At 46.6% G+C, this 72,089-nt stretch overlaps 1 long non-coding RNA gene across 1 annotated transcript; it reads left to right on the top strand.

Moving 5' to 3' along the window:
- Positions 1 to 1,401: 1,401 nt before the first annotated feature.
- On the top strand, positions 1,402 to 13,485 carry LOC129203162 (uncharacterized). Its single transcript, XR_008575931.1, has 4 exons — positions 1,402 to 1,587; positions 2,420 to 2,494; positions 12,665 to 12,737; positions 13,275 to 13,485. It is a non-coding gene; the product is annotated as an uncharacterized LOC129203162 (long non-coding RNA).
- Positions 13,486 to 72,089: the final 58,604 nt, after the last annotated feature.

Raw genomic sequence — 72,089 nt, forward strand, 5'->3', positions numbered from 1 at the left:
CCCGCGTGCCAGCGGGAACCGCGGGCAAGCTTCTTAGAGCAGCTTCGATGTTAGAAGTGAGATTCCTATAAATACTCTTTTTCTTACCTGACGAATACAACACTCGTCCCCTAATTCAGAGAGCATTGTACCTCCATGGAGGAGGAGCTTCAGAAGAAGACTGGGTTAATTACAGGTCCTCAGGATGCATCAGCATGACTTTTCACACCTGAGGGGTAAACCAAAATCACCATTTCATGTAAGGGAACATCCTTCCTTTGGAAGAATCAGTGCTGGGGTGGTCAGTGTGGGGCCCTTTGGTTTCGTGCGTGAGCATCTCCTCTGGTCCATATGGTACCTGAGATGTGTCTTGTGGTTCTTGGTCCTAGGCAGATTTTGGTACACAGATCATGAAGCTGGCTGTGTTGGCCAAAAAAGCAGAAAAGTATGAGCTCCTCTCTGAGAAGCATGGGTGAGCCAAGGCGATGAAAAGCCCTGCTCTGACCCCTAACCTTCAGCTGCCGTTAAAACCACTGTGAGGGCTTTTACTTCTTGGCTTGAGCCCTCCAGGAGCAGTCATACATATTCCCTCTTCATTATAGCAAGAGGAAGGGATCTTCTGGTGAAGGCACCAGCCTGGGGCTATTCAACTCAGCTCTTGAATAAAGACCTTATCTGTTCAACATACCTGAAGGTAACCGCCCACGTTTGGCCAGTGTGATCCCTCTCCAGGCAGCAATGGGATCTCAGGCTCATGGCTGGCCTACGTGTAGTGTAGACATTAAATTTAAATTAAATGGCTAAATTTAGACTTTTATAGCTGCAAGCTGAATCTTATCCCACCTTGCCTTGTTCCAAGCCACAGTTTACCCTTGGACTATCATCTCTACAGGCTGTGGCCAAGATACCCTATTATTCTGAGTACAACCCTTCAAAGACCTCTGGTAACCAAAGGGTCTCACCACCACCTTGGTGTCCTCTCCTTTTCTCATGCTTTCATGGATTCCTGACTCCTGTTTATTTTGGAAAAATCCACTTTCTCAGGTGCCCCAATCCAGCTCCAAACCTCCCTGATTTCAGATGGACTTGGATCCCAGCCCATCTATATGGGACACCTAAGCTGACACTGCTTGACTTTTACCAAATACCTTGGCCTTAGCAGACTCGAACCATCAATATTTGACGCAATACGGGGAGACAGTCTCGATTCATTCTGAGTGTTCCAAGAGCTCTCCTGAGCCATTGAGTGTCATCCGTAACGTCAACGAAAAGGTCAGCAAACTTTGTGGGCTAAGCTGTGACCTCCTGGATAGCTCACGATTTCCCAACGCTCTTGTACTGCGACGACAGTGATACATTAACGTGATATGCTTATGCGGGTTTGGCCTGATGAACCTCTACGGCTATTATCTTCTGCCATTCCTTTTCTTGTTAGGCTTGGGAAGAAACTGAGTTTTCAGAGATTTCTATTGGTTTTGTAAAACTTAATTTGCTCTGATGCAAAGCAAGCCAGTCAGAGTGAGCTGTGACTTTCTTCCTTGCTGTCTGACTGTCTGGCATCACTTTCTCTCATTAGCTGGGCTCTTAAGTGGAGACAGTGCATCCAAGGTAAGGATATTACCTCAAACCTCCTCTCTATAAATAGGCCTGGCTGCCGCCCCGATCTTGCTCGTTCTGCTGTCAGAATATGGCTAAATGGCCACTTACAAATTCCAACATGTGCTTGATGTGGAGATTACAGCTGCTATCCAAAACAAAGGAGCTTTCTCTTCTCACAACGCGCTGCTCCCTTTATGAGGCAGTTTGGAAAACTCCCGTCTCTCGAGAGGGTTTAATCTATGCCCCGGTGCTTCTTTTGTGTGAGGACAACACAGCTTCCTCCAGACCTAAATGAGAACAGGAGCCTTGAGTGCCCACTGGAATATATTTAGTGCTCTGAAAATCACAGGGGAGGAAAGGTCTGATCCCTGGAGGTTCACCTATGGACCAAAATGCAAAGATGCAGAGTTATGTCAGCACAGCATGGGATGGCAGAGCGCGGGAATGCAAACCTGAACCCCAAAATTACCTTGGTGCAAGAGCGTGGCTCCTGTACCCCCAGGAGCCTTCACCCAAAGGAAGGGTGTGTGGTTTGGGCTCAGGACCATACTCAGTGAGGGTGTCTGTGAGTTGTCATTAGCTGAGGGTCGCTGATGCATATTGGTTGGTACAAAAAGGTGAGGTTTTGCAAAGAAAATAATTTGTTAAATGCTCCTGCACAGCTGCGTTTTCTCACAGTAGTTTTAACAGGGCCAAAGAAAACTGTTTTTGTCATACTTTGTTCTTACACTATTTTTTCCTGCTTGAGGCATTTTGCAAAGGAAATGGGAATGGCTGTGCTCACATGATGGATGTGGGAACGGGGACATCAGGTGAAGGGATGTTTCCTTCTGTCCCCCAGCAGGTCCAGGCAGGGTTTGGAGCAGACTGCACCACCGTGCATCGTCCGACAGAGGAGAGCTTCCTTCACACAGAGGTACCGTGGCAAAACATGATCATGACATAGCGGCAGCTCCTAGACACTTGGAAAGCCTTGTCCTTTCTGGTGTGGTGGGGCCGAAGCATGGCTGACCCAGAAGCAACTTTTCTTTGAGTTCTGGCAATGGAATTTGGGCCTAATTTATTCGCGTATGCTTGGCTGGCATCTCCAGCTGCCGTTGTGTCTCTACAAAAAAATATAATTAACTTTCTCCTATGCAGCTACAAGGCAGATGGCCGTCATGAGCTTGGCAACAGCAAGCCAGATGGCATGGTGAAGGTAGTGGCTGAGGGGTGGCCATGTTCCCCCACCTACCAGCTTTGCTACGGGAGTCGGGTATATTCTGTGGGTGGCCAGTATTTATATTTGCTTGTAAATTACGGCCCGCAAAATGCTAAATGAGTCTGGCTGCAACCTCAGAGCACAGCCTGGCTCCTGTGACCACAGATCTGAGTCTCGCAAGTGGAGCCATGCTCACGTCCCAGCTACAAAAGAGCCCTTTGTGCATTTTCTCCTGCTCCTCTCAGGCTGTGCACTTCTCGGCTACTCCACTGTCCCGGTCCATGCCTCAGCCTCATTGCTTCCAGCCATGGCGGTGTTTGTGACTTAGCTGGACTCTCTTTCAACTACCTAGAGCTCTTAGCTATCAATCAAGACACCTACCACTCTTCTCCTGCCATCTGCCCTCCTCCTTTCCTGACATCTCCAGAGCTTTGCTCCTCACCCACCTGCCATTTGGTTACATGTCTCATGGAAAGCATCACCCAGGCAATGCTTCCTCACTTTCACCACCGAAGCTCCTTGCTCTGTTAGAAGGAAGTTGTGGCTTTCGGTGATGGGAACGCTGATGGTCTGCCCGTGTTTCATCCTCCACCGGCAACTCAATGCCAGCAGCAGCCGACACCTCTCCCCACCTGTAGCATCCTAAGGGAGGGTACAGGTAGTGTGCACAACCTGAGTCACTAAACAAGGATTTTTAGGAAGGCAGGACTCATTGTTCAGGCTCTGCTGATATTGTCTTCAGCGCTCAGCCTGGCATGCTCCCATGTCCTCGTTTCCCCCACTTGCTGTGGCTGTATCAGTCCCTCAGACTCACCACATTACATGAGAGGGAAACCTCAGCTCATGTCTGCGACCGTAAGCTCGGTTTCCTTCCCGCTGCACTCATTTCCCAGCAATGGTGACAAGCAGCTTCGATTTACTGGCTCCGAGGGAGTTTTATTTTCAATGTTTTATGCAAGCCAGAACGTGGCTGCAGCCAGGGGCAGGGCTTTGGTCCCCAGGACTGCGGGATCTCCTCCCTCCCAGGCATGGCCGTAGGTGCAGGAAGGCAGCGCAGGTCTTTGGTGTGAATAAACATCCAAAGGGATGCACTTTGCCGCTTGTCTCGCACTAATGCAGCTCTCGTTAGCCGATGATTTTTGATGAAGATGTGTGCGCACTAATGGGAGATTGCCAGCCTAGAAGTAATTAAAAAAAAGTTCCTTTCAGCATGTTATAATCATTCTGAATTATTAAACAGGACAGAATTTTTAAAGTCTAATTCACTTTTCCATTATTTATGCTGTCTCTTCAGTTTTATCCTGTCTTTTGAGAGGTATGAATTCGCCAGAAAGTTTCACTTTCAGGTTGTGACGCTGTCGTTGTTGGAGACTGCCAAGACTGCAATCTGCTTATTTAAAAAGCCCAGGTGAGGGCTGCATCTTTTCCCCTTTCCACGCACAACATTTACATTTCAGGTCACTTTTAGCCCTGCACCTACAAGCCGAGGAATTTTTCCAGTTGCAGCAAAAGGCCACTAAGGATCAGAGAAAAAAGTCAGCACATCAAAGGTACAGGGGAGGGAGCAGCACATGGGCAGATCTGTCCTGCAGTAGGTATGTGATCAAACAGATAAGCGTCCATGCCTGCAACCCAGTGCCGTCTTCCAGCCCCTTGCTAATACATCCCAGCTCTAGCAGCAGCCCTCGCTTCTTAAATGCTCCGAAACAAAAGGGTTTTAAACCATAATTTACTGTTTCTTTTTTTTGACATATTTCTAAATCGGTTCAATATGGTCTCGAACCACTAAACTAAAGTGTTTGACTTGCTTCCAAATCGAAGTGTTCATAAAAAGAAAAAAAAAAAAAAGGAAAAGGAAAAGGGGGGGAGAAGAAAATGCAAGGAAAAGAGAAGTGCTCTGGTAGTTTAAATCAGTCGGCCCTGCACAGTGATTTAAAACCAGTGGAGCACTTCAAGTTTTCATAAGCATTTAGCTTTGGAAGCAGTCCGAGTCCTGGACACGTGTATTTGTGGAATCATTTACCATTATTAGAGAGTTTGAATGGTGCTTGAGCTCTCCCTCTGCCCCGATAAGCACTTAGATTGCCTATGATTAGTAGGGTGGTTTTAAGCTTGTGCACAGTTGAGAGTGATTATTTTAAAGCATGCCATTGCCTGTCCCTATCTCCAAAGATCTCAGATCTTCCAAATTCATTAATTCCTTCAGCTCATCTGGATGGAAATTACTAACTAGACATAGTTACCTCAGTGCAATTTTACAGCATGTGTCACGGAGAATAATAAATGTTTGCAACCAGGGCAGATGGAGCAATAATGTGCATGCCATAGAGCACTCCTGTGCTGGGTAAGACCTGTTATTAAGATACGTGATTGTAGAGCCTCTGTGCTCCAGCCACGGACTGGGAAATTCTGGTTTTAGATGCTCCGATGCTTCCTTGAGCTGGAAAGGACAGTACTTGATATTCCCGTGTGTTTTACTGTATTGTGTTGCATTGATGGACAATACTTAGTTAATCCAGTGCACATTCTTGCACCAGCACGTAGGAAGTCAACAAGGTTGTCAGATGAAGCTGTGCAAAGAGCTGATCTTTCAGGTTTGCTGACTGAACCAAGGAAGTTAAAAAAATCGTAAGAATTCAGGTTGACTAGAGATGGAAATGTTTCGTTTTTCTGAACTAAGCAAAAATCTGAAAGAAACAACCCTGTTTCTTGTTTTTTACTTGTAAGCTTTTTGGTTGTTAACTGCACACAAATTTTCAAATAAAATTCTGTTGCAATAAGAGAAATGGAAATGCTTTGACTTGAAATCATCTCAGCAATTTCCCCCGGGTCTTTTGCTGAGGTGGTAAAACCAGCAGAAAATGCAACCCTGAATTCCTAGTTTTCCATGGAAATTTTTGACTAGCAAAAACCCCACATGGTCCAGTATAAAAGTGACATGAAATGCCCAAATTTGTGCATGAAGCAAGCTGGGGTTGTGAGGGCTGCTCTGCAGTCCAGCTCCCTGTGAGGCAGGGCTGTGCAGAAGCCCAGAGCTCTGCTGCTGCCTGTAGGGAAGATGACGGAGTTTGAACTTTCGAGAGGGTCCCTAGATTCCTCCATGTGGAAAATCAGAACAATCTGCTGGCAAAGAGGTCAAATTGGAGGCATAAGAAAGATAATCCCACCCCTGCCTCCTCCCAGACATGCAGCCAATGGTCTCCAGCACCCTGGCCCGTTCCCGAGCTCCCCTGGTCTATCTCAAGACATCACGAGCTGGCTTGTCTCTAAAAAGAAAAAAGAGAGGGAGTTTTCCCCGGCTGACAAGTGATGGGAGCAGCGATGCCCTCCCTGTCTCTGGGCCTGCCGAGACCCCCACGCAGGGGGCTAATCTCTGTGCTGTCTAAGCAGGTTATGAAGTGCTCTGAGGGTCCTACAGCCAGGCTTGGGTGCCCAGCCTCGCCCAGGTCTTGGTCAGGTGTGTCATCATGATGGCTCCACTCTTTGCTAATTGGTTTGCAAAGGCAGGCTCCAGGGAGGACCAGATGCCTGGGCGTCCCCACTCCACGGGAGGCTGCAGTCCTGGCCATCGCTGTGTAGGTGAGGTTGGCTGGTCCTCCTCCAAGGTTCAACCTTAGGCTTGTGTGTCCAGCCCATCGCTTCATAGAAACAGGTACCTCCAGAGGATGGTTCACCTGACCCAGACTCCTGTTTTCAGATGAGATTACTGTCTCCTTTCCCTGTAAAGACTGGCTGACTCAGATAGAGACATTTGTGCTGCAGAAACCTAAAATCAGAGCAGATGACTCCCTCCCAACCTACTGACTCTTACCAGTGTAGCCCACAACCCCACCGTCTCACACACAGTTACCCTCCTGGCAGCTCCGTTTTACAGGAACCGAGGGACTGTTTGACATTCTGCAGGTCGCGCAGGTTGTCTGAAACCAAAACTGGGTCTTCCAAAATGTGAGCCAACACATTGAACATGTTCATCCTTCCTCCTGCATAGCGTGTGTGCTCTGCCCTGTGCTTCTCTGCAGGCTTCTCCTGCAGAGTTGAAGAGCATTTCATGCACAACGCTGATGTCCATAATACTGTCAGCTCTTTCCTGATATTTAAGAAAGCAGATAGCTACTGATTTCCTCCCATAGTAATGTCGTCGTCTTTAAAAGCTGGCTTTAAAGAGTTTGCCGGCTGTGTGCAGATATCCTGAGATGATGGTGTAGGACTAAACAGGGCAGGGATATGGAGCTTAATTTTAACTGGGAAGTTCTGCGTACTCCTCTGATTCCCCACCAAAATTCAGCTGCCTGAATTGCAATCTTTCATTCAAATACTTGCAAAAAACCCTTTTTTTTCTTTTTTTTTTTTCAAGAACAAATTCAGAGAATATTTTTGAGAGGAATGCCCAAGAAAAACCTAAACCCCATTGATTTTACATATCCAAGATTCCGATGTCCTAAAGAAATGTATAGCAGAAGGCCTTTCCCCATCTGTACCTTTGTGAAAAAGAAAACAAACAGTTTTGGTCCAGACCTTTCACTGCTTGAAAGGAGAAAGTCATATATTTACACACTGCCCTGCTGCCCTATAAAGCACTGAGAAATTGGGTCTGAAGAGGGTTATTGCTTTCTGGAAATACAAAAGGAGTTTGAAAGACCAAGACATGGCCTAAACGTAGGTGTGATAAAGGGGGACAACTCTTGGGTAGCTGTGCTGGTAGCTTTAGTTACAGCAGCGCAGGCTGCAGTGGCGGGTGTAGCTGAGGATGCAGTTCCTGCTCCGACCACTGACTGTCTGGATGCTGCTGTTCAAGCTCTTGCACAGCTCAGTGCCTCAGTTTCCCCTTCTTCAAAACAGAGGCTGGGATTCAGCCCTGCCCTGCAAACAACTTTGAGCTGTGCTTAGGCTCTGCTGTAAAACAAGGTCTGAGAGGTTTGTGGGGTTGGGTTTTTTTCCCCCTAGATGCCTGGGTCTCTTTTGTCTCATTTTACAGTCCTAATGGAGGGGGGGGAAATACACCCGAATTTGCCATGGTCTGGAAGGAGAAAGTCATTCTCATTATTAAGCTGTTATTTTTATGAAGCCATAACTTACAGGCTCTCAATACTTATGTTATAGTAGTCAAAAAACAGGATGAGATCCCATAAACCATTCTTTATAGTAACCAGATGGTCATCAAGGCTGCAAAGGTACCTGACAGTGCCTGTTAGAGCGAAACACCTGCACGAACCTTAACCGTCTCTATGCCAGCCCTGCCAGCGGGGTGACCGCTCCTGAAGCGCCAGGTAGTTATTTGGGGGGACCCTGTCACACTCCCCGGACCCGTTAACCAATGCCGTCCTGTCACGGGGATGCGTCACCAGTCCTGACTCATTCCCTTTTATTTTTAACCCCTTCATTCAACAAAAAGAGTAACCTATCGAGGCACGTGTGCCGGTGCTGTTGGCAAAGCATCTACATGACTAATAATTCCTAATAACAACAGGTTCACAGCACCTGATGTGGCAGGGAAGTGTTATTACTGAAAGGCTTATTTCATCTCTCCTAAAAATCAGAGATGGACTGGTTTTGCTGTCTGAAACAGTAATTAAGCAGAACTGGTGAGGAAAAAAAGCAAAAACCAAAAAAACCCCCAAACCTACAGGGAAAGACACACCATTGGTTTTGCAAAGGGAAATTCTGTTGTTTCAAACCTGTTTTGATCCACGCATACCCCAGCCTCCTTACAATATCCTGCAACAGCTGAACATCTGATTAAAATCATGTTGTTCAAAACCACTGTTTCAGGAGAGGCAACAACTTCTGAGAAACAATTGCTGTCGGTGAACTATCAGGAGAGGCATTTTATTAGATATTATATCTCTTTGCCCCAAATGGGCTTTTGTAACCTGTGAAAGCAATATCCCCGTACCACATCATTAAGTTCTGTGGCTTCTGGGCAGGGGGGAAGCACTGGGACTCCTGCAGTGCCCTTCTTCCCGGGCAACCTGATGTGACCTTCATTTATGTGCCACTGTCCTGCATGGCCCGATTCTCCTTGTAAAAACAAAAACAAAGAAAGAAAGAGGAAAAAAAAGCCCTTACTCATGGGTTCTTTCCTCAGAAAGCCACACCACGCTCAGTTTCCCAGAGGATGAGTCACTCGCTGGCCTAGCCAGCATCCTGCTTCTCGCCTCTTAACCCTCGGCAGGAGGGAGGAAGGGCGAGAGGGTGTTCAGCAGAGAATTTCCAAAGAAAAGGTAAATGTGTCTTGGCACTGAAGTCATCAATGCCACCACTGCATCGACATGTTTTGTAACCTTACAGTGGTGTGCTGGCGATGGCTGTGGGGGTGGAGATGCACCATGGAGGAGAAAATGCAGCCCATCCTTCCGCTAACAACTTCATGATGGGATCATCCCTTTAAAAAATAAACATGAGGAAACAGGTTTTTGACCTAAAGCAACAGGTAAGCTATAGTTGTAAAAGTGGACACCTAATGGCATGGGAGATTCCTGTAACAAATAGATATCTCTCCTTTCTGCAGAGTTTTTAAATTGGGTAGCTGCTTATTTTCAATATTTGGCTACAGATATGCACTATTGATTTCTTTGATCTAAATGCCCAAGAGTGACTTTGTAGCCCCATTTTTTCGATGCCTGGCTAGTATCTGTCCTTAAAGATCATGGGTTACCTTTGAAAAGTGCAGTCAAAAGTGATTGGGTGGGTCTGATTATTCAGGTTTGGGGAAGTTTGAAGGTCCTTTGGTTGCTATAAGTTGAAATAGCTTCAGGGTTGCCTCTCCATGACGTGCCCTTCCAAACTCTACCTCTCCATGCCCTGCCTCTCCATGCCTTGTCTCTCCATCCTCTACTTCTCTATCCCCTGTCTCTCCATCCTCTGCCCCACAACAGGACTGCCTTTACCCACATCATTTCCAACAACAACACGTCCAGCCCCACCGGTTGCCCTTCAGAAGTGCTCTCTAATGTCTCTAATCCACCACTGAAGGACGAGTTTGCATCTGTCCACCAGCATCTCTGCTTCTATTTTAAACTGAGCTTCCAGACACTTCCTGAAAATAGTTGACTGCTCATGTCCCTTCCTGAGAAATCAAGTGCTGCGAGTTATCTGGATTGGAAAGGGCAGATATCCAGGAACAAGGAACAGTGGAAAGTGTTGATTTCCAGGCTATTTCAGTGTGATATCAAAGCATGATGGAAAAATAGAGGATTGGATGTTGCCAATGCTTTTGAGCTTAGGGCTGGTCCCTATAAATAGATACACCCGAAATTATTCTTAGGAATTGAGTCATTAGTTCTTAATATTTCTAGTAAGTCAGTGGGAGTTGTGCTATTTAGGACAGAGGCAAAAAGTGGGTAGGCCCACACAAAAAGTCAACTTCGAAAAGCAATTACGAGCCCTTTCAGTCTTGAGCAATGTTTTCCCTAACAGGAAGATGTGTTTAACAGTGAGATAACTTATTCAAATCAGCTGTGCACAGCCCTTTTTAGCGATAAAGGCACAAAATTAATGCCTCTCCCAGCCCCTTTGCAGTTACCAAGTTTTTTTTCTGTTGGTATTTTTTATCCCCGGGGCAGCTCGGCCCTGGTGAAAGCACCAGCCAGGGTGGGATGAGGTGGTGGAGAAGGAGGAGGAGGTCTATGAAGCCGTGCCATCAGGGTTAGGGAGGTGATGCGGGTCCAGACGTATTGCAAAAGGAAGTTTGGTGTCATCTCATTGCGCAGTGTTTAGACCCACGCGTGGGAACGGGAGTGGGTGTCCCACCAGCAGCGTTTTCTGTTGTCTGTTGGTGAGCGTGTGTCAGCACAAGGTGCGGAGCCCAAGGGTCATTTTCACCTTGTTTTCTGCCTTTTCCTCCTTGGCTGCAGCCAAACGTGTTCAAACCTTGCCTCCTCCACACCGAGCGGGAGGTGGGGATTTCCCTGCCGCTCTTGTGGTGCTGACTCCTGCATCTGGTCTGCAAAAGTTGCTCTATTTGCACAGGCAGGAAGAGGATGAGTAACGGAGCCCCAGAAGTTCTTCCTCTAGCAGATTTATGGCCCTTTCCCTGCGTGAGGGCTAAGTTCTTTCCCTGAGCAAAATTCCTAAATCAATGGCTTGATTAATAGCTGAGAAACATTTTTCCCGTCAAGTCTGGAAGGACTTTTCACATGGTATTAGCCAAAAGAGCTGGAGAAGACATACAGATTTGTTTTAAATTGTATATAGTAATCAGTTTTAAGAGTCAGATGAATAAAACAACCTTCCTGGGTGTTCAGTCACACAAAGGAGAACAAAATATAAAATAAAAGGTCTGAGATACTCTGGAAGTCTAATTTACAGCATGCCAAAATATGTGACTAAAGACCATCTCAAATTGCATAAAGACCTGAACTAGTAGAGGTCACCTTAATTTCCTCCACCTTAACTCCTGCATCTCTGATAAGCAGTGTGCGCATTAAAAGATGGGAATAAGCCAAAACAGAGCATTCCTCATCTGAGTGTACACAGGATGGGGGGGGCAGGGGGGAGAAATCTCACCAAAATTAATATGTCTGTAGTGTGTTTCCCAGACTGACTCCTGTTCAGACAAGCATAACATTTGCAATTTCCCTTTAACATTTTTCAATGGGTTAGGGGTTTGGATTTTTTTTTTTTTTAAACAAAACAAAACAAACCAGAAATAACTGCTAATCTATTCAGAATGCAAGGCTGGGTCAAGAGTGGATTTTGGAAAGTCTGATGCTACATGAATTTCAGGTTCATTTATAACTGCCACCACATTGTGTTAGAGGATGCAAGGCACAGGGATAAGACAGGCTGTCTCTGCCTTACTGGGAGAAATCACGTGCCGTGTCTTAAGCCTGTGCGTAGCTCAAATCATGCAGATCATCACCGCATGAGAAGAGCAGGACATGGAAATAATGCATGCGTTTTGGTGGATTTCAAAGGAGTGCATGGGTGCACATTGGACCTTTTGTCAGAAAAGCCCAGGTGTGATCAGGGTATTGACAGCTCCGGGTGCCGGTTGGAAATGGTGATTTATCTTTCAGCCAAACCAATCCTTGCAATTCCTGCCTGCCCCCAGACATTCACAGGAATCCCTTGGCCAAGAAGAGATGTTTTCCTGCTGGCAAGACAAGAGGTTTCTTCCTTTGCAGCTTGGGGAGCAGAGGAATTAATCCTCATTGCTGCTGCTAACATGCCCTTCAGCATGCCATAACACCAGAATTTGCTCCAACACACACAAACCCCCCTCAGATTCACCTCATCATGCTTTCCAACCCCGCACCTCTGCTAGCCACCTGGGACCCTGCCACGGTGAGGACTCGAGAGCACGGGGCATCAGGCCAGGTTTAGCTGCCGGCTTGTGGAGAAGCCAAGTCCTGGTCTCCCTTGATGAGATCTCTGCAAAGGGAGACTGGGGAGACTTGCTCAGATGGGCAATTTAGGTGTCTGCTCTTGTCAAATGAGTCACACCCAAAATATTCAAAGGCAACCTACCTGCTGCAAACAAGCAGGCTTTCCCATGAAACCTCCTGTTTGCTATTCGAATACTGACACCAGATCTGATTTTGCATGATAGAAATCAAGTCTATCCTTTGGTGTAATAAGTGCTGTTTATCAAATCAGTTCATTTCTTTATGTGGAGTAAATTTCAAGGGGTTTATCACAACTGAAGTTTTACATGGAAACACCATGGAAGCCCCAGGAATAGCATCAAACTAAAAGAAATTTATCTTCTGCTAAGACCCAAATGATGGTTAGGGAAACATATCAGGAGAAAATATGAACACCCAGCGGTTGGAGATAACTGCACGTAATCCCCCGGATGGTATTCCAGCTCTAGAAATTTAAGCCAGAATTTGGATTTTTGCGCAGAAAACAATTTAATAGATTGTTTGTTTCATTTTTTGGCAGTTTTTCCAGCTGAATCGTTCTGTAATCTGCTCTCATGTCCGCTGGTGAAGGGGAAAGGAATCCTGCTGAAAGGGTAGGTGAGCATGGGGGGAAAAAAAAAAAAGCAACAATCAGAAATCGTAACTTTGCAGCACAAGGGCAGAATAAACACGACAAGCGGAGAGGACGGCATCCTTCCCACGTTAGACAGTCACCACCACAGGGAAGGTGAGGACAGGGAGCTAAAGCCAGATGGATCTCTGCCCCGAAGCATCCCAAGGGATGCTACTGACCATTGCAGTCCCGTTCCCGGTGTGTCTCTGTCTTTTTGCTCCTAATAGGAGCTGAATTAGTTTTAAGGAGGTGCAGAAAATGAGCAGAAAACTGTTCAGGGTCCTACAAGAGCCAGCTGTGAAGATCGAGTATTGCTGTTGTGATATTGCTGCATGGTGTAACCACAACATTTAGTTTAGCTGATAAGACATGGCAGCGTGATCTACTGCGCTGAACATCTCCTGAAATCTGATTAGCAAAGCATGACACTAGCGCTGGGCAACGTTTATTGAATCAAGCGATTTTGGACGGTTAAAAATGGCCTTTCCCCTTATTTTGACCTTCTTTTCTTTTTCAGCAAAACACACCACAAACAACAACAGCAACAAAAAAATGCATCCAGTTTTCATTCATCCTTCCCCCCGCCCTTTTGGAAACAGCAAGAAAAGTTTTCTGTGTGTGAAAAACCAAATGGATGGATGTTTGTACTGATACAGCTGAAAAATGTCATATTAACAAATAGCTCTTGTCTAAAAATTGTTGAATGAAAAGATTTGCTATTCTGTTCATGAAAAGATCTCTATGTGGCTAAATAATTCTATGTAACTGCTCCTAACTGCTGACTGCTCTCACAATATAAGCAGCTCACAGCAGCAGGGAAGGGCACAACCTATGAATGGATCTCCTCCTGCCTCAGGCAACTTAGATGAGGGATAGCTTAGGATTTAAGAGTTTTGCTCATGGGGATCTCCACGCATGTCTTCTCTGGGTGGTCTCCTCTGAGTTTTTTGAACCAGGCTTTGCATTCAGGAAGACTGCCATCATTTTCTTAGACTCAAAATGTCACTTCCACACTCTTCTGCAAGAGAGGGCTGGCATGTCATGTCCTGGGACTGTGGTTACTATACCCTGGGGCTGCACAGTCCTGGACTCCTTCCTGGTCTTCTCCAAGTGCCTCTCTCTGCCTCCATTGCATTTAGTGTTGGGTTTTGTTTGTTTGTTTGTTTGTTTTCCCAAAAGAAAAGCCCCAAAACAAGGCAGGCAAGGAACAAATAATGAGATGTTTTTTCAGCTCCTGTAAGACCGAATGATTTGAGCACGTTACAAAGGGAAGTTTGAGGGAAACTGTGGAGGTTGTGGGACCTGCTGGGAAAATGCCACAGGATTTTTGCAGTGGGATGACCTACACTAGGCCTGTGCCAACCCCTAAGTGTAGGCTGTGCACCACAGAAGGAATTGCCCCTCTCCCACACCTGGGCTCTGCTGTCTCAGTGCTAGGTTGGTGCTTGCATGCATGTGGGTTGAGCGGCTTGGGGTCTGGGGCTGCCCTTGACCAAGAGGGTAGATACATCTTTCCCAGCTGTCAGCAGCGTGCAGAGCTCTGGCCATCAACCCCAACTCTTCTGGCTTTTGGATCCGAGGTCTGTGTCTGAGTAGGGGCCAGCTGTGGTGGCTAGACACAAAGTTTTGCTTCCCCAGGCAGCAGAGGCATTGGGACCACAGCCCTGCTCCGGCAGCATGCTTCACCCAGTCATGGGCAGGGGGCTGGAGCCACCCGTGCCCAATTTAGAATCATAGAATCACAGAATGGCTTGGGTTAGAAGGGACCTTTAAAGGTCATCTAGTTCCAGTCCTCCTGCAATGAGCAGCAACATCTCCAACTAGATCAGGTTGCTCAAAGCCCTGTCCAACCTGACCTTGAATGTTCCCAGGAATGGGGCATCTACCACCTCTCTGGGCAACCTGCTCCAGTGCCTCACCACCCTCATTGTAAAAAATGTCTTCCTTATATCTAGTCTGAATCTCTCCTCTTTTAGGTTAAAACCATGGCCCCTTGTCCTTTTGCTCCAGGCCCTACTAAAAAGTTTGTCCCCATCTTTCCTATAAGCCCCCTTTAAGTTTGAAAGGCTGCAATGATGCCCGTGGAGGACATGGCCTGTACTTCAGTTTTGCTGATGCCTTGTGCCCTGCTTCCCTTCCCCCTGAGCACAGAGAGCCCCCTCCATTTGGGGGAAGGGGGCTACATCCAGCAGACCAAAGTGAGAGCAGAAATATTCCCCTTCCCACCTGATGGAGTTTGCCATCGGACCCGAAACATCAGTTATTCACCTTCATTGACACCAAGTTCTTCAGCCAAAGACTGACCCTTGTGCACAGCACTTTGCACAGGATGGACACCATCATTTTTGCTTTGGAGCAGGGCTTGGAGGCTTTTCTACATTAACCCATGTGGTTCCAGGGTCAAGCCCCTACGTGGGTATCTATGAATATATATAAGGATGCCTGTGCTTGTGTGCTTGTGTGTGTGGCATTTAATAGCTCGAAACTGATTTCTTCCAAGCTCATTTATAGAACATTTTTAAGCAGTGAATGAGTTAGGGAAAAGCTAGGACAATTAGTGAATAGGTTAAAAAAGAAGAATTTTGTTGTTGTTGTTGTTGTGCAACTCCAGAAGTGAAGCACAGTTAAAAGCACAGAACAAAAACCACCAAAAGACCAAGAGCAACAATAGAGTGTTTTCCTTCCTGTATGATTGTTACAGTTCTTGCTGGCCATGCAAAAAAAAAAGCCAAAATAAAATCTGGCACACAGGTCATTACGTTCTTTGGGAATCAGAAATAGACTGAGTGGGCTTGGTAGGCAAACACACATTTCACAAGCTCCTTCTCGTCACAAAGCCAATATTTGTTCAGGAGAGAATTCTTCCTTTGGGTAATTAATATTTTTTTGCTATTTATTGCTCACTGGATGGAAGTTTTGGAATGCGTAAGGAAGGGGGGAAACCTGGCAGTGTTCCTCGCAGTTATTACATTGCTGTTGTGGCCTCCAACAAAAATCACAGCACTGAGTGTACATTCCTTTCGTAAGCAAAATGGATCATCAGGCAATGGAATGGCTTCAAAGGAATGCGTGCATCATGCCTCTGACATTTTGCTACAGCTTGTGCAGGAGGGGAAAAAAAAAAAGAGCTACGGATAAGCACTTTCCTTAGGTCGTACATTTGTTCCTGTCCGCTCTGAAGGAAGATTTCCACTTGGCACCTGAGAGGCCGGAGCCTCAGCTATTCCTCTTCCAAGCCACACGTTCGAGAAAAGCCAGAGAGTTTACATTAGAGAGGAACAGGAGGTGAAGGAAATTGTAAACTCAAGTGAGATGTTATAGGGCAGGTTAGATGCTGGTGGGTAGACTAACAAAAGTGGAATGTTATTGCTAAAATCTGGCTCCTTCCAAAAAACCCGTAACGTTGTCAAAGCCTTGAGTTTCGTCTGCTAGTTTCAGACATTCCAACATATGCTTCTTATTTTGTTTTTAATACTTACAGTCCATCCAGAGACAATTCATGGCAACTGTGGCTATTGTAACACTATATAAAACACGGGGTTTGATGACAACTGATATGAAGTGTGATTGGAAAAAATAATGCCCCCTGGTAATGATAATATTTCCTGCTCAGATTGGTCTCACGATAATAGGCCTGCTCCAGTTGTGTTTTCAGAGTTATATACAGGACTCGGGTATTACATTACAGCTGCTGCCTAGTTATACATCCGTGTGAATAGGAGGGAATAAATGCACATGCAGAAATACCAGAATGTCTGAAAACAGGGGCCAAACAGCGACAATTTCTTGTTTGACTTTTGGGGGATGGGCGAAGCATCGTCTGCTTGGACCCAACTGACCAGGGAAGCATCTTCCCTCATTTCAAGGAGACAAGAGATGCAGCATCTGGAGCGTGCCCCCCGGCTCTGCAGCCCCCTGCCCTGCCCCAGCAGCTAGCCTTGGCAGGCTTGTCCTTGGGAGCTTGGCAGCCTGGCTTGGGAGGTCAGAAATAGCCCGGAGCAGGAAGCTTTGCTTTCAAAGGGGAGGGTGGATGTGGATGTGGATGAGAAGCAGAGCTGCTCTGGATAGAGGCGGGGAGAGGGGGGGGCCGAAAACCTGCCCGATGGATGGGGTTGCGGATGGTTTGCTTCATCCTGTTCCAAGAGGAAACACGTTTGAATTCTTTGTTGTAGCTCCGCAAGCAGTCCGGCTTGCTGGCTCTTGGGGTTTGTTCTTGTGGAGAAGCAGAGTCACTGCTGGCTCAGGATACCAGCACTAACACGAGCCTGTTTATCTTGGGTTTCCCCATCTCATCCTTCTCACTCCACGGCACTTAATTATGGCAGTGCCAATGGAGCTAGGGATGGGTTCTGGTTTCTGCCCTCTGGCTTTTAGCATTTAAATCCTTGCTCTTTCCAAAGGGTTCCAGGTTTCAGAGGTCAGTGGGCATAAGGAGAGAAAGATGAGGGACCGATTTCCTTGGCCAGAAGTGCACGAGTATCTATGTTGGTGAAAAACATGCCCAAGAGGCCGGTGCTGCAGGGCTGGGACATGGTGAGGATCCTGGGTTTATCCACTGGCTTTCTGTGACCTGCAGCAATTTCCTTCCCAGATTAAAGGCCTAAATCAATGGGTGTCAGATAAGGGCACCTCCCCGCTATTTCTGTGTCTGAATCCAGCCCTGCGTGGCAGTGAGGGCTGCTGTAAGGCTGCACGCTTGCTGCGGCTGCAGGTTGGATGTTGAAGTCCAATGCATGGCTTGTGCAAGCTTTGGGCAGCATGAAGCGTTCAAAGCTGACTCCTGCTGTTGAAGGTGACCACGACAGCCCTCAGGAGACAACTGCAGCTGGAAAAGATGTAAGCAGAGGAGAAATTCCTGAAGGAGGGAAAAAAAAAAGTTCAAAGGGACTTTTCTTAAGAACCTGGGGGAGGTGTTTTGGCTCTTTCAACCTCATTTCTGCCCCACACAGCAAAACCAGGAGCAAATGAATGTAAAACACCCTGGTTTTGAGGCTGATGGGAATCATGGGACCTATGAAACTGGGCTGTAGGATTTCACCTCCAGAAAGCAGGGATGCCTCAAAACCCCCCATGCCAGGGAAATGTGCTACCAACAAGAAGGAATGAGCCGATGCTGCTACATGCTACATGCTGAGTCCCCCAGAAATTGAGAGCCCTTGGACTCAGTGGCTCGAGACCACATATCTGGCAGTTATCTAAGCAGAGGGGTGTAAGACAAAGTGGGCAAACAAGATCTGATCTCACTCGGAGAGGGAGGGAACTGAATCACCCAGATACTCACTAACATCAAGGGGAAACTTCAAAGAGGCCAAGAAATTCAGGATCAAGGACTCCAAGGAAATATCTTCAAAGGCTGAGCAATCTGACCCTGGGGCTGGGAAGAATGCTAGTGTCCACCCTCTCCAGCACGACGGCAGAAGGAGAAATTATGCAACTCTCAAAAGTCTGCAAACATGAGCAAAGACACGTGGAAACTGGGTATCGTTCAAGATGATTGGTGTCACGCCTTGGGAGCAAAACCAGCTGAGGTCCCCACCGCTCTCGTGAGGGACCGGACAGGACTTTTTCTTGCCAAATCCCAATGGCCTGGTGTGAGCCTTTGGCTCCGCGTCACAGATACCGGTAGTGAAATTTCCAACTGGGTTTTTATTCTTCCCAAACCGTCTTTCACAATTGCTTCCCCGCTCTGCAAATTGTGTCGAGCTGCTGCTGTGCAAGGACAGCTACCCGACCTACCCCAGTGCACACATGCGCTGTGCTAGCAAAATAACCGGGAGGAAACCTCTGGAGAAGGTGGCTCTGGAGCCGTTTGCCCAAGCAGGGCCCAAGGGCAGATTTGCCTGGCACCAAATGCAAAGAGGAGATTTGCCACTAACAGGAACACCGAGTCCCAGCAGGAGAGGGAACAGCCTGCAGCAAGGCAAAGCACAACCAGCTGTATTCCTGGAGTCAGCACGTGGGTCTGAGCCTGACCCCTCCAGCTCAGAGAGAGCAGGAAGAGGGGCTCAGACAGACCCCCCCCAGGATCAGTGACAGCCATCCATGGTGTGATCTGAGCATGTCCAGGACTGAATGCTGATGGAAAACCCCCAGGGCAGGTTTTACCTGCACTAAAGCTCCCCTTTGCACTGCACAGGCACAGCACTGGATAGGAAGAATGGCTCAAGGGATGGAGATGCTGGAGCCAGGCACCCTGTGCACCCAAACATTGCAGAAGAGGAGCGCTGACAGCGTTAGCACAGTTTTGCACCCTGGACAAGGAGCACAAACCTCCCAGTAACGCTGCCCACCACCCCATGCGGCACATCCCGCTGTGCAGCCTCGACGCTGCAGCTCCATCCCCTGGGTACCAAGGCCAGCTTCATCCAGCTGGCACGGGGAGCTGCAGAATTGGCTGAGAAATGTGCTAGCAACTGCCGTGTGAGCTCTCCGGGGGCTGCCGCTTGCCAGGCCCTGCTGCAGCCCGCACTATCTTGCCCTGGCTGCCATGCTCCCCTAGACGACTAGCACAGGTAGGCACCTCGCCCAGATCAGCCCTACCCCGGCTGTGTGGGTTAGCTGTCTGCCCGCGATAAAAATCGCAGAAAAGAGCCTGCTTTTCGGTAACAGCTGTGATTTTTTTTCTTTTATGTCTACCACCCTCTCCTGAAAAAAAAAAAAAATTCTCAATTAGAGGCACAATGAGGATGGTTCACCCAGCAGCAAGCAGAAAATATTCCCATGGCCCTGGAACCAAGCAGCTACTAGAGGCAAGATTATGATTTTAGTTACATTGGCAGAAACTTGGAAAAAAAAAAAATCCACTTAAATAACTTGGGTTTGCCATGGTGCAAGTGAGATCACAGTCCCCTGCTTTGCTGCTCTCAGCCTGCCGGGCGCTGCCTGTACCCTTGCTCTGATTCATAGGTGCAAGTTTGGCTTTCTGGATGTGAATGCAGCTGGTTATTGCCAGCCAGGAAACCAGCTCGTTTGCCATCAGTAGCAACAGGTTGCCAACGCCATGACTCGGCTTTTAGCCAATATGTGATTTCTTTTTCTGCTCTGTGGTAAACAGAGCTCTGATATTTGGAGTGTGTGATTTTGGGGTGTTCCAGGCACAGACCTCACTGACCACCCCTTTCTCAGTCATTTCTATTTGTGCAAGAAGCACAACTGAGCTTGGTCTCCTGTTTTCCCTTGGCCAGAAGATCCAGGCAGGAGGCACGTACACAACAGGGCTCTGAAACAAACTGCTCGCCAGCAAGCATGGGCTGGCTTCTCCGGCCATGCATTGCGCAGGTTCAAAAAGTTCAAAGGACACTCACCCCCAAGTGCTGGAGAGATGCAGGGGACCTGACATCCATCTTGAGTCAAACTCATGGCTCTGCCCCAGGACAATGTGGAAAGACAATGTCCTAAAATCGATTCAGACCAGGGCTGAAGTTGGTTGGTGCGACCATGGGGACCATTTAGAGGTCCTGCCGTCAGCACGGTGTGGAGGCAGAAAGGCTAGCCTGGCAGAAGAAGGAGGAGCAGTCCAGGTAGTCAGTTGGGTGTGAAGACTGAGGGGACCACATCACATGTCCCTGCTCCTCAGGTAGTTCCTAAGTAGGTCACCTTAGCTCCCAGCATCTCCACTGGGGATGCCTGCAGAAAGAAGGCTACCAGATGCATTCAGGAAAACATACAAGTGTGAGAACACGGGAGCACGTTGATTTTCTACTGGCAATACCTAGAAACTCTTTGCAAAAAGACCCTCACCAACTCTGAACCACTTCACTAAAGTATTGTGTCTCTCCAGGCCTCATACAATCTCCTTTCTTGCCCTGGCAGAGGAGACTGAAGCTGCTTTTGGCTGTTGCTACCTTTCCACCCCCAGGGCCTTGCATTTGGGGGGGTGCCAAGCAGAAGCCGTCATCAGCTCCCTGGCTGGAGGGAGCCTCCACTTTGTAGGAACTTTGCAACCGCCCCGTCTCTGCTCACCAAACAGCCGGGCTTGCAGTCGGCACAACCATCTCCATCTCGATCCCTTTCCCTTCAGGTGGGTTGGGAGCAGAAAGGAGGAAAACGGGCTTTGCCAAAAGGAGAGCCCCTGGCTTTAGGTAGGCTGCAGAGGAAACAAGAGAAGAAGGTAATGCTGTCCTTTAGATGTGATGGTGCTTATTGCCTGTAGAAACCAGGGCAGAACCATGAAAAGAATTATGCCCATGCCATGAAGATGAAGAAATGAGAAGACTGAGACAGGGAATACACCCTGCACCCTAAAGCACGTTTTATTTAAAAAGACTGTTCAAATCTCTCTAAGCAAGAGTGAGAGGAAATAGCTAATTCAGAGCCTTTTCAACACACTAAACGGGATGCTTCCAGGTCAGGTAGCGTCTGCCTGTTTTACTGTGAGTCACATCCCATCCACGCAACACTAAACCCAGCAAACATTAGCAGCACAGAATGGGAATGTACCCATTGATGGAGGACCTGAAACAAAATAGTTGTGCCCAACTTAACATGGATGGTTCATCTCTGAAACTGTTATGCAATTCTGAACTTTGCGGGTATGTATATGTACACGTATATGTGGCTTATTAATAATTTATCCTTTGGGATTGCATCCTGCCAGGACAAAGTATACTTATAAAACAGTTACGTAGGTGTACTGAGATAGTGTTTGCCAATGCCAAGTGAAAGTGTGTTGCCGCAGTGATTTAAACGACAAGGCTCTGTGCTGATGATTTGGCCCAATGTCTTCATAGCAGAGGCTGTAGGACTCTCATCCACAGATTTCTGTATGACACCTGTAACTTCTGGTGGAGGATTTCCATTCCTTCTCACGAGCTCCTCTGGGCCAAGCACACTGTAAATTAAGTTGCTTTATTTAAGGACTAGAACCAGAACCCCGGAGCCAAACACCTTCTGTCTTCATCCATATTTGAATTTGTGGCTTGGGCCCATCTCCAACTGTATCGTGAAGTGTCTTTTATTTTTCTCTGTTAAGGCACAGACAGAGCCAGCAGTCAGGAGACGATGTCCAACGCATTGTGTCTCACATTCACATTCAACAGGTCCTTTGAGGCCCACATACCCAAACGCAGATATTAGTTATTTAGAGGAATAAGAGTGAGATACAGCAGTGATGCCCTGTGTTTTCTAAAGGAATATTTTACAAGATTTGTTGTGTGATTTGGTACGTTGGCTCACAGGGTAGGAGAAGGAAACCAGATCCCCAAGGGCTGAAGGACATCCTGGGAAGATCTGCCCTAAGCCCCATCAAGCATTGGGAAGGCTGGAGAAGGGACCCACCGCCACTGCTGCCTGTGCCTACAGCCCACGGTGTTCGTGACTAACAAGGCAGCGTGAAACACGGAGAACAAAGAAGACATCTGCCCAAAGATACCAAAACCACTCATCTCTGCAGCTTTGCAAACTGAAGTGCAGCAGGTGTATGAGTGAGAGGAGAGGGCATGGGTCCCCCCCCTACTTCGGATCCAGCCATTTTGCTGCCCAAAAAAACACACACCAGCACTGGTGCTCTGGATAGAGGGGATCACATCCATCTCAGGGCAGGGTTTCAAGCGTTCATGCCATTTCCACCATTTCCACGGTGTTTTCTTGTGCAGCTGCTGAGACTAGCCAGGTCAGACTGTTTGCACATGGAAGTAACCCCTGGACAACAGCAAGACAAGCAAATGGGGCGAGATGTGACTTAAAAACACTGCCAGGTCAAGCAGGGCATGGCTCGGCTTCCCCTGAATCTGATTTGAGGTGCAAGGCAGGAACCAGATAACAAACGAGTTTTGTGCTTTTTTTTTTTCAGTGTAGGTGCCTGGACACCAAAGAGCTGAGAGTCACGTGCTGGTGGTGGTTAGAAAAAAGTAAAATGCATAAATCCTCATCTGTCAGGAGAGACCTCAGTTCAAGGGTACTGATGCTCTTGCAAATAATAAATTCTTCCTCCTTATTTTGTAGCATTTATGAAGAAAATTTGGTGCAGGGTGATTAAAAACATGGCTCATGGTCTCCCAGAAAAGGCAGTACCAGAACTAACAGAGCTCTAATCCCAGAGAGTGTTCTCTAAAAGAAGGGTTTAGGTGGAGAAAGTGTGGAGGACACCACTGACACACCAATTTTGGCCATAGCCTCATGAGTGATTCTACCCTGCAGATGGACTTCCCCACTGTTCCACATGTGCCTCTGGGAAAAAATCACAGCATCGAAAAAAGGATTGTTATTGCTCTGTCTGGGTCCAGGAATGAGGCTGAGCAGCTCGACTGGCAGCTGATCTTTAAATTATAACAACCTTTTGCCCCTTTGTTTCGTCCTTTCGCAGGTTTCCATGCAGGCTTCTCCGAGCAAAGAGGCAAGCTGGTTTCACATACCTTGCAGAGAGAATGGAAATCATTTTTGTTCCAGGATCTGCGTCCCTCCAGTAAGAAGCTGAAGTCCTCTGAAATGCACTGGGATGCAGGAGCACAGATGCTCGGAGTATCACACACCAGCTATATAGGAACATTTCCTTATTTCAATTGCTCTGGCTTTTGAGGACACCAAACACAGTTGTTTTTAGGGCACAGAGGGGTTTAGATCAAGCAGGAAGATTTAAGCTGGAGCAGGAATAATATTTGAGTGTGTCAAATCGGTTTGTGAAGGGTACATCACCCCGTGACTCTGCATCCTCCCATTACATGGAACATCCAAGAGGTTATAGGAGAGAGGCTGGGCCTTTGAGGAAGAAAAGAGGGGAAAAAACAGCATTAGATGGGATATAGCCCGCTGACTGCTATTTCATTTCTCAGGAGAAATTTACGATGTGATCATTAAATCCTCAAGAGACAAACCTGAACAGTGTTTTCTTCCTTCTGGGCAAAAATCTTGGAACTCTTAAAAAGACATTGTATTTCACAGCTCAGCCATCCAGCAGCATTTCAAGAACTGGAGAGAGAAGCGGAATTTTTAAATGAGCAGTCTTTTTTTTTTTTTTCCTTCTTCTTCTTTTTTTAAAGACTCTAAGCTGTCAGAATTCTTTACAGGAAAAATAAATAAATTCTAACATCTGGTAATTAATAGCTTATGAGCTGAAGAATAGTTGTCTACAGAGGCAGTTCACAGGAGTGCAGTGTTTGCCTTGCCCCTTGTCTCTGAAGATCACTGCTCACTCACTAAAGCAAATGCTCTCCGGATATGACATTTAACTTCCTTTCTGCTGTTATGCTTCAGGAAGACAAACAGTAGGATCAATATAGAAATAGTCACAATATTCAGGTTTTCTGTCTCAGTTTTGTCTCCAGCCAGGACTGGTATGGCTTCACAGCTGCATCAAGTTCTGCTGCTCCACCTTGGTGCAACAAAGAGGTCGCAGCAACTGATCACCTGGGCTGCTCCCCATCTTGGTGGCATCTGTCCCTCTGAGATACCAACAGCACTTGTCCTCAGAATCATAGAACAGAATCATAGAATCTTTAAGGCTGGAAAAGACCTCTAGATTCATCAAGTCCAACTGTCAACCCAACACCACCATGTCTACTAGACCATGTCCTGAAGTGCCATGTCTACACGCTTTTTGAACATCTCCAGGGATGGTGACTCCACCACCTCTCTGGGCAGCCTGTTCTAATGCCTGGCCACCCTTTCAGTGAAGAAATTTTTCCTAATATCCAACCTAAACCACCCCTGGAGCAATTTGAGGCTGTTTCCTCTTATCCTATCACTTGTTGCTTAGGAGAAGAGACCAACACCCACCCGGCTACAACCTCCTTTGAGGCAGTTGTAGAGAGTGGTCAGGTCTCCCCTCAGTCTCCTCCAGACTAAACAACCCCAGTTCCCTCAGCTGCTCCTCATCAGACTTGTGCTCCAGACCCTTCACCAGCTTTGTTGCCCTTCTCTGGACATGCTCCAGCACCTCAATGTCCTTCTTGTACTGAGGGGCCCAAAACTGAACACACTACTTGAGGTGCGGCCTCACCAGAGCCAAGAAGCTGTCCCTGGTGCAAGAAGGGGTTTTTTTGCCTTTGTTTTATGAGGGAGAACTGCAGCAGAGGGATGAAGTGACTTGCAGAAGGTCACAGAGGCAAAGCAGGTGTCTACCAACATACATGAAACCGTGACCACAAAACTTTCCAATTTACCCTGATAATGCTGCTGAGGAACAGAACTAAAACACAAAAGCCTGATATAATATGTCAATATGGATGTCACCCACACCATTAGAGTTTTGAGGGTGGTATAAAAATGTCCAGATTAAATTAAATTTTTGGGCCTTCAAGAGTTGCAGAGCAGAACCTTCGAATTTCTGAAATGTCCAGATCTGTTTATATTTCCATTTCTGGCAGGTAGAAACCACAGCTCCTTAATACAAAACCAAAACCTTTCCCCTTGTTATTCTCAAAGCAACCCCATGCTACTCCTCAGAAGACTGAGCCTCCCTGGAGAAGACATCATGAGAGGAGGACACAAGATGGCCAGGACATCCAAAACTAATGCCTGCAGCACTCAGCTCCACAAAATTCGGCAGTCTTACCATTTGTGAGGAAAACTTGCCTGGTAGCTGTCACATCTTTAGATAACTGGGCTCCCTTCCTTGCATTTCCATGGATTTCCTGTGTGATAGCCGGCAAATCTGTACATCCTTGTTGCTTAAAGATATTTAAGTGTTTAAATCCAACTGAAATCCACACCCCATCTCCACATTGCTAAATGAACAGCGCCAGCCTCCAGATGCAGTGAGGATCCATACACACGAGGATGGTGAAACGTTAGGTACTGTGAAAATAAGGGTAATGGCTTTCATCCTTTAGCCCCTCATGATTTTGAGGAAGAAAAAAAAAAAAAGACTCCTAATGAGTTTAAAGCTTACACCAAATTGCAAAGAACCGCAGGGTTTTGCGGAAGTATTCGTGGCACCTGTACAGCCAAAAAAGTACTTTTCATCTAGTGTGGGTGAAGATTATACAAAAGGCAAACACTCTTCTCACACGGCAGGGATACCATATGTAGGCACCTGGGCAAGACGTGGCTGGATGTAGCTATTTAAATCTGACTTGCTCCCCATGCAAATGGCTCTCCCACTCTTCCCCTGAGCTGCTCAGTGATGGACCTGCTGCAAGCAGAGGGACGGAGCACCCCATGGCTCCCACACTTGCTGCTGGCTTGCTCACCCTTGCAGCATGGGCTCCTGGTCGTTTCTGCAAGGTAATTTCCTTTTGGTGACGGTCAATACCCTTGGACTTCTCCCTGCTGTATGAAAAGTTAGTTGGAGTCTCATGCCATGGAGAGAAAGTGGAATTGGTGTGGTCTTCCAGGATGAGATGAAGTATGGAGTGACATCTGCCCAGCTGAGACCAAGCCTGCCCAGGCTGTCTTCTCCCTTCTGTCTGAGCTACTGGCTGCCGTGCAGTTCAGCTGGGAAGAAATTTATTTCAAGGAGGTGGGAGAGGCAAAGTGGAATTAGTGTTAAATCCACCCAGGGACTGAGCGGCACGCAGACAGCTTGCATTCCTTGCATCCACCATCCTCTACAGTCAGGGTAGCCCGTCGGAGCAGCCAGGATGCCGTATATTGTCCCATTTAACCTCAAGACAGAGGATCAAAGTGCTGCCCTGACCCCCCACCCTGGAAATCAAAGACAATTTGAAGATAAAGAGCAAATGTGTTCTCTCAGCATGCACTGCCCGAGCGGCACACGCCGTGCCCAGGTGACATCCTGTAATTTTCAAGAAAGGACTGTCTCAGTCCTCAAAAACTCAGCCAGGAAACTAATTTAATTTTTTTCTGTGACCCTCTGCGCTTTGAAGGGCAGCTAACCTCAGGTCAACTTCCTGGTTAACACAAAAGAGCAGAAAAGAGTGTTCTTCTCCCGGACCTTGGCACTATCAAGTATTTTGAGTGGCTCGTGTCGTTTAGGGAGGAAAACACTATTATCTCACTCTCCACGTCGTGCTCCGGTCACAGCACACTAGATTTGGAGTAGCTGGAGTTCAAAGGAGATAGATTTACGTGGCAGAGGGATCTGGACTCTCTAATCAGCCGAAATAACTGGTCAAACTCCCACGGACTTAACGCCCGAGTCCTCAGGGAAACCAGTGGGAGTTTTCCCGTAGGTTCGCACTGCGGTGGCTTAAACAAAGCAAGGGAAGGGTTTCTTAGTCAGATGCTGAAAGAAAGAAGTCTCCTCTCAGCAATTAAAATATAGAATTCTACTTGAAAGTGATTAATATTTCTAGTGTCTACTTATGGCCAAGCCACATATCCCCAGCCCTACCAAATATGAACTTAAATACACAACACTCTCCGGAGTTACTTCTCAGTTAATAATTTATGTATTCTGGCAACAGATCAATGCAACTAGAAACTAGTTTAGTAACTTACCTTCGGGGTTGTCTATCTATAAACACTGCAGATTCCTAAGTTAAACAGAACCCAATTGTTTTCCCGTGTAATAGAGGCCAGGGTCTGGTTTATATAGTTAATTTGAATGGTAATCTTAAAGAGCTGGGAAAAAACCAACCTGTATCATTAAGAGTTATGAAAGAGGGAGAAATTGTTTACTACTGGGTTCAGAAATATGTGATATAAATGAAGATAAAATGCAAGTATCAAGACAAAAGTAATAAAATGATACCGGTATGTGTTGTCTGTGCTTATACAAGAGCACATTAGTCCTGGCTGATTTTTCCTGAGGTTACCCTGCACCCACGGAGCTGTCTGATGCTGGGATTTTTGTGCAAGTGTGCAACCTAAATGCTTGCTTTTTTAATGCTGGGCTGAGTCCAGTGTTAGAAAGCAGGCAGGGCTCACCTTGCTGCAGCCAGACCAGGAGTTTAAGTGAAATAGGGGTGTCCAGGCTTGCCCCTTCTCCTTAATCATCTCTGGAGAAGAGAGGGGACAGCAGCCTTTATGGATGGCTCGTGCACCGAAACACAGCTCGGATTTGAAAGCGACTTGCAGTGACTAATTAACAGGCATCTGTTACAACTTGTTGAGCCTTATCTTCATTTTCATATGCGCTATTTTGGAATGAAGTTTTATTTAGGCTCCGGCTCCTAAACGTTGCTCAAGAGTCACATTACAGGATTAGCCTTCCTGACAAAAGGGAGGGGATGCTTTGTGGTTAGCAGCACGGGGTAGGAGTCAGGAGGCTTGTCCCTGTCCTGGCTGCTGCCTCATCATCTGCTCTGAAACTGCTCACTTGACTCACGCAGCTAAGCCTGCACAGATAGGAAGGCTTAGTTAATGTCTATGGAGCATTCAGAAATCCTCTCCTAAAAGGTGTCATGTAAATAACGATTTAATAGTTCTCAGATGTCATTGAATTACCCTTCTGCAAATATCTGCTCTTGCAAACTGAGCTGCACAATGTCCCCCCAGCTGCAGACATTCATTCTCAGGGGCAAAGCCTTAAAAGACTTACCTCCACCCCATCAGGGCTTCACCTTGGCTAGAGTCAAGGCAACTGGGGCAGAGACCTCTAGATGTAAAAACCACAGCCCATTGACACTAAAAGCCTCTAGATGGGATAATAAAAGATACCCTCTTTGTGGGTCAGCGTGGAGGATTACAGATGCTCGCCCACATCATGTAATCTTATCTCCGGGTGTTGCTCGTGTGAACTGTGAATTCTTTGGCTGCATGTGCACATGTACTAAGGAGAATTTTCAGATCCCATGAACTAACTCAACCGAACCCTTCTTTTTTTTGTCTTTACCAAAGGAAAAACAGCAAAAGCCCTTCAGAGGCAGATGTGTGAAAGTTTGGAGAGACTGAACCACATGCAGAGCTCGTCTACATGGGAAGTTACGCTGCAGAAACGCGAAGTGTGAACACAAAGCCTCTGAATAGGACTGAATAGTAAGGCTTCCTTATATTTTTGGGCCCAAGTAATGGCAGTGATTGTTCCGACAGGGCAGGGGGTGGGAAGAAACCCTAAGCTAAGCTGGGTAGCAATGCAAGCCATCTTGGCAGGAGGAAGGCAGGCCCATACCGTAGCCTCTGCTGAGAGACCCTATAGATCTGCACATTATCTCTGCCTGTGTGGGCACTTCAGTTGTGAATCATCTGCACAAGCACATATATCGGCATCTGAGGCATCCTTATGGTCAATGGAGAGGAATAGGCGCTTTGGGGTGCAGTTCCTCTGCTATATTTTAGGCATCTGTTGTAGGAGGAGATGAATTGTGCTCTAGACCTCAGTGGGCTGGTCTTTAATAACTAGTCAAGTGGGGGTGACTAGCTTGAATGATGCTGCCTGGATACAGCCATCTAAAGTAAGCATTAGGATATCACTCCTCTTCTCTGGAATCGTAGGCACTTCCTTACAGTTCAATTTAAAATGCCTCCAAAGAGAAATCAACTGAAAAGGGGAAAAAAAAAAAAAAAGACTCTCATTTCAGAGACACTAAAATAAGTGGGAGTGTGAACATATGTGTGCGTCCACATGGGGAACTACTCTGGAGTCTCTGCAGTTCTTTAAATACACAGTGAACACGATGCCAGGTTCACCTCCCCTCCTGCACACCCTCTTTCTTACACGTAGGCTGCACACTTCTGGTTACCAGTTTTAATAGGGGTGATTGGAGCAGAGAAAGCTGATGATGAGCTCTGGGCTCCTGTAATGGATAACACGGAGCAATCCCACTCGTTTGTACTCATTTATTGTGTGGCAGTTGGCCTGACAGGAATAAGGGCAAGCTGCACTCAGCTGACACCCACTAAACCATATTCTGTTTTAAAAAAACAACATTAAATTAATTTTTTAAAAAAATCCTATTCTTCTATAGACAGGATCCCTCAACCTCTGTATTGGGGTAACAGAGCTGAGAAAGAAGATAGCCCACCAGTGTCTAAACCCTCTGATCTTATTTCCTGAGAAGAGATGAAAGATCAGATCCTGCTTTTAGCAACACTGATGTCAGTCTGGAGTGACTCTAGGTGAGCTACTATGGATGAAAATTGGGCATGACTAGAGTACGATTTGGGCCCTAAGTGCTTCACGATACATCCTGTTAGCATGAGTTACGTGCATGTGTTAAAGGAAACATAAAGCCTTCGGATTTTGAGAATGAGATAAAAATTCAGCTCCTCTACTGGCTTTTCTGGAGTGGTTTTGAACTGCTCCTTGCAGAGGTGAAAAGTGGGTGTTGTAAAGTCACTCACAACGTTTCTCACTACCCCTGCTCGTTTCCAGTGGAGGTCATTTTGTGTCACCACACTGTGTGGTTTTTCACCTTGCACATCATGATCTGAAGTGTGACAGGCATGGCAGCAAATGGCTCAGATGTGTGCCAGGGCCAACTTCTCCTTCAAGCCTTTTAAGGGAAATTCTCATTGCTTTTCCCTCAACAAAAAAAGCAAACCACCGCTAAATATGTATTATCAAGAAAGTCCCAGGGAGAAAGAATGGCCCCGAAAAGCCCAATACTGTGATGCAGTCACAGAAAAGGGACACTAGTGGATGTGGACTCAGAGCAAGGGAGGACAAATTCATGGTTCGGATTTGCAGAAATCCCCCCCACACACACACATCAGCTGTGAGTTTAGGAGCTCATGGTTGTGTCCTGAATTTATCACCAACTTCTGACGGCAAGAGAAGCTGTTTAGGGCTCAGTCTGGTAAAGGAACCTACATATGTCAACACCATTGTGGCACCTAACCTTCAGAGACTGGTACTACAGGAGACATCCTGAAACCCCTGTTAGAAAGGAAGCTCTCCCAGAGGTGCAGGTAGCTCTGATGGAAGGGCGGAAGAGCTGCCACCTCTTTTCTCCCTTGCACTTAATTGCGCTTGGCTTCTTTAATGTGCAACATCCCAGTTTCCTTTGAGAAGATTTAAGACAAAAGGAGTATTCAGCGCCCCATTTTGCAGGCAGGCTGATCCCATCTGTATGTGTGCATGCAGCACTGAGTGGGCAGGATCCCTCTGGGGCGTTAGTCAGAGGAATGGCTCATTTCTGGATGCTGATGGAGCTCAGCATGACCTCAGCATGACCCAGGCACCGTGCCACTTCCAGCTGACTGTGTCCAGGAGCAACTCTGGGCCCCCAAAGATACTGCAAATCTAAAAGTGAGGTGCTCACAGCACCTTCAGGCTTGGGTTTCTGCTAAACGGAGTCTTCAGGGTTTCTATGTTGAACTTAAGTGTGGGGTTTTTTTACATGGCCCTTAGTCTCTTTGATGTTTAGTTCCCAGTAGTAAAATGGGGATGTTAATATTCAGCCCTTTGCCTTCATTTTTTTTTCAGACAGGATCCACCTCTGCTCTTTATTAGACCTGCAGTAATAAATGCAAAATAATTGTACCAAAAATAGGCCTGCAAATTAATCTATCATGAGCAGTGAAGACTGCAGGACTTTTAAAAACTAATTATTGTTTTATACAGTAGATTTTCTAAATAATACGACCTAATAAAGCTTCAGAGAAATACCAGGACACAACCCTTTCATGTCCTGCTTGTGATACTGGGAAGCAGCTTGAGTCATTCTACTACTGAATCAAATCCTCTTGCAGCTGCCCGGCTGGATGACTCTGTGCAGATCGTACCAGAACTAAGAAAAATCCAGTTAAATGACAATGTTTTGCTCATTTAGAAAATGGAAGAAGCAGAAAAGTGCTCTTTGCCATTCTTTGGGAAAGAAAAACCCCAAAAAGTGATAGAAAAAAAAGTCTGTTCTAAAGATAGTGAATTTTAGTCTTTCCCACTCATGTTTTTTCCCAAATATATGAACAGGCAGCAAAGATAAGGAGAAGTGGGTTAATCAAATTGTGTGCCTGGACATTGATGTTGCTTTGACTGAGCAGTGTGTCTGTCCTAATTAAAGAAAACTTTTCCAGGGGGTAGAAGTGCACTTGAGTCCTTGTATATTTGTGTTGGTCACTTACTGAACATGGGAAGCTGTGGCTTTGCTTTTTCCTTCAGTGAGGATAAAAATACACATACCGCACATTTGGCGTTTCTTTTCTCTGTCAGTGGAGAGGGTAATTTTTCAGCAGACAGCCATCCCTTCTTTCTCTTCTTTTTTTTCCCCCCTTTTCTTTTTATTTGAAAGGAACATCTGATACTGATTGAGGATGCCAGAATGACACCTCTTTTTTAGAGACCAGAGGATGAGAGGGTGCCTTGGGCATCTGCAGGGTGAGTTTCTCCCCATATATGTAGCTCCAGCTTTGACATGACCCCCAGCAATTTAGCAGCCTCTGGAGCCAGAGTGAGCATCTTGGGTTCATGATCCACAAGGGTTTCTTGGAATCAGTAGGACTTGTAAAAAAAAAGGCATACTCATTGCTGGGTCAGCTGCCAACTATCTGAGCCAACAGATGTCTGTTCACAAGGACATCCCAACTGCGGCACAATGAGTTTTGGTCCAGACGATGGAGAGGGAAGGATCTGGCTTCATCCTCACCTTCATGGAGAAACTCTTATCCGGTTCCATCCTCACCATCACAGAGAAATCCTTCTAGGAAGTCATGGTCTCCTGGTTTGTCATGAGACTAAGTGGGAGGAAAGTCTTTCCCTTCAGAAGATGCTAAAAAAACCCCCTAAACTATCCCCAAAAATCCAAAGCCAAATGTGAGGCTCTTTTCTTCTCTTTGGCCTTTCCTGACTTTATTGCTCCTGAAGCTTTGGATGGCATTCTTGTCACAGCGGTCGCACCAGACCTGAAGGAGATGGTGGCGAGGCCAACCACTGTGCTTTGCTGGGCCCTTTCTCTTGGAGGGGACATCTGCTGAAACCAGCTGTGGCGGTGGCTTGTGAGTGATGGAGAGCTGGACTCAGACCGCGATTCAGCTCATTAAAAGCGCCCCAGGGGCTGCTATGGTTATTTGCCCCCTGTAGTGCTGGCATTTTTAAGGCCAGGTCAGAACTCATTGCTCCAGGCTCCGTGCTAAAGGCCCTTTGTCAAAGGACACGTATTTAGCCTGTCCCTCATCTTTATCCACCATGTCGAAGGCAGAGACCTGTGTCTGAGCAGACTCCCATCCCTCCGCTTCTCTCCTCTGAACAAATGTGGTCAGCGTGAAACAAAGCCCAAAGCAGCAGCATGTTCCCCTGTGAGCAGACGGAAAGTTTCAAAGTCACAAAGGGTATTTAGGCACCGACTTCAAAGTCAATAAGTTGGATGCTGAAAAAAAATCTCCCCCGTAGCCTTTATGTCATGCCACTTAATAAGTAATTAAAAGCTCAAAAATCATGAGTCTGCTGCTTTCATTACTTCCTAAAGCACACTCGATACATCATCGCTCTGTGAAATGCTTCACATGTACCGCATCCTACTTTAAATATGCCAAACAGTGAAGTGCTTAGCATTACAAAGGCAAAGACATCAAGGAAGCTTTGATAAAATCTGCTGAGCAGACAAACATCTCTTTGGTTGGCACTAGCCAGGCTAGGTTTTTATTCCACAATGATTAAAAACATTTCGAGTGAAGGCAGCTAGACTTGTATTTTAGACACAAGACCATTAGGTGACAAAGAGTGAAATCTTTCATTACTGGGATGCTGGCTAAAGGGGATTAACCCATTCGGCGTTCGCAGGATGTTGCTGGTGTAAGGCAAAGTATTCTCAGAGATGCCTCTTTTCTGGGAAAGGGAACTAAAAAAGGGATGGATGGCTTTGCTGTGTTGGTGGCGGATAGGAGATTGGCAAGGCGATGCTCTGTTTCCCAGTCCTAAAATGATGTGAGGTATCTGAGATACATTTGGGTAGGGCACAGCTCTTCTGAGACAGTGAGACTGATATCCGTGCTGTTGCAAAAAGCTGCCTGTAAAATAGGCAGGGCTTTATTTTTCCCTCTCAGGCTGCTTGTGGTAGAGCACGTCTGGCTGTAAGCTCTGGATAGTACTCAACATGGTGAAGCCCCAACAGTGACAGGGTGTGTTCCCGTGATATAAATAGACATTTAAGATGAGCTAAATTTACTCAGTGAATCATTTATTTGCTAAAAATGTGGTTTCAGGGTGGCCACAGTTATTTGCCAAATATGATGCATATTCTCAAATGCTTTTAGATTAAATGAAAAAATTTGGAAATGTTGAAGCACTTCATTTCAGCGTTTCCAGAAACATACAGATATCTCTCAAACTCTATCACTTTCATGAATCTGAGGAACCATTCTCAAAATGGAGGAGAAGACAATAACATTTCTTTTCCCAGCTACCCCCACAGCCCAGTGTTTTCAGCGTCTGATTGAGAAATCTCACGTCCTAGGAGAGTGTTCCCTACTGCAATAATTATGGGGTACTCTGACCTGGGTGCCTCTTGTTTTCTCCAGTTGAAATTACTTCACTTTGTAAGAATAATTAAATACCCACTGGACGAGAGCAAGGGTGACAATAATTCTGTGGTTAGAGCACTCCCCTGGGATGTGGGAAGTCTCCCAACAGCTGCATCGATGAGTAGTGTTTATACAGAGTGAAACAACTCCAGCAGAAAAGGATGATAGAGGCTGCAGACTATCCTACTGCAGATTACCCTGTGTCGTTGGAGACACAGGAGATAATGACAGAGTAAGGGCTTGAAGCTGGTCTCTCACAGGGCAGGTAATTGTTTTGCCAAGTGGGATGCAGTTGTGTGAGTCCTTTCACGTAGGTTACAAAAATGTGGTAATTTGGTGCTTCCACTTCATCCCAGAATAAGAACACTTTTCCAAACCTCAGAAAGTCTCTTAGAATGGGGAAAAATCCTTCCGACCTACTTGGAAGTCCCTCATTCAATTCCCATTGCTGCTCAGTAGGCCAGCTGGTGTACCTCTACATCTGAGGGTGGTTGCACCAGGGAAGCAATGGTAACTTCTGATACCGGGGTTGTGATTAGCTCCGCTATCAAAAACCAACTTCACCAGCTCTTCCCACACTTCTAAGGAAGCTGTGGGAAAGCTCAGCGTACGTAAGCCAGGCTGTGAGAAGCTAGGACTGCATGTCTATCAAAGCAAACAGAAAAGAATAATTCAGGTCTCATTTTCTAGATTTACAGCAGAAAAGTGTAAAACAAGAAATTAAGAGTACATTACTGTTCCTTGCAGTGTTGCATGGGGGGGTATATTCAAGAGTGGGTTTCAGTGTTCCCAGGAGAGGCAGAAAGACAAGCAGTTTTTAAAGAAAGCTGAGAGGCTCAGTGATTGCTTGCCTCCAGGAGACAGGGATATGAGCAAACTCTCAGGTAACATGGAACATGCATATTTTCTAGCACCTGAAAAACTGAGGTTTCTACAGAGTAAGCCACCACATACTTGTGGGATTAGGCATGTTAAGGAAAATATACTCTGCCAACCAGGCTATATATATATAGCATGATGAAGGGCTTGTTCCTCTGCTTTGGTTGATAGTAGACTCCATTTCATGGGAGAGAAGGGAGGTTCCTTTTTGCCTCCTCGTTTGTCCTTGTGCAAGACTGATAAAAACCAAGAGTGAGCTGAAATCAACGTTATCACCTTACAGAATAAATAGTAAGACAGCTAAAAAAAATAGTATGTGGAAACTTTTATGCTTACGGACTGTTGCTTATGAACAATTAACTCGAGTTGAATGCAAACAGACTCTTTTGGAGAGGGTGTGTATTAGTAGAAATATTTAACAGGCCATTTAAACCTGGCTGGAAATAAAGCCACGCAGAAGCAGAAAAAATTATGAATGCAATGCTCTCATTCCCACTGGTTTCAGTGGAGGAGGAGGAGGCCTCACAGTCATCAAGACGTCTCCATCTCCTGTCCTGTCCTGGGCGCAGTGAGTTAAGGAGGTCTTGTTGTCCTTCCAGGCCTTACGCTTTTATCATTCTACTCAGTGATGTCCAACTTAACAAAGTCATTTGGTCTTTTTGTACTTAATGTGTGACTCTCGGAGCAAGCAGAGGTGCAGGTATTGAAAAGGGGAAGTCACCTGCACTCCAGGAGGGTGTAATTCAAGCTCACTCCGGGAGAGCATTTGGATCCATGCAGAGCCACACTTAGGCAGGGTTTACTCTTTTGGACACAGCTCTGAACTGACGTGCTGAAGTGCTTCTGGACTGGAGCTGCCGTGTATGAGACGAGTTTCGAGTAATGACCACGTAAACATTTTGGGCTGATGCTCCACCAGCCATTACACACTGCTGGCAGAGGAGCTGGCGTGCTGGGCACGTGGGATCTTACGCACTTTCTCAGTGAGAAGGAAAGGAGAGGAATGGTGAAACCCCTTGAGCTGCTCTGGCAAATCAGCCCCTGAAAGCAGTCCAAATCTGCAGGGAGCCCTGTTTCTGCTCCTGCAGGGAATGGACGTGTTTTTAAGTGTTCGCTGCGTAATTGTGACCAAATACCACAAGGACATTCTCTTGAAAACGCATTTCATCATCATAAATATGATGTAACATGACGCTTCCTAACCAAACCGTCCAGAGGCTTGTCTGTTATGAAGTGAAGTTATTCCAGAAGAGTTACTTTACCTTAAATTCCTGCCCCATCCTAATCCAGATTAATTTTTGCGTTCAGACAAGCCCTAAGGGCTTGACTCAGGGAGTGCTGCAGTAAATGAGAATCTTTCTGCTGAACTTTGGATCAAGCCTGAGGTACTTCTGGCTACCTCTGCCTTAGCATTTTGGTTCAGAACAGTAATGCTGTTTCACAGCAGCTCCCTGGCTTAGCCCCCATCACCCCATAGTAGTCCAGTTTGTAGAACAGCTCTGATGCACACAAATTCAATTAAATTCTTCCCCCCCCCCCCCCCCCCCCCCCAGTGGAAATGAAACCAGAAGCTCTGCTATACCCCCTCATAGGGATATAAGGTAATAAATTAGTAGCTGGTCCTTCAGCCAGCCTCAGACAGTGTGCAGGGTGGGGACTTTAGATGTAGGTGAGTGGAATAAATCTAACCTGGGGTAACCACTGTGAACTGCCCATAGTGTAGATGTTGAGCCCTCAGCACCAGTCTGCTTGATGTCCTGATACTCTCCTATTGCTCTCTTGCTAACCTAGATGTAGCAATTACTTGTTAATCTAGATATGGCCTGTACGATGCATATCACTGTCATATCTGACTCCCTGCAGCTGCACACACAAGGCAAGATGACAACCTCTGCTTTGCAAATGGAGATATGAGGCAGTCTGAGGAGATAGGAAAGCTGTGATTCAAGTTACAGTCTCCTGGGTGTTGGCTTGAGGATGTTGTTTCTTCCCAAGGTGGCACCAAATGCCCGCAGACTGCCCTGAAAAAGGTGATGCTTGTGATGTGGGTTGGTGCGAAGGGGAGATTCAGTGCTTGGCTCTGCTCTGTGCTGTGCCAGCAGCCACCAAGGTGTGGACTTCAGGCTGCCCAAATGGCATGCAGATCCAGTGCCTCTCGGAGGTCTGAAAAGAAAATCTGGAGGAGACCAAGGCAACTCTCAAAGCCTGTTCTCCACCTGAATGACAGAGAGTGATGAAGAACCAGTCCTTGCTCTGACACAGACTTTCTTTAGGACCTCTGTCAAGTCACTCAGGTGCCTCAATTTCGCCCGGTATGAAGGGATGGGATATCAGCCTGGCTCATCTACTGGGGTGATATCTCTACAAGTAACCTGGTGCCAGGGTATGTTCCCGGGGACGGGACCTGACAGCAGCATCACCAGCACAGCCTCCAGCCCCCCCGTGCCAGACAGCAGCGTCCCAAACAGCTCCCCAGGATGGGGGCACGTTAGCACGGGCCAGGGGCTGTTCCCAACACAAAGTTGGCATATGGCTACCGTGTTTCAGAGCCTGAAGGGGGTTAATGGACACAGGACCTTCTGTGTTTGTGGTCTGAGAGCCCAAAAATAATCCCTGGCACTTTTAATTTACTAGCCCAAATGTAGCATTATCCAGTAGCCCTTGGGCCCCAGGGTCTGTGCTGCTCTGCTAGTACCGGATCAAACAGAAGAAGGTCCAGGCTTAACTGGGCACTACCTTAACTTAATAAAAAAAGATTCATTTTTTGAACTTGCACCAAGTAACTTGCCTGTCCCCCCTATAAAAACTACCTTAGCTTGGCCTGCCCCTGTGCCACTTTCGGTCTTTTCTTCCTCCCATCCTGAGGAGCAGTAAAAATAGGTAATCTTTAATGAAAGGTCAGCTATTTGGGCTAAAAGCCAGGCTGGGATCCCGGGGGGAGGGAGCCGGTGGCTATCCAGGGCAGCGGTGCGGTTGGAGCGGTGCCTCCATTGTAGCGGGCGCAGCTCCCCGGTGGGACCGGGCAGCACGAGCCCGTGATGATGCCATCCTGTAGGCAGGAGGGGAAGAAAGTACAAAGAGACGTACTGTACAGTCTCATACTGATTACTACATTTATCATTTTCAATAAACTCCGGGAACAGCCAGCCCCTGTACCCTGCGTACTCTTACAACTCGTTTCTCTGTGAAATTGGAAACGGGACAAAGTCAATTACGTTATTTTCCAACAACAAACCTCTGTGGGATAGTAACTCAGATACTGGCTGCAGTTCGGAGAACAGCCAGAGTCCTACTTGAAATTTTCTTAACGGTGGTGACATGGTCATAGCAATGCTTTATTCCACTGTAGTAAACATCAGAAGGATTTTTATTCTTGAAAGCCCTGTCCAAAAGAGAATAAATCAGTACAGTGCCTCTGCTACAGCCCAATGAAAATGAGAAATTCATCTCCACAAGCAATTTGGGAGAGCTACCTGTTTTTCCTTGTGTTTGAATATTACCTCCTCTGGAGGGGCACAAGCAGAGGGAGGAAAAGTGATTCAGGACTGGCACCATTCCGGGATTGTGGAGGGCCGGGGTGGATCAGATAAGCAGAAGTCCAAGACCATAAATACCTCCACGTCACTGCAACACAAACAGCAGCAAATCCCCCTGGAGAAGCAAAGTGGATGTGTAACTAAAAGCAAGTTGGAGAAAACTGCCCCGATTTGGGAATTCAAGTTTTGAAGCCTCTGAGAAATGAACGGTGCTCAGAAGTTTCCCAACCATGTCTGATAATTACTGAAGATGTTTATTTTTAACCTAAGGCTGGCTCCCTCCATCATAATGCTTAGGAGGGGACTCACATGGCGCAATCAGGCGAAAATCAAAGCCACTTGAATGAAGCCTTGCTCTGCGAGTAAGCTAGCCCTGCAGGGACGTCCCTGGTTCACCCCTTTTACACCATGCAGCTGCTGGGTCCAAGCTGGTAAAAATCTGAGCATCTTCTTTGTTGGAGTCACAGAGGCCTCAGGGTTTGCAAGCTCAGAGCTAAAAACCACAGAGGGAAGGGACTGGGTTAGCGTGGGTGAGCTCCTGGATCAGTGTGGGGACAGGAAGGATGACCCTGGCATCTCCTCCATGGTTTCCCTCATGGGTAGGTAAGGTAACACATGGTCTCGCCTGCAGGACACTGATCATAAGTCATGATGCCAGGCACCAGCCAGTAACGTTACGATGCCAGACCTGTCCCATCTCACATTGCACAGCAGCACAAACCTCTCCTCTCTCCATCTTCTCTCCGTGCCTCTCTGGTTGGCTGCCAGCTCTGTCTTGGCTAGGGAGGCCAAGGGGTCAGCTGCAAGACCCACTCCCCAACTTCAATCCTGCAACCTGTCCTTCTTGCAGGGTGACATCTTATGTGATGGAGAGGAGGAAGGACAAGAGCTTTGCCATCTGGAGTAGGTTACAGATGCCATTGAGTCCACAGAGCGAGAAGTCTTGCACAAACCAGACCTCTAGAGAACACCTCCCATAGCAAAGTAAGCAATGACATCTCAGCCAAGAACATCCATTTTTTAATAGATATTATATCTCCAACACACATATTTCAGGTTTGGTTTGATGGCATTTTCCTTGCTGAAAACTGCTGGTCCTTCCCCAGGAGCAGAGAACAAATAACTGCCCGTCTTTACTATTGCAAACAGGGTGGTGTAACATTTAAGCACACCTTTCCGTTTTTGACTTGGTTTGCCAGAGAGCACAGCAAAATGAAGAAGTCTGTCTTCCTCTGTGTGTGTGGGGAAGGGGGACATGGATGGACATATTGGCTAATGTCATCGTGGACATGTGCTGAAGGCTGTTTGTCCCCCACTGACCCAGGTGTAAAAAAGGCCAGGGTCATCCTGAACCAGGACATCAGGGCCAGCTTTGTCCTTGGTAGAGAAGTTTCCCATGACTCCCCTTTCTCTTCCCAAACCTCTCATCCTTGTGGCATCTGAGGACATTTGGCTAAGATTTCTAGGCATCTCAAAATCCCAGAGAAGTAGCCATGGGGTGTGGTGACCCTGCAGCCCACGGACACATAAGTTGGCACAGAAAACCCCAGCTCCTATTTGTACGCCATAGTCATGCCATAAGCACATGAGCCCAATGGGCCCCCTTGGCTTTTGCAGACTATGACTGACACACCATCTGTCCCAACGCTGCCCCAAATAAAAACGCTGCAACATACAAAGAAGCCACACAAGCCATATAAACAAATGCCTTGAGCTGCACTGATGACCTGAGAAAAGCTACCATTCCTTTCTGATTGTATCTGGAAGGCATGCAAAAAACGTGGCCATGAGCAGCGCTCCTAAAATGAGAGAGAGGGAGGGAAAAAAAGCATGGTTTTTTTTTTTTTCTTCCCTTCTAGTTCTTGAAAGCAGAGCGATAATCAGTGGAGATAAGCCCTGTCATGTGTGTACTCTTCTAGAAAAAAAAAGAGAAAAAACGGCTGAGGTGGCTCTGGAGTGTTCCTACCTTGCAGCGGGGGCAATCAGACACCCAGGCAGTTTCCATGGCTCAGCACTCATAAATCCTGCCTGTGAGTCATCAACTCACAGGCCCCAGCAGCTCAGATCCTGCCTTTTCCATGCAGACATGGGCTCTCTGCCCCCGTTTTCCCTTCTCCAAACCTCTCGGCATGAACCGGCAAGAAGCCTACGCTATTGCCTGCACTGAGCGTCTCAAGGCAGGTTCACATGTAGAGATGTAACACCGACTTGTCCTTCTTCCAGGTGTCTCCACTGAAAGCATTGGAGTTGCAGTTTTGGTCCATTCAGAGACTGGTCTGTAACACAGTTTGGTTTAATTTATGATGTACTGTCTATCCTGAACACATGAGGTGTTGCATGTCCCACGAATCAAAATACTTAATTCAGAAGGATCATTTGGGAAACTTTTTTTTTTTCTAGTATATCATTCATTGTTAGGAATTGGGAACCACTGCCCTGGTTGTGAGAGCAGGAATGGCAAGCTACCCCCCCTAAATTACAATCTTTTTCCCAAATCAGGCAAGTGGGTAAAGCAAAACAGCACTCAGGAAGGACAGAGCAAGTTCTTCCAGGCATTTCAGTCCCTGACTAGTTAAGCTGGTTATAATGGGCTTTAATTGTTACTACTCCCACAAGCTACAACCTTATTTACTGCAGTTGATCAGCTCTCACTAAAGGACTGAATCGTCCCCTTGCGTTCAAAAACCAGACAGCTCTCACCCTCATCCATGATAATGTCATTCAGAAGAAACACCTCTCCATGGTAAGGCAGAACCAATACAGCCATCAGTAAAGGACTGCTGTGCCAAGGGGAAGCTAAAACCAAGTTCCCAGCCATGCACTCTCCAGGGATATTGTATCTTCTGAACCAGACGCGCTGCATAAGAGATTACGCCAGGAAGTGATATAACACGGCAATGAGAGCTGTTGTCTGCTCTGACCTGGCACTGCCTGTGAATGGGGATCAAGCCCCTTGCAGAAGTCATGCACACTGTTATCCTGTCCTTCCAGTTGGGAAACTGAGGCACCCTGGTCCAATTGTCCCCTTAGATACCCCTCAGCAGGTATTTGCAATGATGCTGGAGGAACAGCTGGACAGGGAGACATGCTAGCGCTGCCTGCATGCAGTAGGAGATGTGCTTTTCTGGGTCACCAGCAGCTCCTTCCCAAAATCTCGCAGTTGGCGAAAAGGTCTCTGTAGCAGATACTCTGCCGCAGCGGTGGCCTCTCTCCTGGCTTGAGCTCTCTCAGCATGTCCCCAACTTTCCAAAACTGAGCATCCTGTTTGCCAGTTTCACCAGACTCATCTTGCTCCCCTACAGCACATCAGTTTTCTCATAACACAAATCACAGGCTCATTTATCTAGGCTTAGGGTAATAGATTCAGGGTTAGAGTTGCAAGGTCTTCAAAAACCAGTATTTCTAATGAAATGCACGGTGACTCCAGAGATTGGAGCAAGCCGCTCTCCTAGTTTGATGTGCATCAGTGTGGGAAGCAGAGAACTGGTTTCCATGAGATGACAGCACTGCTGGGGTCACTTTTCCCTGTTCCTGTTTCCTGGATATATTGTGCTTCCTATTTTCACCTGATAGTAATGCAGCATTGATGGTCCCTACCTCAGACATCTACTGCATTTCACCCCCTTCAAACTCCAATGGCCATAAACACTTTAGAAACCTTCAAGGCTTAAACTACCCCATGTACTACTTATCAGAGAGTATCCATTTTACACTGAGCTTACGGCCTCAGGCACATTCTCATCTTCTGATAGGACTTGCACAACCTTTCTGGTACCTTATCAGCACGAAGAGCAGGAACAAAGTGCTTTGCTCAGACCTGACCTCTTCCCTTCCACCTTTCAGCCATGGGGCACAAGCGTCCTGGGTCACCATCTGCAACCAGAGCAGGACCAAAGCTTTACAGTCTCTGCTGCCAAATGGCATTGGCAGGACAAAACCTTTCCTCCAGCACACTGAGCTGCTATTGGTTTGGCCCAGGAAGGAAGAGCGACCCTTACCAAACATGGGTAAATCAGAGCACGCCCGTGGAGAGAGATGAATGTTTATAAGGGATTGTAATGCTGCCTCCAGGCATATGCCAGCCTCACTGGCAAGAGGAGAACCAGGTTCCTGCACCAGCAGGTTTACACCACTCAGAGGTTTCGTGCATTTTCCTCCAAAGCATCTCCGTCCTGGAGCACCTCCTGCTAAGCCCAGAGCCGTAACCTGGCAAGCCCACCTCTGTGGCATTGCATGCTGTCCCCCCCGAGCACTGCTGCCAACGCTCCTGGGACACCCCGCATACCAGCGTGGCTCTGGCATCATGCTGCTTGCCTGAGGTGTGCTGGTTTTGTTCATGACCCAACCCTTTACAACTGCAAATGTTTTAATATTCATGCAATGCCCCTCCACCCCCTTCTTCTCCCGTGTGGAGATGAGTTTCCACTTGCCGCACCACAACAGGCAGAATGGAATTAAAGGTTTCAAACTAGCTCAGCGGAGGTGAAAAAATGTTGCCTAAAGACAGAAGGAAAAGATTGTCAAGTGAGATTTAGAGATGCCCTGGGCAGGTGAGGGATGATTGCATCCAATTCCGATGGTAGATCTGATTCTAGCACTGCCTGGGAAGGTCTCTTTCTCTCCTGAAGCTTGTTTTTGTCCCGTCTTCAGTCTATCTGCAAAACTATTCGGGTAGAAAAATGCCTTCTCTAGTTTCAGACTCTCCAGAGTCTCTAATAGCTCCTGCCACTAACTATGAGATGAGGCAATGCACACTTTAAATGGCTCCCAATTTTCTCAAGCCAGACAGCTTGTTCGTGATTCTCTTACAGTCTTCTCTTCTATGACTCAGCCCTATATGAATGGCTAGAAATGAACATCAGGCTAAAACTAACAAAGTGGGTGCCAAGCATTTTTTTTTTTCCCAGGATACCATTTTTCCCAGAGTCTCACAGAGGTAATTAAAAGGTGTCAGCTTTTAGAGGGAATATCCTTGACAGTAATACGATATAATTCAGACTGAACAATACGTTCAGTTTGTTCCCTGGACCATCATACAGTGCTGTAACAATGCAGCGCTATATTCACTAAAGATTATTGTCAGGAAAGAATGCCCTGAGTTAACTGAAACAGGACAAAAATCTTCACATGATCATTGACAGCTCTGATTTAATTTATTAGACAAAGTCAGAAGAAGTCTCTATGTAAAGGTGTAATACTGGGATTCAGCAAACCCCTGTTCAGCCCCAAGATCAAGAACTCATTGCTTCTTGTGACCATAAACCATTTTAGCAATGCTTTGCCTGTCTGAAAAGGAAGGAACTTCTTCCTTCCATGCCGCAGCTACTTTGGTGAAACTGAAACCCTATGACTTTCAGGGTCCCTTTAGAAGTTTCTTTAATATCAACATGTTGGTCTTTTTGTTATTATTCCACTGAGCTGGAGAATTGATCATCTTTTACTTTCTTAACTAGGACACAAATGGAAGTGATATATTTTGCCACGGCACCAGGCACCTGATGAGCAATGCCTCCAAAAACCTTAGAACAAGCAAGATACAAAGCACAATCAGATTCAATTATCTTCTAGGTCTGCCCTTCACTTGTCTTGGATGCAGGTCTGTGAAAATGAATATGAGCTTGCAGAGTTCCCTTAGGAGATTGGGGCTGAAGTACCTAAATAAACTTTGAAGCAGGGATGAGCTTCTAATAACCAGAAGAAATCATGAAATGCATATCTATAACTAGGCAAGACACAGATTAAGGTGAGTTTACTCCTTGTTCTTCTGAACAACTTATCAAAAACACCAAGGCTAAAACTCATGTGCCTTATAGGTGGCCAAATCTGCTCTTTTCTCTAGATTTACACCTGAGCAGTCTCACTGATGGTGATTATTTGCCCCATTATATTTCATGGCAAACTGGATCCTTGGGTGTCTCATCTGAGCTCAGCCTGGATTAAAGCTGCAGTGAAGACCAGGATGTTTGACCCAGGATTATCGGTTAGCTGTGTTGTGGGATCAGTGCCAAATTCCCCAGCAAGAACCTGGACAACCAGCCAAACCCAAGCTACATCCACCTTCAGGGCTGGCCAGATGTGTTGTTTTTAACTTAAAATGAGATTTGTGTTTAACGACAGTCCGGGGGAGACTGATGGATCTAATCAGAGGTTTTGATCCAGCCCTAGCTCTCTCGCAGCAATTCCACTCCCATGTTTTCAGTCAGTTGCTTTCACCAGAGCAGAGCACATCTCGGCTCGGAGCATCGGAGCATCAGTGGGAGCGGGGTCCCAGGAATGCATTTCTGCTGCACAGCAGAAGTTGCTAGGAAACCAAACAAGCAACAAGTTTATCTTCAAAGCCTGAGACCTTGGAAACTGGAATTTTCTGGGAGGAATATCCTTCAATGGGAACCGTCGCATCTCATCATTCCTGGCAGAAAACATACCAGGTTGTGACGAGGCACTGATGTGTGCCCAGGGACTCTGAAGCGACCAGATTTCCAATACCATCATGGTGGAAAAAATGCTGAGCATAATTACTCTTCAAACATGTGAAGAAAGGAAAAAAAAAAAAAAAGAATTGAGCTGAAAAGGCTTATTATCTCAGAGCGGTTTTGAGCAGCAGTGAAACACAGGAAGGCATGTGGTCACACCAGTTATCGGTCAGGTCAGAAACATAAGGCCGTGTCCCACCAGGGAACTGAAGGCAGATCATGCCTATACGTAGCTCTCAGTTGAGTTTTCAATTCAAAAACCAAATGAAAAGATCACCAACCTGCTGAGCCACCAAAGGTTTAATTAAGATAACACTGGTAGCATAAAAAACAAGGAGCATTGATAGGTGGCAACCCAATTTGTAGTCCTTACCTTCTGCCACACTGCTGGCAATTTCAATCAAGCTCACCCCTGTGTTGTGAGATGTTCCTGTCTCTTGATGGCTCTAGTACCAGGATAATCTGTGAGCAGAGGTATCGTAGGTCCCAGAGCCAAAATCACCTCATTTCTCAGCCCCATGAGAGCCAAGGACAGTCAAACACACCTTCTCAGTTCTGTGACTGGTGCTTAGAGGGCAACTTTAGGGCATTGGTGTTTCTGGGGTTTTCCTCTGTCACTCCAACAACACTGCTATATGAGGCCCAGCATCAAGCTTGGGGTGGTTGGAAAGATTGTCCCATATGAATGAAGTCCACCTTCAGTCAGACATCTACATTATGGATTTGCACCAATGTGACTATGTTCGTGACAGAAAATTCAATGTACAACAGCATCTACCATCAGAATTCGGAGTTAACCAAAGCTGAAGGCACCCAGCTAATTGCAATACTTGCAAATATTAAAATTAATTCATTTGGAGGCTGTGACAATGTCCTAAAAAGGAACTGTGGCCCCAGGTCCAAAATATAATGTCTAGAGGACTGGAGAGGTGGCAAAGACTAGTAGACAGAACACAGATCTTGGAATTAAGGAACAGACACACACGTCAGCCAAAGTACTTAGAAACCTAATTCCTGCTCGATTTCCTCAGATTTTTGCAGAAAACTGTCTTTCAAGACCCAAGGCACAGTCTTTAAAAATCAGCCATGCCATAATACACAGGCAGATGTTTATGTGTGTTGCTGCCGTACATTGGAAGGAAGCAGCACTGCAAATACGTGTCATATGCCGTGTTCTGGCAGCCACCAGTGACAATTCTTTTGCTGGAGCGTCAGATGCTTTTTAGGACGGGTGGTTCCGAGTTCTGTTTCTGCAGGTGACGCCAAGCTGTGAGTGGTCATGTTGTGCAATGTAATGATGGACCAGATGTTCCTGGATGGCCACAGATTTGAACAAAATTCTAAGGAAAAGTAAGCAGATAAAAAATGTCTGTGTACTGAATGATTGTTCTCGCGCTTCTTCATAAAAAGTCATTTTTTCCAGAGTGTATCTGAGCATCCTTGGTGCTTTGAGAGTTTTGCTAGATGATAAAGTCTGGGATGTGCAGGTCTGCACCACTTGCACCATTTGCACCATTTGAAGTTCATTTCTGGGACAAGGCAGGGATAAACTCTTGTCTGGTGCAAAAGTGCAACTGTATATCCTAAGAATTAGTGATGGTGCAGGTCCCTTGGGTACTCCATATCTCCCACACAGGCAGCCCCCCCTCACCTTCCTCCTTGCACCCACTCTGCAAGTAGAAGCACTTGCAAACATACAATTAAGAGATAACGTCAGTGAGATAGAGCATAATTGCTGGATAATGGCCTCTTGCCTCTGTATAACTACTACAACAATGCAGAGACATTTATTTCCCAAGTGGAAGATGCAGCTTTGACCCTGCAATAACACAATCATACAGTTCCCTCGATGGTGGGTTGGGTCAGCGGCTGACGTGCCCAAGTGTGTTTCGTTTTGGCTGTGGGCTGCTGGAGCAGTTGTTCGTTGCTGAGCAGTTTGCATGCCTCTTGGCTCACAACACATGGATATGCCCAAGCTGCTGAAATACGATTCAGTCCCTGGCTCTGTCACAAGCCTCCTATTTCCCCTTGTGCATGGCCAACAGCCTTGCAGGGGAACAGCTGTGCATGGTGGTTGCATGAGCAGACCTGAGGCTGGACAGGGAAAACTCCACTTTTTATTCAAGCCAACAGTTCAAGAGACTTCATTATCCACCTTTTGCAACACGAGTTTTGTCACTTGTGCTTTTGTATCATCTCCACCTAGGACAGAGAGGACAATGTATGTCCATTTGGGATGCGGAGGAGAATCATCATTCTTGCTTGTACCCTTTTTGGCAGTGTCAGAAGAAAAAGCAAGAATGGATTGGCCAGTGGAAGAAAACCATCTGTTTGCTCCTAAGTCTGAATAGATATTCCCTGGGTAAGCAGCTGTGCCAGTACAAGACAATCGCTTTCCTCCCTTCCCTGGTGTTACTGCTCCCTCCCCAAGGTCACCCAGTAGACGGGTCTGCTGAACACTCATCTGCTTCATGCAAAACTTCCCGGCCATGACAAAGACTCTGTTTTTGTCTGAAGCTGCTCAAGGATGTCACAGGATCCCATCAGCAGATGGAGCGGTGGGGTGGTGAATCCCAGGTGGCAGATGATGGAGAGGAACTGGGGGAATCACAGCCAGGCCCAGGAAATACCTGCCTGAAATGGCCCCAGGGATCGGAGGGAACATACCTGGCTGGGGGGGATAGGCAGTTTGGAAGAAAGTTCCTGTTGTTCAGAGAGACGCTTGGCTTAAATCCAAGGGTGTCAGTAGGCGACTTTCACAAGAACAAGACATGTAACAGAAAGCTCCCAGCGGTTTTCTGTGCTAACTATTTTCCCTTACTGAAATGGGATAGGTCTTATCTTTTCAAGGAAACTGTCCAAAATTCGCTTCCTGAGAACATCCCCCTCCATGTTGCCTAATTGCTACACAAAGCTAAAAATAATTGCACTGCTTTCCACTGAGCTGAGCTGCCTGTGCACGGGAGATAGGCTGCAGGGTTTGCTGGGAAGCGTAGCCTTTAAGGACTCCTCCACACCGATGCAAAACAGAGAGCATGCTGATAAGACCTGTTGACTGACAAAGCAAACCCTCCCCTGGCTGACTGCTTTCTATATCCAAAACATGACTTCTTCATGCTTACTCCATCTATTCTCCTTTGTAAGACATGCCAGGACTCCCTTTACTCCCTCGCTGCGGCTGCTTCTGTGCTTCTCACCCAAGAAGACCTGAGAGCCAACTGCTCGGCTCAAGCTCGGCCTGCAAACAGGGGTTGGTATCAATGTGCTCCACGAAAACCTGGTGGGATTTCATCCCTGCAGATCCAACAATGCTTTTGCTGTCTTCTACAAAGCACTTGGAGATGGGGTCTTGTTGCAAAGCTTGGCCAGAATTAACATGATGCTCATGTTGTCTCCTGGCATTGGGGCTAAAGTAGGTGAGAAAACCACCAAATGTTGTTAAAAATGCTCATCTCAACTCCAGTTCCTGCTTCTGCTTCTGCCAGAGAAAGGATCTGCAGGCTTGCAGCAGTGACAGCCTTGGAAAGGATCATTTCAGAAGCATTGCAGGTCAGAGGGTGGAAAGTAGAGTGCTGAACATGTGGAGGGTTGTTCTCTGTGCCAAAATGTCTCACTCTGAGGTCCACACTACAATGCAAAGCCACCTGGCCAATTTTCAGGAGCTTCATTGCTCCTCTTTACAATGGCCCCTTGGCTGAGTCCTTCAGCACTGGTTCAATCACAAGGACAGGGAAGGATGGGTTTTGCTTTGAGCGCAACACATTACATGGACTTGCCTCTCCAAACTGCCCTGTGCACTTCCTCCAAACCCCTGCAGATTGACAGATGTGGGCTTGATGGGATTCTAATGTTCAGAAGGCCACGGGAACTGCAAGGAGGGACCAAGGCATGTGGACCCAAAGCAGGCTGTGGGCTTCTGGCTCCTCAGCCCCTGGGAGACATTGTTTTTAAAAGTGTCCTGCCTGGTCAGTGGAACAATACCAGTGGGGCACAGGGAGACGAAAAAAATCCCCTCTTCCTCTGCAGATATAAACAACCATTGTCTGAGCAGTTCAGTGCTGAATTTGAAAATTTCTTTTAAGGAGAGTCTGAAAGGGAGCAAGATCTCTTGCTCCTTGCACAGATCTATAGTTTTGCAGGAACACCAGGTGCTCAGTACCTATCAGGAGATGCCCAGGCAAACTGCATCTTTGAATGCCTAAATGAGTCATCATTTGCTGGGGCTGAATATAAAATGGGTTATTTGGGCTCTGGAGCTTGATTACCGAATGCTGGGGATTTCAAGAAGAGTTTCCTGCAGCTCCTGTGTCATACCTGCCAGACCTGTGCAGATGTCTCAGATGCCCTCAGGCATCTCGGACAGGACAAGATGTCTGCCTTTAAGCAGCAGAATTGCACCCTGGATCTCCAGTTGAAGCTCAGATGTGTAGCTTGCAGGTAGACATACACATGCATTTGGGTATTTCCATCCCTATTCTACTCCACAGGAAACAACTCATTCTCATTTTATGGGCTGTGTTGAAATGTGGGGCAAAGGAAGGAAAGGGAAATCCCTGGTAACCTGAAGACCTTCCTGATCTTAGACAACTCATGGCTGGCTATCTGGTTTTATCCTGAATGAGAGATTAGTTCCAGTGAAGTTAGCAGAAACTTTGCATGAGGGTTAAAAAGAAGGATTTCAGCTTCCTGAGAAAACTCACTCACTAAAGCTCCCTAGAAATTCAGATACCAGATTGATAAGGTCAGGAAAAAGCAATCTTGGCTGCTTATCCAAAGGCTAATCACTGATCTTTTGTGCTGGTTGTGTGTAGTATCTGCATCTTGATAAAAAATAATCCTGTCATCAGCTTCTGCTGAGAGGGGGTGAAGGGAGGAGTTAGCAAGAAATCTGGTGCCCTTCTCCCAGCAAGGGATTCTTGTGAAGTGCTGGCGCATCTTACTGAACATCGTGGATTTTCATTGACTTCAACATATTTTAGAAGAAGGGGAAAATCCGGAGGAAGGAGAATGCATTGGACTGAAAGGTGATGAGAGTCCCAGGAACCGTGACAGTAGTAAGTGTGACCTCATTTTCACTGGAAGGACAACCAGGAAAAAAGATGCCACACCAAGCTCTGCAGTGTCTTACACCACTCACTTTTTTTAAATAAAAGACAGAATTCCCTTGTTTGTATGTGCTGCTGGTCTATTGTTATTTTCCAGAAAGCAGGGCTAAGGAGCACATTTTTCCTTATCGTTCAGCCCTGACCAGTTCTTTACATTCAGGGAGTTTCTGAGAAATGCAGAATCTGACTCAGACCATGAACTGTTGGGTCCAAAGCCCTTTGACATGACTCCCACTGACTCCAGAAAACTTTGTACAGCCTGGCTGAGATTCATACCAACAAACTTCAGACAAGTGAAAAGAAGTTGCTTAAATCTGAACTAGTATCCCTCGGGTTCCCTTTATAGACTGTGGAGAGGAGTCAGATGCTGCTGGAGAGCAGTTCTTCTGACCTATTTTAGGATGAGATGAGTCACTCTCTGAAAGAACCTGTTTTTCCCCATGGACCGTAAGGGGAGTCCAGGATGGCTAGCTCAGACTTGTGTGTCTGTCTTCAAGATGAATTCTACTCCACCTGTCTGTTTTTTTGCCGGTGCTGCATGGATTGTATTGTTGCAAGAACAGATATGTTTCTCCATCGCCACAGCATCGCAACCAGACATCACATACCGGGGTTTGTCTGATAACGATTCTGATCACAGTGCTAGCGGCTGCCAGGGTCAGGCTGGTCTTCCAATATAGCTAAAACTGTCACATTTTGTGTGAACAGAGTTATAAATGGGATCTCAAAAGCATTTCTGTTACGGCGGAAATCAGGAGAGATGTTATGTCATAGGGTGAGTGCCCCACGTCGAAAGGACTTGCGACAGGAGACTAAAAGCAAGTATCAGACAAACTCATTATCTGCATGTACACAGCAAATGGTGTGAAAAGAGCCAGTCCTCCTCGGCTCTCGAGTGCTGGTTAATATCTTCTGTGGCTCCAGTCAAACTAATTTATTCTAGGACAAGTGAAAGCAGTTCCTGGTCTGGGAATGGTAAAGAGAAAGGATGAGAGGGTCAGGGAGACTCCCACGGCAGGGATATACAGGCAACTTCCTTTTATATTCTTGTATCTAGTGTTAATTCTAGGCAATAAAAACCATTTGACACATCTGGTCTTAGTTATTTGCACAGGCCCAAATTTGCCAAATCAGTTGTCGAAAACGAGACACTGAGGCTGTCAACATGCATCTCCTTCTGGATTCAGTTGTGCTGATGGAGTCGTTCCCAACCTGTTCTTTCCACCCCCATTGCCCTCTGTCCGGACCCTCTCACCTGAAATCTGTTGCTGGTTTGCTCCAGAGGCCAGTCCCTAACCCATTCCAGATCAAATGATCTACTTGAGCTAAGATTCACATGCTAGTCCTCTTGAAAAAGTCCTTTTCTGTAGCTTTGGCAGTTGGGTGTGCATTGTGTTCTTTCAGATGCTGTCATTTCAGCTAGTCTCCGGCTTTCCCTCCAACATGAGGCGGTGCATGCCAGACAACGTGGATGGCTGGAGCCTTCCCTTGTGCTTGAGCTGCTGGATTCTGGATTAGCTGGTCTCCCTAAAGAGGAAAACCCCATCCAATGTTGGGCACGCTGAGGGTCTTGAGATAGGTTTGTTCAGCTGTCAAGCAGGCATGGAGTTGCTGCAGCCTGGTGATGCTAACTGTGGACATCTGGGCACCACGGGGAGGGATGCCACGGTGCTGCAGGGGAACAAGCATCTCCTTCTGGCATCTCCAACCTTTGCAAAAGATAAGGTTCCCCAACCTGCTCCCATGTTAGAGAGTCCCATGGAGCGTTGTTGGGCCTACAGCAGGGCAAACCAGCTCCTTCCTGGTTAAGTCTGAGGTGTAGGAAAGGAGGAGGTGGTCAGGTTGCAGGCAAAGCTTACACACAGGACATATGCCATCCTCGCTTGAACTGACCACTGGCACAGACACACAGTAACTGGGCTGGTAAAAAACTTTCCTCCCACCACTTGAGGTCTGTCTAAGCCTCTCGCTGTCACTGCTACATTCAGCTGTGATTTGCTTCCACTTTTCACCAGCGTAAATAACCACAAGAGGCAAAATGATGGAGAACAGCCTTGAGACATCCATGAGGAGGTGGCCACCTGCCACTGGCATCAGAAAGAGCCTGGAGTTATTAAGGTAGTGTAAAGCAGCTTCCATCAACTTCCACTAATGGTCCTGAGCTCCAGTAGCAGCTGGAGATGCTGTCAGAGACCATACAAGCTCAGTTCACTTGTGACAGGGCTGAGTGATGCTCATGCCTGAACCTCAGCCAAACACAATTTTTGGAGGTCTCTCAAAAAGCCCATCTTAGCCACGTGCTTTGATTCCCCAGCCCAAATGTCCCTTTGCAGCTGGTCCATGGAGAACAACCTTTACTAGTGTCTAGACAAGCTTAGGCTTGCCTCCCTGGACCACTCCACACCTCAGAAATATGAGTCTTTCCAACTGCTAATTAGCACAATCTTTGGCAACTCCACTAAGCAGCAGCCACCAGCCCTCCCACACACTCCTATTTCTGTGACATTGGCATAAGGAGCAACTTACTTGACACCCATATATTTACCTCATGGTAAAACCATGTGAGAGCAAGGAGAAGCAATTCCCTGGATCTTCAGGTACATTTTTCCCCAGGAAAATTGAAGAGAAGAGAAAGGGAAAAAAAGGACATGCTAAAAAAACAATCACCTCTCTCTTAAGAAATAAAAGGTACGGTGATGGAATAGGGTTCTTCTTCAAAGAGGGGCTAATTGATTTGTATAAGCTCCGTCAGCATCGGTGGAGGAAATCTGTGCAGTGCATTGCTTCTTTGGCACCTCACTTCCAATTCCTATTCATGTACGCACCATGTTTGACTGCAAATTGCAGCCATTTCCATAAACTCGTCACCTCTTCCTCTGAGTGTGTTAGCAAAAGAGGGAAATCAAATGCTCTGCACTTTCCCTCAGTAGCTCTTAGCACGTTTTGGCTTTATGCGGGAACAAAATGCTTTCTAAGTAGCATCTGATGTTGCTGGTTATCTGCTTGCCACTCTGCAGGTTTACGGCCCGGTGCGTTTAGATAACGGGTAACATTAGATGCTCATATGACGGCAGGTTGCTGGAGACAGGGGTTGGAACATGGCTTAAGCACTACTGTAGGGAGCAAAAAGGTTTGCTGATGTTGCTTTATCCACATATTAATGATGCTGTGAGTTAATTGCAACAGGGTAGCACGTGCACAGTAATGCAGTGAAGGGTTTTGGAGGCAAAAATGCTAAAAATGGAGAAGACAAAGGGTTGCATCAGTGTAAAATTGACAAATAGCCTCCCATGTGATGTTGCTCCCCAGAGCAAAAGGGACAGGATGCGATGAAAGAGCTGGAAGGAGAGGCATCATGTGCCTCCAGGCTCCCAGAGAGGCCATGCTCCAAGGACTGGAAACCACCTGCAATTCCTCAGCTGGGGATTCCCATGGAAAGGGGCTGCCGCAGGCAGGGACTGCGCCAACGTGGCACGGCGACGAGTTTTGCCTCCTCTTGGGCACCTGCAAGGAGGGGAAGAGAGCAGCGCTGGGATCCGGAGGAGCAAATTAAGGCTATGACAGATGAGTTTTGGCAGGAACAGCCGTGGCAGCTTCCATCTCTGCTGGCAGAAAAGTGACTCCCCCTGCAACTCAGCTGCTTGGAGTTGAACCCAATCCAACGACCAGTTTGGGTGCTGACACCAGAACCGGGTTGCCCAACCATTCTGGGGCCAGTGGGGCAGAGGGGCAAAGCAAAACATCTGCAGGCACATTGGGCAGAGCTGGTGTGCCAAACCTTTTAGGATGACAGCTCTCAGCATTGCTGCTGCAATAACTTCACCCTGGTCACCTTTAAGCGAAGGTGAACCAAGAGTCAACTGGCCTTAAAGGCCTTTTGAATCCCTCCTGCAGGGGAAAGTGGTATTTAAGTGAATTTAATGCCTATTTATGCCAACTTTACATTACTTGTGCAGTATTGAGTGGCTTTGGGAAAAGCCAGGCCCAGTGAAATTACACTTTCTGAAGTGAGGGGGTAAATTTGCTTCACCCAAATGCAGCCCTCCTGCCGAAGCGAGTGTAAATGGGCATCTCCATGTGCCGACGGCAGACCACACTCATACCTGCGTTGAGTGCGCGTTGGTCCTATGTTTCTCTCCTGTATTATTTCCTTCTCACTTTGCAACCCTGGCCCCATCCATCTCTTTCCCCATGGACTGCAACAACAGTTTTGCCTTTTGGTTTGTCTGGGTAGAAGAATCGGGCTCACTGGTGCATTGCTATTCCTGACTCTGCTGTGATTAAATGATAATAATAACCAAATTAATTTAAAAAAAAAAATCTCACACATGCTAGTACATCAGGGACAAAATGTTTAAATATCCTAGGAACTTCTAGGTGCTTTCAGTTTCCAGCTGCTGTCCCTGTCTTAGGCCAAGTGGAGCAGGAAAGCCCAAGCTTGCATTCCTGTTTATTTGTGAAATGATCTTGTAGCCAAACTACCCCCCCCCCCATTCCATTTTTACAGGCTTTTTCCTTATTAAGGTGTAAGTAGCTTATTCTTGCTTGTCCTATGCAAAGTCCAGATGGTAGCTAGAAAGGGCAGCCCCATCAGACACCCACCAGCTGTCGCCTGTAACCTCCACGCCAGCCATCCCCAAAACAGCCTTTTATTGCCTGTGACTCCTTAGTTTACACTAACACAATGTTGGATTTTTTTGGAAGAATGATGAATTCTTGAAGATGCTGGACAGCCAGTGACTATGGCTATAAGTAATTAGGGGATTATAGCTATTTCTTTTTCCTTTCTCTCTTTGCATAGGATAGCGCAGTACCTTTTTGCTAATGCAACTCGTGCCCTGCTTCCCCAGCTCTCACTAGTGAGTTATTCCTGTTAATCATTCAAGAAGAAGTGGGAAAGAAAATTTCTTTAATAAAAAAAGAAAAAGAAACTGTGACTGCAAGAGCACAAGGACTACCAGAAGAATTCATGGACAAATGTATATTTTTGCACATTTTTACATGTACTTACTTGTACTTGTCTTTTTAAAAATTTTCTACCTCTATCTCAAGTTTTCTAGAATCACTCTAAAGAGGATGGTCATGAGCTCCGCTATCAGGCTAATAAAGTGCAGTGGAGTCAACAGACCTTTCTCTGTTGACTTTAAGCTTTGGATCGTGCAACAGAGAGTAAAAACAAGTCCCTTGTGACAATAACAAAGTTGCTGGGGTTAATGTGCGCTTTTGATGCCAGAGATCTTTTAGGATTCATGTAATTCAGAGGAACAAAAAACTTCTTAAACTCCCAGCCGTGCACTCTTTGATTCACTGTAATCCCCGCAAATTTAAGGCAAAGCCAGATGAGCTATTTAAACCAGGACACATGTGCCCCATCTGAATCCTCACCTCCAGTCAAGGCTGTGTGCAGGCAAGAGGAGGATGCTGCAAATGCATGGAGGGTTTTAAAGCTTCCTTTGGTTTCTAAAGCATTATATCTTGGGCTCTCTTATGTCAGTGCTCATATCCTTCCATTCTTGGGGGAAAAGAAGGCTCTTCTTGTTCCTGCCTTTCCCTTTGGAAAGGCTGGCTGGGCACCCACACTATTGCAAAGCAGTGTTATCAGAAGGGTTATGTGATAAGGGAAATTATTAGCTAGCCGCCATATTAAGTGGTTGGGAGCGAGGAGGTGCACAAGACCTGAGTGGTCCTGACGAAGAGAGAGATCAATGTTACCCCAAGGAAACACAAACCTGGAAGCCCTGGGGGATATTAATAGAAACTGTGCAAAAACTGCAGCCCCAGAAACCCTGCTGCTCTCTCAGAGTAATTAGCTAAATGCGAAGAGCTGTTTGTCTGAAAGCTGGAAATAGCAGCGCTGAGAGAAGGTAGAGACATCGGTGCATTCATTGAAGCAGACGTTGCTAACTGGTTTTCAACGATTAAGACACTTTGTCTGGAAATGCCCGTGAGTGTTAACTACTCCACTGCTGAGAGATGCCCTCAATATCGCTGCCAAATGTCTAACTCTGGTCTGTTGGGACCTGCCTTCTCCATCCAGGTGCTTCACTCATTCAGGTGGTGGCAATAAGGCAGCCAAACTGGTTCTAATGCTCTGCTTAATTCTGAAGCCTGTCACATTGGCTTTGTTTGGACGATAATCAGATAAAAACAGCATCCAGCTTTTTCCTCCTGATGCCTCCAAAAGCTGCACAGAGGTCCTATTAAATTGATCTAACATGACTGGGAGTGATCTGTGGAGCATGGGAGAGGTGTGAGATGGTGACTCTAATCTATAGATCCCCTCATCCTGGGGGGGCGTAAGATGGTAATTTGTCCCATGCTGTCCCTAACAGTGGTGGAGTGTTGCAATAGTGGTATCGCAGAGAAAATGGTTTTGGTTGTGAGGCCATTTTCTTCATCTGATTCCTGCCACCAACCTTCAAAGAAGGACAGGGTCACTCTTATGCCTGGCATAAGGCTTGCAAAGAGGGTTTGTTAAATTTAGATGAGCCTCCATTCAACTGGAGGACATGGACACAGCTCTTGAAGGGGTCAAGCCAGCATCTCAGGTCAGAGCTTGAGCATGAGGACAGCATTGCTGGGTCTGAGGAGCTCGCCTAGCAGCCCTATGTATGGCTGTATGATAGGCTTGGATAAAGACCTTGGTTTATGTCTCATCACATGAGGGTTCCTGAACTAGCTGGGCAGCCCAGGCAGAGCAGTGTAGTAAGAGTGATAAAAGTTTGGCCACACTGAGGTGACACAGTGGATGGATGTGTGGGAAGCCAGTGTAGGCATCTCTGACTCACGCTTATGTTCTTGGCAGCTGTCAGACATCAACCCCACTCAAAGTGTCCTCACCAGGAGCATGAAAATGGCTTGTGGTCCTACCCAAGGGACAGTCTGAGCACCAGACCTCATTACCTGGAAACTGAACATCTGAAGGCCACAGGCAGCAGAATTTGTAGGTGGAGGAGTCAGCACCTGCAACCATTCCTCCCAGCAAACCGATTTGTCAGAGCATTTTCACCAGGCAAATGTAAACAGGCTGTGCAAATGCAGCCAGATTATCTTCCCTGCCCGCCCCCCCCCACCCCCCCCGACATGCTTTGGGAGGCATTTGTTAGACCACAGCCACAGGCTGTTTCAGCTCTTTGAAGATATCCTTTTCCAGCTCGCAAACCAGCCCAAACTATTTGCAGAAAGAGGACCTGATTTGATATTTTCTTCTCAATTCTCACAAAAAATGAAACAAGGAAATAATACCTGTTTTTAAGGCCTGATTTCCAAGAATTCAGCCCAATCTTCAAGACACTGAGCCAAGAGCTAAAGCCTAGACAACCCTTTGGGTCCTATACCATACTTGGTCTCCTGCAAGACAGCAACACAGCTAACCTGCTCCTTCTGCAACCCCAACAACAAAACTCCTGCTAACAACTCAACTGCTTGAGATCCACCTCAACTTCAGCCCTTCTTGGATGCTCCACCACTCCTTTAGGACCCACACTAAGAGTGGGTCCATTCAGTAGGCTCAACCCACTGGAAAGCTGTGGGATCCACTTTAGCTGCTGGTGAAGTCAAGAGGGGATGCAGATGGAGAAACCTTAGAAAATCTGCAGGAAAGCCACCTGCCCAGAGGAAACCTATCCCCATACCATGTGCCAGTCCAGAGGTCACCTTTTCTGAGGTCTGCCAAGCCCATGGTTTGTGGTTTGCAGATCCCTTAGCAACATTTAGGTGCCTCACTCCTAATGGATTCAGTTGAGCACCTAAATACTAGGTGGGCTCTTTCCCCTACTGCCCAAAGCTATCAGCAGGCTTTGGCCAAAGTAGGCCATATATACTCTTATAACCCCTTCTGATAGGCCTCAGAAGACCCTGTGACCTCGCTGTGACCATTAGCATCTATTTTACACTGATAATGCAGTCCCTTGGCTTTTTATTAATTTTTAATTTAATTGCCCATGTAGTGACCTTGTCTTCTACATGCCTGGCAGACCTTTACAGCAGGCCACTAACATGCCTGGAGCTTTGAATCTTCTGCGGCCGCTGTCAGTGATTTCCTTTAGCTGATTTAGCAGCATTTCTTATCCCAGAAAGAACGAAAGAAACAACAACAACAAAAAGAAAAGCTGATCTTATTTTCTGTCAAATAACTTACCTTGACAGCACAGCTATCGATCTCCAACCCCCTCCCCAATGCTCCAGCTGGAGGCTCAACTGGAGAAGCCTCCTGGGCTCCACCCGCAGAGGTCAACCCTGAAGCCATTGAGAATTTGTGTAGCCAGGGATGGGAAGTGCTGTGGCTTCCCCTCCTGTAACTATCCTTTTTTCTTCCCCTCCTCTAATTATCAGAGCAGACATACCAGAGCCACCAGCTAGCTGAAAAAACAGACAGGCAGGGTTTGACTGATGTCATTTTTTCTTAAATTTGTGGACCTCCGGGAGAGGGTTGGTTGAGCTTATTCCAAGGTAGGTAAACACCGAGTTGAAAAACTCTTTCTCTCTGGTCATGGACTGATAATTAAGACTCTTCTTTGCCTGCAAGGGTCAGAAATCAGGCACAAATGCAGCACCTGAGAGCTGGGCTGGAGGGGAAGCGACCAAAGGTGAAGTTGTAGCTTGAAACTTGCAGGCTCCAAACAAGCCAAGGACTTTATCAAACTCTAGTTCAATGGTTTGTTGCTGTCTCTCTCCATGCACTGTTCAAGCACCAAGCAGCTACCAGAGGCATGGTGCTAACCTGGCCTCCCTGACTTTCCTTGCACCTTGTCTGAATTACTGCTGCGATTTTTCTGGAAAGGCTTAGGCAGGTATCAAGCAGCAAACTGCTGCTTTGGATATGGAGCTCTTTGCTTTCCCTTCTTGCCTACATATTTTTGAGCCAAAACCCACAAGAAAAAAAAATCTATAAAATCCTTTCACCTGGAATAAGGCTCACAAAAGAGGCTCCTTAAACTTTGATGATTACCCATTCAAATGGAGCTCTGTTGGACAAAGAGATAGCTGCTGCTAAGGACAAGCCAGTTTTTCAAGACTCAGCTCAAAGGGGATGTTGGCTAAATGTGGGAAAGCTTGGCAAGGGATTTAGCTCCACCGAGGAGGAGCCTGATCAGAGAGCCAACCTGACAAAGGGTTCTGGCACTTAGAAAAATCAAGATCTCTCCAGCCACTTAAAAGGAAACTTGTGTAGAAGAAAGAACAAAGAGGCAGGATTTTTTTTTTTTTTAACACAGACATCCTTTGAATTGAAGAACCTGCACGGGGAAAAGAAAGCTTCCTTAGAGGAGGGGGGAGAAGTGAATGGTTTAGAAGAGAAACCCTGTGTAGGAGGAGAAAGATATAGGACATTTTTTCGGTATATGAATAAAGTCAGCAGAATGTAAGAAAAAAACCCCACAAACTCAGGCAGGGAAGTGCCTGCAGATGTTGTATTGGTTTGTCTCTGCAGTTGTTTATTCCTTGTGCTACAGTGAAGAGTGAGTGTGCTTTTTGCTCCTGCAAAGCACGTGCACTTGCATGACCCCACTGCAATATGGCCTTAGGAGAGTGGAACAACAAACCTGGCATGTCCACAAAGGCCGGTCTGTGCATCTGCACCACAAAGTCGCATTTCTGGGGCACAGTGGCAGAAAACACATCCAGAGAGGGTCTGGGGAGCTGCAGAAAATCAGGAGAACTGCAACCTACTTAAATGAAGAGGGCGGACCAGGACACACCAGAATTACCTGTCGATGGGTGGTTCAGTGGAGATACTCGCTGGAGCCATGCCAGGTGGAAATTCACACTTAGATATCGCAGCAAGGTTTACACCCTTCCCCACCAGAACTGAAAGCCCTAGCACAGATGCACTTATACCGAAAAAAATCTTTTTTCTGGTCTGTTTATTCCGTTGTGGCAATTGGTTTGAGAATGAACAGCAAAACCTCTGGTCCCTCTGCGAGAGTCTGGTGGTAACTCTTCTACCACATCCATGCTAGTGAACCTCTCCTCTGTGGATGGTTAGCCAATGTTGATCAGCAGCAGTGGCTGGAAATTTTCTTTTAAAATCAGTTTCTTTTAAAGATTGGGTTTTCAGTTATGGGACTTTACAATTGTCCTTTTTCTGCACAGAAACTCACTATAATTTGGAAACACTTGTTACTGGAGAACAGCCACTGAATGCCTCAAATCAAAATATGTCTATGTAGATGTATACATATATATGTGTATATACACACACACAGAGATGTGTTTACATTTTGTATAATAGTCTGTGTGTGTGTTTATATGTATATAGATATATTTCTCCATAACAAGTAGGCATGCAGCTTTTCTCTGAAAAGGGGGAATTTTTCCACGGAAAATTTAGACAAAACCGAAACTCTTTCAGTGACCACCATTTCCCCAAGGACGCCTGTCGGTTCCTCTTTGATGTCGCCATGTTTAACCAGACCTTGCTGCCCGGGAGGGTGGCAGAACACACGGCTGTGACATCTCACCACTCCGGAGACTCCCCATGCCTCGGGAAACCCCAGCACTACACAATCCCCCGCACCATAAAAACCTTGTGTGCAGGGCTGGCTGGTGCTCCCAATTTAGGGCAACCCCATGGGGAAGGTCCAAGTCGGTGGGTTAAACCAGTGGTGGGCTCTGAGGCTCTGCTCATAGCTTGAGGAGGGTCGGCAGCTGTGCCCATTGAGCAGTCAGGTGGCCAGGGGCTATTTCTGGGCTTAACGTGAATTTGGACTGAGAAACATTAGAGTAAAAACTGTGCCTTTGAAAATTTAGCCATGTAGACTAATCGCCAAACATGATTATTAAGAGGTGAGTGCTCAAATCCCTACCTGTTCACTTGATGAAAGGCAGAGAATAGGATAGGATGGAATAGAATAGAATAGAATAGAACAGAACAGAACAGAACAGAACAGACTAGACTAGAACAATTTCAGTTGAAAGGGATCTATGATGATCACCTAGTTCAACTGCCTGACCAAGTTCGAGCATGTTACTAAGGGCATTGTCCAAATGCCTGTTAAACCCTGACCGGCTTGGGGCATCGACCACCTCTCTAGGAAGCCTGTTCCAGTGTTTGACCACCCTCTCGGTAAAGAAAGGCTTCCTAATGTCCAGTCTAAACCTCCCCTGGCACAGCTTTGAACCGTTCCCACGCGTCCTATCACGGGATCCCAGGGAGAAGACATCAGATGTCCTACTGCTTTGCTCTTTTACAGCAAGGAGGGTGGCAGCATGCTGAGAACAAAAGAGTTGCGGGGGGAAGGGAATATTTAGCTGCTTTCTTGTGTCCTGTTTCCTTGCAAAGTTGCCTTCCAAAGAGTACTGGCTTTTATTAGCGATCCTTGCCTGCAGTACGTGACCAGATACCGCCCATATGAACACCACATCTCTGTTACAGCCCGGCGCTGGCTCCAAGCCATCGTTAGATGTTTGTTGTGCAGAGCAGCCCGGGAAGCCTGCGGAGCCTGGCAAAGACCTTATCACATCGCTCCGGGGTGCATGGGGACCCGGAGGGCAGAGTCCCAGTGCCCGATGCGTGGCACCTAACACTGAGCGGAGGTGACGAGTGTCACGAAGGGACCGATGAAGGGACCTCGTTAATTTAAAGCTGCGTCCTCAGGAGTGAACGCTGAGCTATGCTCACTTCACACCCGCGATTTAAGGATGTGGGATCCAGAGTTTTGGTTCAGGTTATCAAAGTATAAATCCCTCTGGGAATATCGCAACAGGGCTCCATTCCCAGGCCTGTACAGCTTGGGTTTGGACTCACCCCTTATTCCCGGCTCTTATTCCTATAACGCCCAGCAGCTCACCTCCCCGGGGCTGCTCCGTGATTCATGGCTATGGGAAAGAAAACGGGAGGAGATGGTTTTTGGGAGGAGGAGATAAATGGATATCAGTGGTGTGATAGGAAGGTCAGCTGGAGGAAGGAGAGGTCAGGACTGAGAGAGCACGGATCAGATAACGGGTTAGACGGGGTGACAAAAAAAAAAATAAAGACAGGAAATTCACATTTGTTACAGGAGAAAAGGAGGAAGCAAGAAAAGAGTATTAAATGGGTGAGGATACAGTTAAGTTAACAGCCGGAGAAGATGTGAGGTGGAAGAAGGCAATTTTTTTCCTCCAAAATATGCAGATGGGCTTGACTGCAATGTTTCACTGACTGAAAGCAATTTCAGGAAATTGTTCTTGAGTGGAAAAAAAAAAAAGCGGTTACTTTTTAGTAGAAATATTTCACTTCTCTTTGAGGCTACTCTCATATTAACAAATTATATGAGCAATTTATAAAAACACTTAAGAGATCACTGTGGTCAGACAAAATGCTTGCTTGGCCTGAAACAGTGTTATTTCATTAAAACGCTGCTTTGCCCCTTCCTAGCAGGGAAATGTTCGTTTCTGGTTACCCCACAGCAAATACGTTTATTTTTTCCTGTCTGGCCACCCCTCACCCCTATCAGTTATTTGTGCAGTTCTGCTTTTCAGCAAATTTACACAGCTGACAGCCAAGGATATGAGTACCGCAGATGGGTACGAGAAGGAAGTCCTGTTAAGCAAGAAAGGTGATCATTAGAGTCTGACCAAATCTATTGCCTGTAAATATTAGCAGAGCAGAGAGCGTCTCCATTACGTGGGCATGACCATAGAGAGGGAGGTTGCTCTGCACTCTCGACGGTATCATTTTAATCCAACCCACGGTCGGTTTGGATTGAAAGAAAACAGCTTTCTGAGCTCTTTTCCACGTCTCGCGTGTGTGAATAAACACTCCAGCTCGCAGAGGAAGCTGGTGACAGATGGAGCAAGAGCTCGGCTCTTCTGCCGTGCTGGCCTGGGCTCCAACCACAAAACCACATCGACTTTACCCATCAGCTAACCTGACTCACTCGTGCACGAGCAGCGTGCTCACCCGTGGCCCACCGGTGCTGAGCCAGCTGGATTACCCTGCTGTGGGCATTTTCCATTGTCACTGCTCTGAAAACAACAGACAAACACAACCTGTTGCAACAACTTGAATTTAAAGAGCGATGCTAACACAGCTTGCATCAGCACATTGTCCGCAGTAATGTGTTTTTGCACGTGGGTATTTGCACCAGCTCTTCTTGGGTTCTTCTTGTTTTCAGACTGGCTATAAAGCAGCTCATGATCACTCGAGCAGCAGTTTATTTTTGAGCAGAGCATCACCTTTTGCTTTCACATAAATTGCCTGACTCCCAGCTGAACCAGGAAAAACAAACAGCAGACAACAAAGTCTTCGCTTCGTAAAACCAAGAACAGCCAGGCAAGGATTTGCCAGGTGGACTTTGATTTGCATCTCTTGTTACAAACATACACATTTCTCAGGCTGGCAAAACCTCTTTATTTGGTGTAACTGGGCGGGAAGAGGGGTTTTACTCATATTTTACCTGCTGCCGCTCTGAAATATAATGGGGAGCAGCACAGTCACCACAGCACAGGCCAAGTGATTTGAGCAGTGTGTTTAGATAAGGATTTACTTAGGAGTGGATTTCTTTGCAACCGAATTTATTTTCCCTTATTTATTGCACATTTGCATTATCCGCAGCTCACAGAACCAGTTCATATCCGATTCCTAAAGGTTTTATGGAAGATCATGTGATTTCACCTAACTCCCTTGCCCTTGGGGCCACTCAGGTGTTTACATACTGCACCCAGCGGAGAAGCAGTTTTGTTTCTGCAGAAATGCTGTCTAGCTTTCTCAACTCCTTGGACAATCCTGTCGTAGCCAATGTTTTTTCTTAAAACCAAACCTCTTCAAAGTCCACAACTTTGCAGGATTTTATTAACTGGAATTTATTTTCAGCGTATTATGCAGCTTTTATGATTAAGAGTAGCCATTAAAAAAGGCAAATAAGATTGTTGTATAGGGTCTTGTTTCTCGTCTCGGGAATTCGGGGACTTGCCTCCTGATTTTGTACTGATTGGACCTGCGTGTGCTGGCAGCTGTGCTTGAGGTGTGATTTTGGAGGGTGTACGGAGGCTGCTGTGGCCAGGCGGCCGGAGCAGTGGGGCCAGGAGGAGCACGGTCCCCAGGAGCGGGTGCTGCCATCCCAGAGGGTGTCCAGATCCCACCACCACCCTGGTCCGGCTGCCTTTGGGAGCTGAAGGAGAAGGTTATAGGAAATGTTTTGCCCTGGAGTTATCGGTCCAGCTGTGGCTGTGTTTGTGCATACATGTGTGTGTCTGCATCACACACACAGAGCATCCTACTGGTATCCCCATGGGGCCTTGGCTACACAAACAAATACAGGGGACCTCAGAGGGGATGAAAGTCCCCAGCACCCAAGACCTTAGGGCTGCTCCTGCTGCACACCAGGCAGCCTGTACCTGAGCCTTGTTTTACTACACTAAAAAGCATGAATGAAAACAACCTTAAACCCTCAACAGGCATATTTTTCCCTGCAAATAACCCCTGGCACATGGGTATTTGCAACTCTTATTTGTACCCTAGAGGGAAAGAAGCTGCAAGGGGATAGGGTGGGGTGGTAAAGATATTTTTGCTTGCTTTTTGTTACGTACCCTGGGTTACATGCATGCAAATGATGCTGTGAGCAGGGTGGGCAGCATTACAGGTCCTTAGTCCCTCTGCTAAATGTACAACTCGTGTTAATCAAGAAACAAAACCTTTGTGCCAGGGTAGTTTATTTTAATCCAGGAACTGCTCCAGACTATCCCTGCCAAAGCTCCCCTCTGATGGCAGAGTCTGCATCTTCCCTGGAGGACCCATGCTGTGCTGCTTCTCCCACCGAACCCTTTCAAGTGCACACAAGCCCTTCAGGTGAGTTTATTATCCCGACACAAAGCACCATGCTAGAGGAGTGGTGTCCCTCTGGGCTGCTTGGGAAACATCTCCTCCTGCAAACACAGCCTCCAGGCACCAGTTTGCGGTCCTGGCTGATTTTAGTTGCCCTGATTGTGGATTCTCAGGTCGGAGTGGGGAATGGTAACGGGTGCCGAAATGGGTAAGGCGTGCCAGAATGGGAATAGGGGATTAAAGAGCAGGCATGTTGCCTCCCCAGCCAACTCCTTCTGCTCAGGGGGAAAGCAACTTCTGGCAGGCAGGTGGGATGAGCATCTTTGCTGCCGTGGGGTAGGCATCTCCTCCACTGTACCCATATGAACATCTGATGGCTGAAGCACCCACGGGCTGGAGGTGCCCTTGTCCAGGTCAGGGCTCAGCCCTTTTCCATCACTCAAGGTTTGCACCTGACAGAGCTGTTTTGGGAAAAAGGCAGGCAGTGTGCTGAGATGCCCTTGGAGGGATGTCCAAACCGTGCTGCAGCCCCAGCCATAGCCCAGCTTCATCTCTCAGATGGACATGACCATGGTGTTGCTGCCAGGACGGTGGTTGTATCCCGGGATGCGCCTGCAGCAGTCGAGTGTGGGAAACCCCAGCAGTTTTGGGGGTTTAGCAGCTCCAGCTGCTTATTAGGTTCAGCCTTTACTCAGATATGAGGAAAAGATAACACAACAACTTTTCCCAGCCACTGACAGGAACCAGGCTGAACCCAGGAGCTAGGTTCCCAGAGCACTTCAGCCTCTCCAAAGCCAGAAGACTTTATAGGTACTCAGCACCGTCAGGCCCAAATTATATTGTTTCACCGTTCCCCCACATTCCCCACCCCACAAATCTGCAAAAGCAAAACTTTCCTTTTCCTTTTATTAAAAGAAGAGAGGGAGGGAGAGAGGCAGTTTCTAGCCTTTCTGGTTGCAAACCAAGGTAAACTCCCGCCTTTGAGTCTGCAGCCAGGCAGACTGCAACAATAACACCCGCAGAAAAGGGTGTGCTCGCATTCATCTCAATGGGTGTTAACTTGGAAGGGTAATTACGACCCCTGATGCCAAGAGCTCCAACCGTTTTGCTGCTGAGCATCCCAGCCCATAAATAAAGCCTCTGTCCGGCTGTGCAGAAACCTGGGTGGGAGGGAAGCCTTGTAGCAATGAGGCGTTGACTTTTGGATATGCCAGGAGTCTGAAACTCTTTGGCTCCTGCTGAGGCTTCCAGCCTTTCTACAAGCCCGTTTCCACTGACACCACGACACAGATGCCTGGTGCCTTGGAGGAACAGCCTAGGGAGGGGAGCAATGAGCCCTGATGAATTTACTGGGTTTTCTGCAAAAATGGTCCAGCAGTGATACATTCGGCTCAGCTGCACAAAGGAATGAATGTCTGCCGAATGCCTTGTGCTGGGTTTCCCTGGGAAACTCAGCTGGCGTTAAGATAAACAAGGTCCCAGGGAGCAGAGGAGGCAGGGGGGTGGAGGTGGATGTGGGGAGCGCGTCCCTTCCTCCTGACCAAGCATTCGTGTCTGGAGCCCCCGGCTGAGGTCAGGTCCTCACCATCCCTGGAGCTGCACAAAAGGCACATGTTTTAATAATCTAATTAGCAGAGACAGACAAATAGTAGGAGAAAAGGAAATGTGTAAAGAAAGGGAGTGGTTCAGGCAGAGTCACGCAGGCTCTCCTCTATCCCCCTGCTTCTGCAGGGCTCTCGCTCTTATCTGAGTGGGGAAAAAACACACTTCAAAACGCAAAAATGAGAATAGACATGAAGCCTTCTTCTGAGCAGAGATCTGCTCCAATTCATTAACTCTGGAACCTACTGATAACAACTGAAACCAAGGCTTCTGCAATAAAAGCATGAGTAAAGAAGATAAGCCGGCATATCACTGGCATCTCGTGTCATATAAACTGAGAAAATTTCATCCCTCCTTCTGACATCCTACAGATGGACCAGTAAAGATCTGGAAAGCTGGCATCATCACTGTGTTCTCCAAAGGGAAAAAAATGGCACAAGCCCTTGGTGATGTTAGTACCAGAAATCATCCATGTGCCTTCAGCTGATTTTTTCTATTACTCTTAATTTTTCTTATGGTATACCTCAGTGGGGCTCAGCTGTGTCTAATGTAAATAACTCTGTGGTCATCTACTGAAAGTAAAAGGAAGGAAATTAATGACAACAATAAAATAAAGCCCAAAGCTCCCACTTACAGTCAATGCTGGCTTTTCCCGGTTAACCCTTATTTGGTTTTGGTTTCCTCATAGAGAAGGTAGTTCCTCTTAGTTTGTGCTGTGCTGTTTTAGTTTTCCCCTCTGAAATTACCTCTCTCCTCACAGCAACGGGGATGCAAAAAATAGCCACTGTCCACCCTGCTTTTAACTCCATGCTTACCATTAATAATTTAACCTATGCCATGGGGGTGGCATACACCCCAGTAAACCACTGCTATGGCTGGGGCTGTAGAGGTCTAAAAGGCATTGCTAGTGGTATGCTGGGATTCATGGATAATGGACCAACGTCAGAATTTTAATCATGTATAAGTTCCACACATGTTAAATATGAGGGTGAGCTGCCTGTGTTAAAAAGGCCCTGATTCATTTTGTCCTAAGACAGATGTTGAAAATAAGGCAGTCTGGGTAGGTGCCTGTTTCTTTCCATAGTCTATTAGTATAATTTAAATGACAAGCTACTGTGTCTATACACAGACATCCAAAGTGGGGGAGAGCTTGATGTCCCCTCCAAAGATGTTGGTCCCCTTCCCACTGATGCCCATCGAGTAAAGCCCAGGACTGCAGTGTGTGCAGGCTTGGTGCACCTGTTACATGCTATTTAAACTGAAAAATGCATAAATAGCATCACCCTCATCTTAAAGAAGAGGAAATGGAAGCCCAGAAATTAAGCTGTTTGCTCTAACTCATACAGTAAATGCTCTGGAGACCTTTCTGTATGTAAATTTTGCACCAAAATAAGCATGTTTGGTTTTCACACCATTTGTCCCATCAGTGCAAGTGTTGCACGTTGGTCTGAAAAGCAGCGTTTCGTTCTGCTGGTGAAAGTCAGTCTTTGATAAAACTCAGTCATTTTTATTTCAAAATGAATGTCTGGGCTTAAACAGGTGTGTTCATTTCGGATCGAAGTTGGATGTAGCTCATCCTTCAGAAATGGGAGCTAAATTCTTCGTGGGTTGTCCATATAAAACTCTCCACAGATAGATAAGGCCCTTAAGTTAATGTTAACATCCCTTAGGCTGTTAATAGGCTTTTTCCGGGGTCTGGAGTGTGTGGTGAGCACTCGGACTAAAACACATGTGCTAAACATCAGGGAATGGGAGGAGCTCGGAGGTAATTTGGTGACAGATTTCTCATTTTCTTTCTTGGCAGGACTGGCTGCTGTGGAAACTTTGCCCAAAGAGAGGTTAGCCCCATCTTGGTTCCTTTTGGGCTGATTTCACGAGCAGTCTACCTCTGGCCTTGACTGACAAGGGAAGATAAGATCTGTGCTTTACATCGTGATGCTGTGGGTCTGATCAGCCCAAAGATGGCTTTTGCTGTGACCTTTTGCTCTGCATGCTCAGCACTTGGGCTTGGTTTCAAAAGAGGTCAAAAACCTGCCTAAATGTGCTGCTGTCTCATGCAACCACAGCCCTTGATGACTTTTGTGTTTCTTTTTACCTGCGGGACCCAGCTGTCAAGGGATGCAGTCCCAATCCAGCAAACACCAGTGTGTACAAGCATGTTCATACTCAAATTTCTCCATGAAATCCATTTACGTGTCTTGCAGATAAACCTCTGTTGAGCTCAATCCTCATCCAGTACCCAGTAGGTGGAAGGGAGGGAGCCTGGTGATTGTCAGGCTGCTGGGAAATACCATTTAATTCTCTTTTCTGCTTTTGTCCTGACCCAGAACAGCAGCTCCAATGTCCTGTTGTAACACATATGAAAGGAGCCCTGTGAAGAGGAGAAATCCCAGAAATGGAGCAGAGGACACTTCCCATTTCAGAGCTGTTTCCCGAAGCAGAAAGGCAGTGAAAGGGAGTAGCTGCCCTGATGGCTTTGAAAGACAAGAAGTGCAAGGTGTCCAGCGACTTTTCATGCCAATTGCAAAATCAGCCCCTTCTGATGCTTTTATTCCCCTGTTGAGTCAGAAGAGAGGACCCACGTGCCGCCCCTCTCTGCCTCCTCACCCCTTTCATGATAAAAAGCTGGGTTGGTGCCGAGCAGCTGCAACTTTATTTGACCTTTTATCTTTTGTTTTGTTATTTAACAAGCCCAAGATGCAGGAAAAAAGTGCAAAAAGAATTGCACGAACTTCAAAAACAAGTCAGAAGATGTGCAGGAGATCTGAGGTTCGGCTCCAGATTTGGCAGTATTGCCCTGATTTGACTATCTTACAGCAAAATGGACAACTAGAAAGGTGCAGATAGCCCATCACACTTCTTGTCCCAGTAAAGTGGTTTGCAAACCCATCCTGGATGTGAAGGAGAGGAAGGCGTTGACCCTTAGGTCCACAGACCTACTGAGGGGCTACCCAAATGAGCAGATGCTTCAGAAAACTTGTGTGCGAAGAAAAATAAGACAAAGGCACTGCAAAAATGAAGCAGCAAGGTCTTTGAGGTGAACTGAAATACACAACTGAAACTGCTGTGTTGTCTGTCTTTGACAGCTCTTCCTCATTTCCCCTCCCTCTGCTGTCTCCAGAGAGGCAGCTGGGGCTGTCGCACAGACCAAGTGGTTAGGATGAGAAACCATCAGCTGTAGTCCTGGTTGTCCCTTCTTGCCCTAACCCTTCATCCTCAGTTTCCCAGCCTGATAAATGAGGGATGGGACACCCTCCAGGAGACACAACGAGGATTTGCTTATCAACTGGCGAGGACCTTGATCCCAGAGAGACGAATGGGAGTTTTGTCCAAGGTGTCAATGAGAAGAGGTCTTTGGGAGTAGTGTCCAATACTGTCCTAAAAAGACTGAGTAGCTTGCTGTCATCAGTGCAGATCTACAAATTGGACGCACAATGTGATTGGGCAAACTGGTAGGGAAAAAGTAATCCATTCTGCTAGGGAGATGTTTCTAAGTATTGAAGTGGTGCTATGTTTGATCAGACAAAAAGAAGATGTTTCCATGATAGAGAAAACTCAAAGGACAACTATTCTGGGTTGTAATGAGGTCTGAACAAGATCAAGGATACCTTTTACTCATCCCTGAATGTACACAAAGAAAGAGATGCTCCTGATATGTCTAGATGGGCCAAGCTGAGACAAGAAGCATTAGCATAGTGCTCATTTTACAGGTGACAAATTGGATAGGTAGGCAATTTAAGGATTTTTTTTATCTAGGGAAGTCACTGGGGAACGAACTTTTGGTGTAAATTTAAAATTCCATGCCACCTGTAGAGATGGAGACCATGTCCAGACCAAACGCTGGATGTGTTCCTTCACTTTAGGTCCCAATTGCCCAAGAGTTGGGGTGGGGTCCAGGCTGGAGCCCCTTTTTTCCCACAGAGGCTGCCAGCCTGGAGTCAGGGAGAGCAGCAGTGTAGGCATAAAGTAAGGTTCATCTGACCTCAGCTGATATTTCATTTACAATGAGATGAGTCCCATGTAAAATGAGTTCAGGGTGACTGGCCCAGGTGCAGAGACCTACTGTAGAGATGAATACACCCTTCATATGGAGTAAATGCACGTGCACTGGGTGATCATGGATAGATGTTCCAGTCTCTTTGCTTGCGTAGTCAAGTCCTAAGCGACTTGTCCATGGCTGTGGTGGAGCTGGGAGACAGATCGGCTCTCCGAAGTTGCAGATTTAATACCCAGCAAACATGGTTTCCTTCTAAACACAGAAACAGAGTTGGCTGAAATTTAGAATTTTTGGCCTCTGGGAAATGTCCACATTTGCTTCCTATTTATCATTCTGAATCTGAACAAAACCATAAAATTTTAAAATGTTTGATGGAACAAGAATGTAAAAGCCATTCAGTCTGACACCACTGAAACATTTCACTTTGATAATGCCAAAACCAAACATAACAAAGGCACATGCAACATAAATCCCAGCACAATAAAATATAACACACATTGAAAATGCTTCAATTAATATTGCAATACAATACAAAATGAATCAAAACAAGTTGAAACAATATCTCTCTATGTCACCAAAACATTTTAACATTGCTGAAGTGAATCTGAGGAAATGCAATTTGTTAAAATGTTTCACTGAAAGCACTTCATGAAAATTTATGTAACCTTGTGAATGCATTTTAAGATGGAGAGTGATTTTCTCAAAAACTTTGAGCAGCTCTGAGATGTGTGGTTTTTATTTTTCCGCAAAACGAAGCAAATTCCAAAAATTGGCAAGACCCAGAAGTCATCAGGTATTTACACCTATTCAGAGCTGGTAGAAATAATTCCTTAGACCTCTTTTTAATGCACATCACAACCCTTCTCTTATTACATGCAGGTGCTTTTTGATTGCAGGATAAATTTCATGGTGAGCTGTTTTGGTAGCACTGATGGCAACATCTAGAAAGGGCAATGTCATCCTCAGACCTGGAAAATCCATCTAACAACTGTGACATGTTATGAACATTCTTTCCCCCATCAGAGCCGAGTCATCTGCCAGATCCCTCTTTCCTCATACCACATTAACAAATGAACTAACTAATTATTACCTCTGGCTTGGCTGGAGTCATCCTTTTGTTATTTACCATTGGTGAATAATTGTCACCATTAGTCATGCTCCAAACAACAGTTGCTTGGTCACACGTGCTGGATGGGTCCCCACCTAGACAAGAGCTGTCTCTCCCATCACCGCCGCTGACTAGGACATCCCATGCTGCTTTCAGGATATTTTAAACCCATGCTAAAAGCAGCTCAGAATAGAAGAGAGGAGGGAAATGTGTGTTCATGATGGTGTCCCAACATTACAAAGTCACAGTCTTCCTGCAGCTCCCAGCAACAGGGGAAAAAGAGAGAGGTTGCCTCTGTGCGTTGGACCTCCGTGCTCAGCTGGGACCTTGCTCACCATTCAGTCTCTCATTTGCCTGAGCTCCCATGATGGCCAGTGTGCGCTGGCAGCCCAGAAAGCCAACCGTGTCCTGGGCTGCATCACCAGCAGCGTGACCAGCAGGTCGAGGGAGGTGATCCTGCCCCTCTACTCCACTCTTGTGAGACCCCACCTGCAGTACTGCGTCCAGCTCTGGGGGGGCCCAGTACAGGAGAGACATGGAGCTGTTGGAGAGAGTCCAGAGGAGGCCACGAAGCTGATCAGACGGATGGAGCACCTCTCCTATGAGGACAGGCTGAGAGAGTTGGGATTGGTCAGCCTGGAGAAAAGGCGGC

Source organism: Grus americana, chromosome 2, assembly GCF_028858705.1.
Source record: "Grus americana isolate bGruAme1 chromosome 2, bGruAme1.mat, whole genome shotgun sequence".
NCBI lineage: Eukaryota > Metazoa > Chordata > Aves > Gruiformes > Gruidae > Grus > Grus americana.